This window comes from Daphnia pulex, chromosome 3, assembly GCF_021134715.1.
Source record: "Daphnia pulex isolate KAP4 chromosome 3, ASM2113471v1".
Lineage (NCBI taxonomy): Eukaryota > Metazoa > Arthropoda > Branchiopoda > Diplostraca > Daphniidae > Daphnia > Daphnia pulex.
Window position 1 is genome coordinate 2,396,835 of NC_060019.1, and position 70,499 is coordinate 2,467,333.

The 70,499-nt window shown below is 40.6% G+C and overlaps 4 protein-coding genes and 3 long non-coding RNA genes across 11 annotated transcripts; 5 read left to right on the top strand and 2 right to left on the bottom strand.

The window, feature by feature from the left end:
* Window positions 1-3,050: 3,050 nt before the first annotated feature.
* LOC124191436 (AT-rich interactive domain-containing protein 1B-like) lies at window positions 3,051-17,991 on the bottom strand. 3 transcript variants are annotated; one of them, XM_046584638.1, is made up of 14 exons: window positions 17,854-17,991; window positions 12,480-12,581; window positions 11,724-11,862; window positions 10,414-10,581; window positions 9,432-10,325; window positions 6,793-7,801; window positions 6,311-6,723; window positions 6,143-6,235; window positions 5,707-6,071; window positions 5,475-5,625; window positions 5,295-5,405; window positions 5,047-5,204; window positions 4,697-4,955; window positions 3,051-4,626 (listed from the first exon to the last, which is right to left on the bottom strand). In XM_046584638.1, the coding sequence occupies exons 1-14, from the start codon at window positions 17,874-17,876 to the stop codon at window positions 4,432-4,434; spliced, it is 4,080 nt and encodes a 1,359-aa protein (XP_046440594.1). In that variant the 5' UTR covers window positions 17,877-17,991; the 3' UTR covers window positions 3,051-4,431. The 3 variants fall into 3 exon arrangements, with proteins under 3 accessions (XP_046440594.1, XP_046440596.1, XP_046440595.1); XM_046584640.1 differs by lacking the exon at window positions 17,854-17,991 and adding an exon at window positions 17,302-17,822; XM_046584639.1 differs by lacking the exon at window positions 17,854-17,991 and adding an exon at window positions 16,021-17,209.
* On the top strand, window positions 17,982-19,129 carry LOC124191438 (glucose-induced degradation protein 8 homolog). The gene is made up of 4 exons (XM_046584642.1): window positions 17,982-18,160; window positions 18,233-18,492; window positions 18,558-18,812; window positions 18,954-19,129. The coding sequence occupies exons 1-4, from the start codon at window positions 18,040-18,042 to the stop codon at window positions 19,008-19,010; spliced, it is 693 nt and encodes a 230-aa protein (XP_046440598.1). The 5' UTR covers window positions 17,982-18,039; the 3' UTR covers window positions 19,011-19,129.
* On the bottom strand, window positions 18,863-20,626 carry LOC124191437 (nucleoporin NUP35-like). Its single transcript, XM_046584641.1, has 7 exons — window positions 20,506-20,626; window positions 20,298-20,431; window positions 20,126-20,241; window positions 19,788-20,070; window positions 19,596-19,712; window positions 19,328-19,528; window positions 18,863-19,253 (listed from the first exon to the last, which is right to left on the bottom strand). Exons 2-7 carry the CDS (start codon window positions 20,418-20,420, stop codon window positions 19,176-19,178), a joined length of 918 nt encoding a protein of 305 aa, XP_046440597.1. The 5' UTR covers window positions 20,421-20,431; window positions 20,506-20,626; the 3' UTR covers window positions 18,863-19,175.
* Window positions 20,627-27,375: 6,749 nt separating this feature from the next.
* On the top strand, window positions 27,376-28,507 carry LOC124190268. The gene is made up of 3 exons (XR_006872936.1): window positions 27,376-27,728; window positions 28,016-28,206; window positions 28,268-28,507. It is a non-coding gene; the product is annotated as an uncharacterized LOC124190268 (long non-coding RNA).
* A 19,399-nt stretch (window positions 28,508-47,906) lies between these two features.
* On the top strand, window positions 47,907-48,771 carry LOC124190124. Its single transcript, XR_006872846.1, has 3 exons — window positions 47,907-48,181; window positions 48,245-48,436; window positions 48,603-48,771. It is a non-coding gene; the product is annotated as an uncharacterized LOC124190124 (long non-coding RNA).
* A 5,849-nt stretch (window positions 48,772-54,620) lies between these two features.
* Window positions 54,621-56,539, top strand: LOC124189840. 3 transcript variants are annotated; one of them, XR_006872677.1, is made up of 4 exons: window positions 54,621-54,713; window positions 55,006-55,196; window positions 55,258-55,336; window positions 55,396-56,539. XR_006872677.1 is itself a non-coding variant. In XM_046582316.1 (3 exons), the coding sequence occupies exons 2-3, from the start codon at window positions 55,265-55,267 to the stop codon at window positions 55,843-55,845; spliced, it is 522 nt and encodes a 173-aa protein (XP_046438272.1). In that variant the 5' UTR covers window positions 54,621-54,713; window positions 55,006-55,264; the 3' UTR covers window positions 55,846-56,539. The 3 variants fall into 3 exon arrangements, 1 of the variants encoding a protein (XP_046438272.1); XR_006872676.1 differs by having other exon boundaries at window positions 55,258-56,539; XM_046582316.1 differs by having other exon boundaries at window positions 55,006-55,336.
* A 7,855-nt stretch (window positions 56,540-64,394) lies between these two features.
* LOC124190141 lies at window positions 64,395-65,114 on the top strand. The gene is made up of 4 exons (XR_006872856.1): window positions 64,395-64,575; window positions 64,639-64,708; window positions 64,769-64,842; window positions 64,903-65,114. It is a non-coding gene; the product is annotated as an uncharacterized LOC124190141 (long non-coding RNA).
* The last annotated feature ends 5,385 nt before the right edge of the window (window positions 65,115-70,499 follow it).

Here is a 70,499-nt window from a genome sequence, read left to right on the forward strand (position 1 = left end):
AACTTTTACAGTTAGAAAAATTGACATCTTAACAAATTTTGCACAAAAGATCAAAATTTTAGGACAATTACATGACTAGATATAATGAGTTTACGGAGGGACTATCCGCCATAAGGTCCCTTGTAAACACTTTTTGGTGATTTTATAAAATTTGAGGCATAGTCCCTCACAGTATATTTAATTACAAAAAAATCGTTAAAGCTAGAACATTCAAAATTGGAACCCTGATTAATAAAAAGACGGGGAACATTTATTAGCTGTCAAAAAAAATTTATATCTATTTCTTATAACAATTATAATACATTTTCAAATTTTTACATTTTGTTTTCTATTTTTTTTTACAGTAAAAATAATTATTTCTCAGAAGGGTTTTTACCAAAAATAAAAAATTATAGTAAAAACAAAGCTCATAAAAAAATTTCGTGTTGCAATTTGTTCCCGGTAACCCCCCCCCCCCTTTTTCATATCTTGACTCCACTTAGCCTTTGTGGCCTAATGGATAAGGCACCGGCCTCCTAGCATGCCTTATCCAGGTTCACCCCGGTGCTTGGTTGGTCTTGTCAGGACTTGTCTTGTCCAAGACCATCACATATATTAAAGACCTAAAGACCTTTCGTTCTTGTCTCACTCTGTACTCCCCTACTAATTTTAAACTTGCTGTTCTCCCAAAAAAAGAACAGATATCACTTTTGGCGTCACTTTATCAAATGTTGTGTCTTTTCATTCACCAATTAAATGTCACTAAACGCAGAGAGTAGAATTCGAACCTACGCTCCAAGATGGAAACTGATATCGAGTCAGTCGCCTTACCCACTCGGCCATATCTGTAGTAACATTCTTTGAAAAACATTTGGAAACCATCAGTACCTTTTTAACAAGCAATCCACCACTCAAGTGCACCAAATCCATGGACCCCACTTTTTTTTCCCATTCCGCTATGAGACCTAAAAATCTGAAATAATTCAGGCATATCCAGTTTTTTACTCCGGATTCACCTGTTGTTGCAGAATTTAAATATTCTCTGTCGTTCAGGAGATATTTAATGTTAAAGTTTGGGTTTTTTCAAATTTTAACAATTTTGGGGGGTCTTTGGTATCGCTTTATGGGTAAATGCTAACCTTTAAAAAAAAACAAATTCCCACAAAAGTTTGCTCGTTCATCCCTCAATACGAATCCAAAAGGAATTTACATTCTAGATTAGATTGGCCGAGTTATTCCTAATCTAGTAAAGTGTAATTTTTACAAGTTTCCCACCCAGCCCAGTCGCCATTTTTTATCACTCTCCCTCGCGTTCCTGGTGGATGACAGCCGAAGCTAGGCTTTCCTGGCCTTCACTTTAGACCGGGGGACATACTGTAGGCCCTTTCATATAGTCTAGTGGCCGGCAATATGAAGCCCGAGGTGCAGAGAACTCGTATGCTTCGGCTGTCATCCACCAGGAACGCGAGGGAGAGTGATAAAAAATGGCGACTAGGCTGGGTGGGAAACTTGTAAAAATTACACTTTACTAGATTGGGAATAACTCGGCCAATCTAATCTAAAATGTAACTTCCTTTTGGATTCGTATTGAGGGATGGACGAGCAAACTTTTGGGAGAATTTGTTTTTTTTTAAAGGTTAGCATTTACCCATAAAGCGATACCAAAGACCCCCCAAAATTGTTAAAATTTGAAAAAACCCAAACTTTAACATTAAATATCTCCCGAACGGCAGAGAATATTTAAATTCTGCAACATCAGGTGAATCCGGAGTAAAAAACTGGATATGCCTGAATTATTTCAGATTTTTAAGTCCCATAGCGGAATGGGAAAAAAAAGTGGGGTCCATGGATTTGGTGCACTTGAGTGGTGGATTGCTTGTTAAAGTGAAAAATATTTAATCAAAGAATGACAGTGGCCCGTAAGAGGATCGAACTTATGACAGCCGCGTTATTAGCACGGCGCTCTATCCAACTTATCTAACAGGCCTCAGATTGTGAAACATTTATGAAAACCAACGAGTAACCTGAGCCCCGGTCAAATTCGGGGAACTTTGGCCTAGCGTAAAGTCGGACTCTTTAGCTATTCGGTTTTCCGTAGCTTAATCATCTGCCCATAACAGAATTTATCGTGGGAAATCTGCCCAGTTAGTACCTAACTTGAAGATTGCGTCATCACGGTGATGCTTTAGACATCTGGTGGTGATGCTGGTTGTTGCTTCATGGTTGCGTCATCAAAGATTGCGTCATCACGGCGACGCTATAGACATCTGGTGGTGATTGGTTTGGGCATGTTTGGGCATTGGGCATGTTTTGACATAAATAAGCTCCTCCCTCAAATGTCCGTGACATGAATAAGCTCCTCCCCCAAATGTCCGTGACATGAATAAGCTCCTCCCCCAAAAATGTTCGTGACATGAATAAGCTCCTCCCCCAAAAGCTTGCTCTTTTATTATATATGGATGGATAAATGAGCTTTGTTAATAAACTAATTTCCTACATTATAAAGTTTGTTTTAACTTATAATATCCTGTGGTTTAATTACAATATCATATCTAGTATGTTTGATTGCATCACACCAATAAGTCATCTGAGCTGAGCAACAATTCGATTAAAAGAACTTGGCAACACTTATTCCGCCTTGTAAATGTTATGACGATAGTGTTTTAAACAAATGATATTGTAATTAAACCACAAGCACAAGGTATTATAAGTTAAAACAAACTTTATAATGTAGGAAATTAGTTTATTAACAAAGCTCATTTATTGGTTTTCATAAAAAAACTATAAATATTTACACAATAAATTAAAATAATTTTTTTTTTCATCCTATCGTTTTTTATTAATTTTAATATCTTCCCCTCCGAATTTCTCGAGAGCTTTTGAGCTGCAGATTCTCCTCAAAAATAAAAATTACCTTTTTTATACATAAGAAAATCGAAATTAACACGTAGTTTCAAATTTGATGCGTTTTTTGACAGATTGTCAGATTGACTGTACAATACGTACCGTTTCCTTTCATGAGATTTTTTTTTCTTAAACAAAGAAAGCTTAAGAACAAATCAGACGAGGGATTCAGTTGGCGGCCGTATAATATAGTACAAAAGCACGAGAAATAGATTATATATATAAAAGGTTCAGTGTGTATGTGTGTGTGTGTCAGTTTCGTGAAGAAAACAACAACAACAAAAAAAGAAAATAGATGAAGACAAAAAAAAAGTGTTTTTCAAATGGGCACATATCATCAAATTATTGAAGGCAAAAGAGAGAATATTAAAGATGGCTAGACAGCCCGAGGGGACTGGAGATTTGAATGTGATGAGACAGGCGGAAGAACATGCAAGAACATTTGCAAGCTGTCCGAGCGGATTTGATGAAAATCTTTTCATGGAAATTTTTTTAAAGGGGGAAAAAACACACACAACACAAATGAAAAGGTAGAAAAATAAAATAAAAAATAATAATTTTTTTTATTCGATTGAACTTTGTCAACGCCATTTTTGTTGGTTTTCTTTTCTAGCAGATAAAAATAATGTGGCCGAAGTTTTCCAACACGAAACATCGCTGCCCCATATTGTTGATGAGAAAATTGATGACAAGAGAGAAACAAGACGTTATTGAAGAGTGAAATTGCAAAAATTTGGATAATTCAAAAGAAAAAAAAAGCGTGAGTGTATGGGCCAATCGAATCGTCGGCACGAACCACAGAGGAATTCACAAAAATTTCAGTTGATTTTAATCGAAACAAAATAAAAAAATAAAACAAAAGAAGAAGAAAAAAAATATCCAACAAATGAGGATGTTAAGAAGAGTTTATACAATCGAAAACTATTGACTTTGGAGGCATATCTCGTGAATAGATTTGTCTTTAGGGGGATTTAATTAAATGACATTTCTTAATTTTTTTCGTCTACTTTTTTTTCCCTTCTTCCTCAAGACAAAATGCAAACGAGAGCTGCAATCGGTTCCTTTTTTTTTCCTTCTTCTTCTAGCTTCGAGATATTTATATTAAATCTTTATTACTAAATTATTACCGTCGCATATGAAAAAAGTAAAAATTCTTTTTTTCTTTGTTTCTTTTGTAAAAACACAAACACACGAAAGGTGAACGAAAGAAAGCTGCCTTCAGATTCTTGATGTAGCTGTGTTGAAAAAATCGGGGCGGAGCTTGCGACCTCGTGGTTTGCATTTGAAATCGAATGACTTAGATTGCGTAAAATTGAACCTGCAAGTTTTTTTGTAAAAATGGGGAGGAAAAAAAACGAGAAGAAAAATGCGGCTAATCATTTAAAAAATGAAGTCGAGATAACTACCGGGTTAAAGTAACAGAAAAAAGACAGAGAAGAAGGACTATATATCTTCATGCTACATGTGGGGGGGGGGGGGGATTTGTTGCTGAGTTTTTGGGTTGTTTCTTCATTTTCTTTTCCCAGCACGGCACAAAGTTCCAAAGATTCAAACAACGCCCTCCATGAAAGAGGTGTCGAGGTGCTGGATCAACGTCCGGATGAACGCCATCTCTTTGCGGGCGTTGTCAAAGATGACTTTAGGATCGGAGGCGTTGCAGCGGAGGCAGTTGGGTGCCATCACCATGGCCAAGTTGCTGGCGTCCATTTTGGTCACAGAAGACACTTCGGTCTGCGAAAAGATCTGCAGAGATAAAAAAAAGAAAATGAGCAACTGGAATAGAAGAAGAATAGGAAAAAGAACACGGAAGAACCTGTAGGAAGCGGATGAGATACGATAGAACCAGTCGGTGAAATTCTGGCAGACGGTGAACTATGGCGACGGCTCGCTCGGGATCGGCACAGTATTGAACACAATCCTGATACAGTTCATCAGGGATGAGACTCTCGTAAAGTTCGCGGTACCAAAGTTTCAGCAAAGAGGCCGGGACGTGAGCGTCGCTAACGGGACACAATTCCCATTGGTCCATTCGATTCTTTAAGCTATTGACTTCGTCTACATCTGCAGGAACTCTGCGATGTGAAATAATAACACAAAAAAAAAGAGAAATAGAAATGAGGTTAAAGGCGGGAGGCAATTAGGGGCGGAGTTTGTTTGGCGCACCTAAAAATGCCTTCGGTTTGAGCGCCTTGGAGTCGAAGGATCTCTTCTGATAACGTTGTCTGGATCCAGGGCAGTTTGCGATGAGGGAAGCGATCGCGCTGGACCATCATTATCTCCTCCAGGGTGTTGCCAAACATGCTGGGCCGGAAAATTTGCAACTAAAGTGCCGGAAGAGAAGGAAAAAAATAAATAAACAGGTATTATTCAAATGACGCCCTAGATTATCAATGAAATGATTCAAAACGCACCCTGGCTTGCTCGATTTCTTCTAAAGTGGGTTTGCGCTCGTGGCGTCGTCCGGCAGCACCGATCCGCATCAGCCGTCGACAACTAATCGTGGCGTAATGAGACACTTGCACCTAAAAGTTTAAAAAAGAAGAATGAAAATTTGGGCAACAGATGGCGTCCAAGTCTAACAATCGGCGTACGTGAATGGGCCATTTGGCGACTTCGGTGAAATTCAGACCGGGATCGCGATGACGGTTGATGTAGCCATCGAGATAAGGCTCCAGCTTGGGCGAAGGTGGGAAGAAATAGAGGCAGACGGCCATCAGCTCCCAACCGCGTCTGAGACTCTCCCTGGAAACGGGCCAGAATAAACACAAGAAGACATTCCAGATAAATGTTTATAATAATCAAACGGCCATCTCAAAGACGTACTTGCGAGGATTCTCCGTCGTCTGACGACAGACATGCAAATAGAGCTCGTCACGGAGGGCCGGCTTGTTCCAGGCGTGATTGCACAGTTCCAGGGCCACAGAGTTGCACGTCATGCCCGGCTTGCACTTGCGATCGCCCATGTAAATCTGCACTAATTTGAAGAGATCGCAGGCCTCCTTCTTCAGGGTCTTGTCTTCCAGCGGGAGCATCGGCTTGCGGATGGGATCCTTGGACCAGCTGAGCATGTCCCGGATCGACAAATTCTTGCGGAACAGGCCCTTCTTGTGGATGTTGAGGTGGCTCTGAGCGTACTTTTCAATGTCGCCCTCGGTCGGAGTGGTGGGACCCTTGCCGTTGGGCCCAAGCTGCAAGGAACATTCAGGATCGATCAAGTTAAAGCTCAGAGTGCAGACGGAAAGTATTCAAGTACTACTACCGTTGACGAAGATCGCTGCAACGGACTAGTCTTGCTGGAAGGTGCCGGTATGGCGGAATCCACTGACTGACGGAATCCTTCCATGGCGAACGGCTGAGGACATAGACGAAATAAAATAAAAACCAATTAATGGATCGAGTGGAAAATCGATGGAAGCCCAACACTCACCCCGGCTCGGTCCATGACTGGCGAGTACAGCGAACTCGACGGATGGATCATCATGGATTCTTTGGGGCGAGGGCGGAGTGAGGACGTGGAACCCGAATGCATCAGGGCCGACGAATTGGGAGAAACCACCGAGCCGGAAGCCATAGGACCGTCGGGGAGGCTGCGGTAAGTGCCGCCGGAAATGCCCGGATCGGCTTCCGTGTACTCCGGCTCGACAATCACATCCGCACTGACTGTGTAGCCGCTGGGATTGGGCCCCGACCCGGGGCCGAAGTGATGCAGCAAAGTCTTTGACTGCTGGCGGTGCGGCGGAGCCGGTGGCAAGAGGAACTGGGTGTAGTGATCGTCTTCTTCCAGGTATTGGCTTTCGTCCAGGTATTCCAGTGACGACGAATCCTCCACGTTCGACATGCCTGCAATAAGCAAAACGACATTTAATCTCATCATCTCAATTAATAAGAGTCGCAAATCAAATTGTTTACCTTCATCATCGGCAAAGTCATCGCTGTCGTCGTGTTCCGGCGGATGGAGATGAGTGGGAACCCGTAGGCGGTGACGAAGTGAGTCGTGCTCTTCCTCGTCGTCGGATCGAAAGTGATCGGCGCCGGTTCGCCCACCACCGCCGCCACCGCCGACTCCTCCGCCTCCGTCCTCGGCGATGGGCGACGAGTCTCCGAATCGGTAGCCGGACAATTTGGCCTGTTCCAGGATGTACTGCTGCAGTGGCAAGAGATGGGCCTGGGCTTTCGAATCCAGGTAATAATTGTAATCTATGTTGGAGTAGAGCGGGACCGGGTCGTAAACGGGACCGCCGGCCGCCTCCACGGCGCTGCCGTTGGCATCGGCCGCCATTGCGGACGCAGTCGACGGCTGGGAAGATGAGGAGAGATTGCCCATGGCCGAAGCTCCCAGCTGGGCCGAAGGAGACGAGGAAGAAGGAGATGATTTGGTGCCGGCACTCGTCTTGGTCCGGCTGTCCTGAGAGGCCCGACTGCCCGTCGTTGCCAATCCGGAATCTCCGGCCGAGTGAGGTGACGAGTCGGTGGATCGGAGGACGCGGCCCAGCGAGTCCCGCTGCTCCTTGCTCTCCCGTTTTGGACTAGGACTGGAATCGGACCCAAAGCTGCCGCCAGGGCCTCCATATTGGCGCGGATGATCCCTTCCGCCGCTTCCGGTCGACGACGACGTCCGGAACGAAGCCGACGAGCCCAGTGGCCTCTGCTGCCTCGGCTGCTGCTGCTGCTGCTGCTGGGACGACGACGACGACAAGTGCTGCAATTTCGGCGAGTCCAGCTGCGAGTGGTGGTAGACCCGGGCCGGTTTGCCCGTGGACCCTCCGCTGCCGCCCGATTCAAACGACCGCTGCTTGCGATTGATCATGGGCGTGCACAGACTATCCACTCCCGGAGCGCTCTCGCTGTTGGCTCCCGACAGGAGCTGGTGCTCCCGCTGGGGCGACCACAAGTCGAATAGCGGACCCTGGCCGCGAGCCTTTGAAAAATAAAAATCAAAAAATGAAATAAAATCAAAAATCAAGAAATCAAAAATCAGAAACAAGAGATAAAACACGGACGCTACAATCTGGAACGACGTTTATCCTCACGAATTCCGCATTTGCCCTTTGAGCCGGTTGTTGTTGTTGTTTTTTACTGTTGAAGATGAGACGTGATTTGTTTTGTTCTTCCTCGTGACCGACAATCAAGCATCCATAAATAATGATCCGCCTCCCAGATCTTTCACACACGCCCCGCCATCCATTCAAAATTTGGTTTGATTATTAGTCGGTGTGTCCAGGGCCCTCTTTTGTTTTCTTCTCTTCTTCTTTTTATATATATATTTCGGGAATGCCAAACTGAGAAAATCTTTTTTGAAATTTTTTTAACGGCAATAGAATAATAATCAGAGCGGCGCCACTCTCATTTTGTCGTGTTAATATTTTACGACGGGACCCAGTTGTTTTCAAATTCTTTTCTCTCTCTCATCTAAACAACAAAATGGGGAGAGATTGAAATTTGTGTTTTTCGGTTGTTGGAATGAGGAAAAAAATCGTTAAAAGAAAATGCAATCATCCTTAGACGTAGTAAAACGCGTAAAAATAGAGATTTCAAAAAACGTCATAGGCGTGACTATTAAGGGCAAATGTCAGAGCACGTCTGATTCCTTCTAAAAAGGATTTTCATTTCAAAAATCCTCACGTCCGTTTTTTGTTCCCCCCCCCCCCCGCTCTTTGAATCTCACCCAACTTTTTTTTAGGGGGAAGGGAAATAACTTTCTGTTATACCCATCCTTTTATATTTCCCATTGAATAGGAAAAAAGAAAAAAAAAAATAGGATTTCACACCAAAACAACCGTTACGGGTTGTTGGCACCTCCGGCATTTGATATAACCAGCTAAGACGACCGCGCCCCCATTTGACATTTCTTGATCCTGATCCACCTACTCCAGAGAACCGCGGGGCCGCGACAAGATGATGCACAAGACTTGTATGCATATTTCTTCTGTTGTTACGTGTAAAAGTTTGAAAAAAAAAAGTTTCTAGTTGGAGGGCCTCAACACTCGTTTGTCTTATTCCTACCCATCATGACGTCCAATGATCATGACAGCATCTTGGGCGGGCCCGCCCTCTCGGAGGAATTTTAATGGATCACACCATCTAACCCCCCCAACAACCTCCCATCTTACGATATCCCACCCAAAGGGGAGGAAAAAAAACGACTTAAACTAACAAAAACTAAGACACACAAAAAAAAGTAGTTAGGTGCTAGTCCAAAGTTGAAGTTTTGGACTGGTAGTTGTTGTTGTTGCTGTTTAGATTTCGCCCAATCTGGACCAATACTAAGCGAGGACAAGATATTGTCAGTTAACGAGCGGACGTTATCTCTCGCCAGTTAACGAGAAGCCATCAAAAGTCCCACGGGCGGTTTTGTGCGTTGGCTCTGGACCCCCCTGGATCTCTCAGCGATGGTTGGTGGTCCGTCTCCGCACACACACACAGAGAGACCATCAACCCCCCCTCACCTCATCCCAAAAGGGCAAAAACAACAAGACAAGAAAAGAAATAGATTCGAATCTCTTCTTTTTTCGTTGTTGTTGTTTTTGTTGTTGTTGTTGTTGCGTTACCGTTTGAGGTCGTCGTTGTTGCATGAAGCTCAAACTCCTGGAAAGAGATCCGTCGCGATAAAAGAGGTCGTTGGGTTTGTGGCTGCGGACGGGCGTCGGGGTGGTGCTGGTGCTGTTGCTGCCCATCAATAAGCCGGCCGAGCCCATCAATCCCGACACGGGACTCGTTTCAGAGTCCAGGCTGCGCTGGCGAGACAATTCCATTCCGCCGCCACCGCTTCCGCTCCCTCCGCCGCCGACTCCGCCGCCACCGCTGCTGCCGCCACTGCCCTTCTTCCGGCTGGAAAGCGGAGTGCTGGCCGTGCTGCCGATGCCAAACTCCAGGGGCGGAGGATCCAGGGTCGGCCTCCGCCCACTCGACGGAGTCCCGCGGAGCGGCGAAGTCAGCGACGATCCGCCCAGAGGACCCGATCCGGCGCTGCTGCCCAGCTTGTCGGAGCGTTTGCTGAGCGAGAGAGTGCTGGAATCGCTGGATCGTCCGGAATCTTGAGACTTGCCGTGCCGGTTGTACCATCCGCCGTGACTGGTGCCTCGACGGACCTTCCTCTGCTGCTGCTGCTGCTGCTGGGCCGAGAGCTGGGCCAGCGGCTCCAGGTGAGCCTCGTCCACATCCTCGTCGCTCTGCGGATGCTGACAGTGGCCGTGCTTGTTGATGCTGCCCGAAGTGCTTCCACACTGGTGATTGTGGTGATTGTGATGGTGGTGGTGATGGTGGTGACGCCGGTGAGGGCGTGGCGAGGCCACAGGTGACGTCGAGCACGTCTGAGTCCCCGTCCCGGTCATAGCGCTGACCGATCCTCCTCCGCCGGAAGAAGGCCGAGAAGACTCGTGATGCTTTTCCACACTGCGCCTGGTCCCGCTTCCGCCAGTGCTTCCATTGCGATCATTCCGGCTCTGAATTTTTTTTTAAAAGAAAAGGGAAAAACATTTGATGAATGTTCTTCGCAATCCTTCAAAAATGGAAGAAAATGTCAAGAAATACCAAAGCGGAACGTGACGGGGTCTGAGTGGAAACGGATTCCTTTTTGGCTGCCGGCCGGACATTCTCGGTTGATGGGCCGTTTTGAGACGGCGATAGAGATTCATCACCCCCTTTTGACGAGGCCGAATCTTGGCTGGGCGATTTGACTTGAGTATTCTGCTTCAGCGTCTGTATAAGAAAACGAAAATAAAGAAAATGAAAATAAATCAAACAAAATCAGCCGGATCCACTCGACAGCAGACGCAAAGTTGCGTAACCAAGTTGACAACAACTTCAACTGTTTTACATACGTATATCCCCTCCTCAAAAGTCTAAGAGAAGGGTTTTGTGCCTCCTCCATGTTCCTTCCAGGACAATTTCAAGATGAACTAAACAGCTTTCTCTCTCTCCTATCCGAAAATAGATTTCTCTCTCTTGTCTTTTTTTCTTTTTCCCCGGATAGAATAAGGCCAACCATCGTCCAAACTGTTATGTGTGTACCTCCCACGCCTCTTCTCTCTTGGGATTCTTTTTGCGTCTCTCCTTCGCAACCCAAAAAACGGGGAGGAAAAATAAACGCAGAAGATCAAAAAGTGCCGGGCTCTGTTCTCTCGCACACACAAAATGCGTTTGTTGTCAACATTCCAACATTGCCCGTTCGTCAAAAACAAGAAAATGAAGCCAAAACTTGGGGGGAAAACAATTTTTTCACGACTGTTGCTCAATAATTTTTGGGGGGGCTAGAAAGAAAAACGAAATAATTGTCTGAAAAAAAGGGCGTCAGCTGTGAGGGGGGCGTATCCGTTTGAAGCGCGTGACGTAGAGTTGCACGCAACGCTCGGCGACCTTCCTGTTTTTCATCCCAAGACCATGACACACACACACAGTGTGTGTGTGTGTCGGCTATTTAAACTTTGTCCCCTTTCGGAAGGAGATTGACGGGAACCCGTAACGTCTTCTAACACGCAAACGTCAAATTTTTGTGAAAACACAAAAAGGAAAAACTAAAGAGCACGGAAATATACTAATTCCTTCCCATCCATCCAGCCAGCACACACAGAGAGAGAAAATGATGGAGGATGTCGGAATTCCGGAACTGATAAAGAATCTCTCCCCCCCCCCCCCACCCCAGACACACACACCCTTAACTGTTGTTGTTCCAAGTAGGAAAAACACGGACGCCGGTGTACGCGTTTATGGTTGAGCATTTTTCGGCGGGTATTGAGAGATTAGAAACGGGAGAAGAAGAAACCAAAAAAAAACAAACGGAATCGCAGCGGAATTGACACACACACACAAAAAGTGGTGGTGGTAAAAAAAATGGGCCGCACCTGTAACTTGGCCAGCGGGATGATGTCGCAGTTGGGCGGCCTGTGCCAGACGGTCCGTTGGGTGGCGGCGTTATAGTAATAGAAGCGCGATGTCTTGTGGTCGAACAACTCCCACCACTGGTTGTCCGTCGTCCGTTTCCTGTTTCAGATCCAAAAAAAAAAAAAAAGAAGTTAAAGAAATCGGCCACATTAAAAACATGATTTTGATTCTTTCGACTGAAAAATCTAACACAATCACGCATATCGGAAATACGCGACTTCATTTTTCTGCGCCAAACAAGGTTAGTAGGGTAGGTCGCCCAGCCAAGCGGGACGGACTTAACGACAAGGACAAATCGCTTCTTCTTTTTCTTTTTTAGTTTTTTCGTTTTTTAACGCGTTTCGGAATTCTTTTTGCGCGTTCCCGAAAATCGGGCAACCCTAAAAAAGGCGATAATCACTCCCTTCTTTTGCCCGTCGCCAAAAACAAAACAAAAAACAACTAAAAAAAGACAGGTAAATCGTGGGAGAGAGAGAGTCGGTCGTTATTCGAGCGCTCAAACAATTTGGGCATGAATTGAAGAGAAAAAACTGAACCAGCACCACCGACGACGACACATTTCCACCCGCAAAACGTCCGATTTTAGACATTTCAATTGACAAAACTTTCACGACCGGCTTTGCCATTTTGTTGAATTGGCCGTCTATAACCGCTATACTCTATTACCGACCAGGACCAGAACCAGGACCAGACCAGAAAGAAGAAAACAAACTTACACTGAAACGCCAGGCGGCGGATCCCAGACGCATTCGCCGGTCGTCAAGTTGGCGTACATGTGTTCTTTGGTCCTCGGCTCGATGATCTCCACCCACTCCATTCTGTAAATGCGTTTCAAATCAAATACACACACAAAAATGAATAAACAAAGAAATCAAGCCAAAACACATCAAAACGGCATCATTTTCGATTATATCAGAAATCAAATGTTTTTAAACATTTCCTCAGAGATCTATCAAAAAATAAATAAATATAAACAAATCACCGAAACGAATTAATCGACGGGCCGGGTTCGGGGGGATTTGGGGGAACGCGGGAGGAAGAAAACAAGTGGGCACTGGGATTTTCGGGGTCCGCCAGATGTTGCTACTTCGTCACACACACACACAAAGCGGCTAGGCCAACCCTAACGTGATGTATGGTGCCAACATCCACACGAGCGAGAGCTGGAATCGCAGCTGGATTTTTCTTGCTCAAAAAGAATAAGGGAAGGAAGGAAGGAATAGAGAATGAGAAGAACGCCCACAATCTAAAAACCCCCCCACGTACGTCTACACGGTCCGCGCACGAGCCGCCTCTGTCCGGCTAGCGGGGAGAGAAGAGGAGAGAAGAACCCGTTTGGCTAAGTTTTTTCGTCTGCATCATTATTATCATCATCATGACTCTATTTTCCTCCTTCAAAGAGAAGAAGAAGCTTTCTTATTAAGAGTCATGAGAAGCGGCCGCCATCTTCTCCGATTCCTACAGAAAAATCAAATAAAAAAGTCCCAAGAATTTGAGAGCTGAAGAAAAGAAAATGGGAACGTAGAAATTGGTGGGGGGAACCGGCTCTGCCGAGAGCTTTCTTTTTATTTCTTTTTCTCACAACTGCACACAACACTGAACTGACAACTTCTTACAACAAGATCTTGTTTAGAATATCTATCGAAACGATAGCAGTCTCAGCAGCAACAACAACACAGCCTACACTGCTAGAGCTGGACCCCGGTTGGTGCTGGCCTTTTCATCGGCGAAACCCCCCGGAGCCATAGGGATATTGTTAATGGCTTTCCTATAAAGTTCTCTTCTCTCTGGCAGTCCAGCCGGACCTTTTAAAGGACCGAAAAAGTTCGTCCGTTCGTCCGTCTTCTTCTTCTGTTGTTTGTCTGATGATGTCCGCCCGCTATGACTCAACCTTAACGGCCACTACTACGCTTTAGCTGCTGCCCAGTTTTAAAAATAAAACCAATAGTGAGAGACCAGCAGTAGCGAGGCCCTGATGGACTCGACGGACCGCGAGCGGGGGCTTTTGTTGTTCCGTCCCTGCGCCCGTTTGATGGCTGCCAGCTCTTTTCAGCGGGGGCTGCTGCCGGCCGTGACACGCCAGTTGAGAGAATCAAAAAGAACTGGCCATCAGTTTATTTTCCGATTGAAAACGATGATGAATCAACTGGGAAATTGAATTTGATTTATGAGCCGGGCGACGGACTGTGCAAAGAGAGAGAGACAAACGTGGAATCAAAAGGGAGGAAGGACGTCCAGTTGGCCACCACAACATCATCATCACCGTCATGATGGCCACATCCTTTGCATAACTCAACCAGAGAGAGACAGAGAAAGTGAGAAAGTCCCATTTTGGGTTGTTGTCTGCAGTTTCTCACTGGGCGGAGAGAAAAAAAAAAGTGAAAGAGAAAACAAAAAAAAACAATCGAATAACGCGATAATGATGATGACACGAGAAAGTTGGCTGTCCATTCAGTCTCCCCTAAAAATTTATTCAATTCCTTTTTAAAAAATAAAAATGAATTTCCAGTCACGAAAATGAATCGAATGTCTCGACTCGTTTGAGCCAAACATGCAACAATTAGATAAGATTTAAGATTGTTCTTTCCATAAGAAAAATCAAGTTCATTCAGAATTCGAGTCGGTTACAGCACACACCGGGATAAATGCTAATGTTATTCATATATAATCGAACCATTCCGAGAGCCGTCTAGAGCCGTCTAGAGCCCGATATTATCCGCGTCCCATAAATGGGCACGACCTTCCCATATTTGTTGGGATGACATTCAGATTAATAACTTTACATGGTAATAAACAGAAATGGAGAAAGGAGCAGACGATTTCTCTCTTCTCCCAAGAACCCCGGAATTGGAAATGAGAACACAGCAACAATAACAACAACCAGACCCATGACCCATCCGCATTTCGTTTCATTTTTTCCACGAATGGATTTGCCATTTCTGTTGGTTTTGTTTGTTTGTTTGTTTCAAACTCTTTCCACCGGCTACTCGTTTCGGAATAGAAATAAATTATTCCTAGTTCTTTTCTTTTTTCGTTTGATGCAACTACACGAGCCAAAATTTAAAAATTCGAAAAAAAAAAAATAAAATAAAATAAAAAGCGTGACTGTTAAAGAAGGGGGAAAGAGGGTTTGGTGCTTAATGGCAGAGCACACGTCGCCACCTGCCCCGTGTTTGACGTTTGAAAGGCAAGAAAAACTCAAAACTTGTTTCCCTTTTGGGTTGAAGGTTTTTCTCTCGACTAAGAAATGAGATCCAGACATCCGGTCAAAGGTCATAATACCTCGTTATTCTTCTTCTTCTACTTCCCCAACTAGTCCAATTTCGTTTTTCTACTTTTTGGCATTCCACCACACACACAAGAGAGAGACACTCATCAACCGGAATTGGGAGAGCCCAGAAGAGAAGAAAATAAAGGAGGCAACAACATTCCTTCATCCTTCCTTCTCCTCCTCCCCCTCTTCTCTTTGCATTTTCTCTTTTGTGGGACAAACTACTATTTTTACTTGTCAATGTTTCGCTCAGAGCAGCTATAGCAGAAAAAAGGGCGTCCCGCATTCACGATCACGGACCGATAAAACGGACAATTGCCCATGTGTTTTTCTTTTCTTTTCTTTTCTTCGCATCTTCTAGACGAGCGTGTGTACGTGCGGTTGTACATATCGATCGAAGGGGGCCTGTCCAAGTCACAAAAAAATTTCCCAATACCCGAAAAACATGTTGTGTGTCCTGTCTGTTTCTCTATCGCATGGTGGGGGGGAAAGCTAGTCGAGAAAATGCAATCAACTCTCCGCGAACGTGCAGGCCAGCCTCCCCCTTTTTCTCCGTGGAACACACAGTATTCGGGTGATTCACATATAGGAGCAGCACAGGAGCAGGAGCGCACAACATAAAGGGGAAGAAGCCGAATAGGGTGGTGGGTGTACACAGTCAAGCGCAAAATAAATAAGAAATGCTCCATCTTCTTTTTTGGGTTTGACGCAGAGTATGTGTTACACTATCTCTCCAACGTGTTCGACATTTTTTTTTGTTTTTAAATAAAATAAAAAATAATGTTATCGAAACCGCAGAAAAAAACAAGGAGGAAAAACAAAAAAAGAGTAGATGGCGACTTTGGCGATTTCACCATTTCCTGTCCGGGGTCGGTCAATTCTTGAAAAGACCGTGGCACACGACTTGAAACCGCAAAAGGGAAAAAAAAAGGAACACGCGACGTCGTATTGGATGGTTGAAGAAAATAACGAAACAAATCCTTCACCTGAGTAATAGTAGTAGTTGGGCTATTGTGATTGATTGTAAATTCCCACCGATCGAAGGAATCTTTCGAATTAATTGATGAGTTTCTATCACGATGAGGATGTCATTGCCGATCAAATAGGGAAACAATCCACACACACAAGAAACTAAAACACTGCGGCCTACGTCAGACAACCCACACACACACACACTAGGAAAATCAAAAATCCTCCCGGAGTTAAGTGCGACCGCTCGCTGGGGAGGTGGTCGACCGACTGAAGACACAAACTCAACTCGGCTCCACACACACACACACAGACACACCACGGTTTTTCTTCTTCTTCTTTCTTTTCTTTCGAAACCAAAACAAGGGAACAACACTTGAAGAAAAAGAAAGAAAAATAAGAACGGTCTGCGATTTTGCACCTCGAGCGGTTCACGATTATTCGGACCGCGGGACGTTTCTCAAGTTGATCGTTTCTTTTTTTTAATGTGATAAATCTAGACTTGGGAATGAGCTCGCGTAAGCTCGTGAAAAATAATCGAAAAATGGGGAGCGAAAAAATACACACACACAGAGAGAAAGATCCGAGTAGCAGCAGCAGCAGGATTTCCCGTCTTTCATCCGCATGTCTCTCTTCGTGGTTTTCCATCGGGGTGGAGTTGCGTTGAGAGGGGAAGGAGGGACCCGGAGGGAGGGAATACGGGACGCGGAAACCCAAAATGCGGGCGTCGTCGTCGTCGCTGTTCATCCCGTGAAAAACAAAACAAAAAACTCCTTTTTTCATCGTTGTAACTGCGTGTGTGTGTATGCTGGTGTCTTTTCTTTATCTAAATCTTCTTGTTTTTTAAAGGGGAAAAAAAATCTGCCATCACCTTTCGAACGGTTTCCAAGGGAAGAAGAAAACGGTTCCGGCGCAATCCAAATATTATCGCGACTAGAAGCTCTTTTTTTTTCAGTTTTCGGGGTTGTTATTTCTCACCGGTATACGGCGGCGGCAGCGGCCCAACGGTTTTTGTTTAGTCGATGAGTAGAGAGTGAGTGCTAGCATGAGAGAGTGTTGACGCCCTTTAGGATATCAACACCAGCACCGACGGACTGAACGACCGACAGACCGTGTGTGCTTTTAATCCCCCAAAGAGAGAGAGAGAACGCGTCACACACACCAGCCGAAAAAAATGAAAGAAAAGCCTAGGCCGATCATCGCCACCTTGAACCGAAATGTCAATTTTTTTCAATGCAAATCGCGCTGATTGAGGGCAGAGTTGAGGAGGTGTTAGAGACGTAAACCAAAATACATACCTTGGCTAGCTACACTAATGATACTCAAATGGTGATCTTGGCCATTTTTGATCATCCAACGTTGTTGAATCATGAATGAATTTCCATCTCATCAGATTCCTGAAACAACTGACAGGCAGTCCGTCATCCTCTCCATGGATGGGATTTAATTACCACTCGTCTTGTAATTTAACTCTCTTAAGTTGAGATTAATCCTCTGGTATTTACATCACAAGTCTGTTTCGGTCAGATTCAAGGGGGTAAAAACAGTGAGTTGACGTCAACATCAGTGGCAGTACTCAATCCAGGGAATAAGTTGGAGGAAACCTTTGCAGTAACTTACAAAACCCATTAGGAGTAGCTGTAAGCTTGGAGAAATAAAAAAAGAAACGAGACGCCAAAAACTAAAAGTTTCATAACAGCTATTATAGCTTGTTGGTAGACCCACCCTTTACTATATGTCACTGTGAATATGGACGCTGAACGCAAACAAACTGTACGGCCGTTCGTCACTCAATGAATCAATTTGACCGATAAGATGGTTTAGCTTGATAAAGGAACAATTGAGCTTACTTGTTTCGATCAAGGTCTTCCATAACTGCAGATAAACTTCACGGAACTCGGGAAACCATGGCTTTAATATTTCGTGACTGACGTTTAATAGTCGGCCATTTTGCAGTTTTGCTGTGTAGTTGACAGCGCCACCGCTCTTTTTATTTACATCCCGATGTTGATCGAAACAGTGTACAGTAGTAGAAAATGACCGCATTTACAGACAAGCCTTCAGAAATTGGCAAGCAAGAATGGTTGGAAAAGTTGGAAAATGTTCATCTACCGCGTACGAACATGAATCGTCTAGTGATGAACTACTTAGTGACTGGTAAAATTATTTTTTTTCTAGTTGTGTTGTTCTCCTTTTTAACCAGATTGCATTATGACATGAACTTTGCAGAGGGTTTCAAAGAAGCTGCTGAAAAATTTGCATTAGAGGCAGGCTTCAAGGCTCCTGCGGAGCTGGAGAGATTGGATGAAAGGATCAAAATAAGGGATGCCATTCAGGCTGGGAAAATTCAGGAAGCAACAGCCTTGGTTAATCAACTGCATCCAGACTTACTTGATTCAGATCGTTATCTCTTCTTCCACCTCCAACAGCAACATCTCATTGAACTCATCAGGCAAAAAAATATTGAAGAAGCTTTGAAATTTGCTCAGGTAAATTCAACTTACCAAAGTCATCTGCACATAATTTTCATCCCAGAGTTTGTCTATTAAAATAGGAACATTTAGCTGAACGTGGAGAACAGAATCCAGCCATCTTAGGGGAATTGGAGAGAACCCTAGCACTATTGGCCTTTGATGACCCTGAAAAATCCCCCTTTGGAGATCTACTACATACTTCTCACCGTCAACGAGTTGCCAGCGAGTTGAACGCCGCAATCCTCAAGGCAGAGCATCGTGAATCCACAACCCCTCAACTAGTCTCCTTGATGAAATTGGTCATGTGGTCTCAAGATCAGCTTGATCAGAGAAAAGTGGGTGCTAAATTGTCAGAATACTTCTCTGAACTAGTGTCAGGAAAAAGTTGAATTGGACAGTCTTTTATTGTGATGCAGCAGATTAAACATCTTTCCATGTCATTGAAGATTTCTACTAGTTTTATTTCGTTTTATTAGGTAAAATATCCACGGCTGACGGACTTGGCGCGCGCCACACTGGATGACCCGAAGTAAATTGTTTCGACCCCAATCAATTACACTCATTTCTTGTTTTGTTCCTTCCATCGACAAAGTCTCTTCACAAATTACTCTTTAATCAACTGATCCATCGGAATACAGACTCGTTAAAACAACAGGGTGCATCCTGTCAATCCCTTATCCTTAAATACATTGAACATTTTACCAGCCAAAGACAAAATCCATTGCTTTGGAAACCAAACTCGAGTTGGGCTGCGCTGTCGTTCGTTGTTGGTTAACCTTGAGAGTCGATAAACACAAAAGGTGTTGCGTTAGAATTTTAGGACACCATATACGTGATAATATTCTAGTACCTCATAATCAGCTTGTGCTCCTTTGTAAGTCTGAGTCAGTGGTCTAAGATTGCTACGATCCAAAGCAGAGGGAGTTCCACTGGTTCCCAAGGCAAACGAACTGCTTCGATCCCAGATTGCTGGTTGTGGAGTTGAAGTGATTCTCATGGCTGGAGTGCTCATACCTGGCATGTTTTCCTTTCTATTTTCCTCCATAATGGACTGTAAAATACAAAAAGTTAAATTAGACATCAAAGTTATCTTTTCTTCTGGTGATCGTGTGAATTACCCCATCAGTACAGGGAACTACACCAATTATGAGAGTGTCAGTCAAAAGTCTGCCATTCCTGGCTAGGGCTTTTCTAGCTTGTAAGCGGCTGGCAAACTTCAAATGCATCCAGTTTCCCTGAGAGCGAAAATAGAAGTGAAAGAGTAAGAAAACAACAAATTCTAAAGAAAGAGGCTGCCAAAGCTTATATACCTGTGAAGGAATATGATGCTCTAAAATATGTCCCCACATGGCTGTTTGTGTCAAAACATAGGAAGCAGCAGTGGGTGGGAAACCAAAAACTGTGACCCATGTACCAGAATCAGAATCTTCAAATGTGTCTGATTGGTCAACTTGAGAATTTACGCTATAATTTGCATGGGGGGTTGAGGGAAGGTGATGATAATCAGAAGGGGTGGAAGGGGTTGATGGGCCTGTAGCTGAAAATAGACGCTGTACAGGTGGGCCTCCAGGTTTGTCAGTTTTTCCAATTAACCTACAACCAATAAATTTAATATAAATGTATGGATAATTTTTTTAATTTGTGATACCTGTTGGCCTTTGGAGTCTGGACTGATGCTGAAGGAGGGGAAACAGATAGATAACCTGACGTTGAGGGCCCCTTCATCATTTTCATAGGGCTAGTTTGGAAAGGCCGACCACCACCCTATGGAAAGTCATTTACAGTACTGGATAAGAAACAAACTTTCAAAAGTGCCTTACCTGGCTCGTAATGTCACCCATTAAATAACCAGGCAGATATTGTGCTCCACTTTGCTGGACATTCGGATATACTCCCGTACCTGACGATGGACTTGTGGGAGAACCTAAGGCCATGGGTTCCATTTTATTAGAAGCTAGAAAAACGACAAAACTTTTATTAGATTTTGATTACATCAAGAATATACAAACATAATGTAGTTCTCAATACCTCTTTACGAAAAAAAACGTTCGATAAAATTTTAAACAATCTTCTGAGTACTGACGTTTGAGAGTTGGGTGTTGCCAAACAGCAATTAAGACATTCTGCAAACCAGGATGCAAATTGGATTTTTACGGGTAAAATTATTCTATTGAATAAATTGATGATTAAACTAATAAAAATATTAAAAATGTTATGAGAAGATTTTTTTTTAGTTTGTATAATTTAATTTCAAAATTATTTAAACGTTTAGGTGGCGCTGCTAACGCGTAAACACGAAAATTGGGTAAGATTTGAAGATTTGAATTTACCACTTTTACTATACGCCCAGCTTTAATGTTTGTGTAGTTAAAAACTCAAAACTGATCAAGTGATCAAAAACTTGGGGTAAAATAAATGTACAAGATGATGTTATCAACCAACTAAAGCAAAGGAAAATTAATTTGATAATAGCCTACTATCGCATGTGAAAAGTGAAAGCCATGCTTTGTGTCTGTATGTTATGGATGATAGTTTTATTAGAACTTGAAAATTTTGTTTTGCACGTTGATGAATTCTTTTTCTGACGGGTTGAGGAAGAGACGCCACATCTTTCCTGTTCATATCCCATTGAAATTGTTTAACTGTCATCTATTCGTCACTGTGTTTAGGCCTAGCAAAACGGTCAGGATACTTATCGCCTGTTATCGCCGCCCCTACGATAATCCCGAAAACTTTGCTGCACATTTTAATTACCAGTCTCTCTTTCTGCTTTCGTTGATTTTAATGTAGAATATAATTACGAAACAAAACCGATTGAAATTCAGTGTATTAAAATTTTACTAATATCGATTAATCATCGATACACCATATTATATGTTGGTGCCGATTAACCACTGAAATTGTAAAGATATTTATTTTATAATATTTAATATGGGAGGCGAGTGGGTGAATTGAATAAGGCGTCACTTGGGAACAGGTGCACCTTGAGTTAAGGTAAAGGGTTCGAAACCACTAGTAAGCAAATTTAGTTGCTCACACACCCGCTCTGGCGCCACTAATCGAACTATCGGCGAATCTAGCGATTCTAGACAGAGGTCCCGTCCGCGGGTATAGGCTCAGACTAAGAATCCCAATTGGTAATCAGGTGGTAGTCAGGTGTAGTGCCTGATGAGATGTACTTGATCTAAAGTCATACTAGAGGGTCAGTCCGTGCATGCGATGATGTTAGACTAATGGGGTTATTGATTGTTGCGCGGGACTATTGAGCAACCGAAAGGTTGTCAACGACGTGCCCGGTGAACACTGACGTGATTAAATTACGTGTCACTAACGAACATTTGACACATCGCACAAATTGACCTAATACCGATAGCAAAATTTTAGAATTTCTTGATTTAATAAATTTGATGAAGCAGACATTTCTTTGCAGGATTTGTTTCTCTACTTTTTCCTTGATTGGACGTGTAACAACGTGTAATAATTACGGTACTTTTTTTTTGCCACAATTATCAAATGCCCCTATAAATTGCCGCCTTCTTCTTTCTTCGACATCCTTCATCGATGGTTTGAACTATCCGGGCTTCCGGGAAGAAAAATCAAGATTCAAGAACAGTCGACACACTCCACCAAGTGTCGCCGTTATCAGTTTCTTTTTTCAACTCTTGTCGTTTTCCTCCTTTTTTTTATTGACCCTGCTACCCAGTCTTTACCTGCTATTAATAGCTATCTTATCCTCTTCGCTTAATCGCTCCGATGTTCTTTAATTCCCAAACAGCTATCGATGCACAGATGGCAATCGTGCGTTTTATTCGATGAAACGGACATTTTTACAATTTTACTGGTGTTTATTCATTTCCTTTCGTTACTCCCAATAAAGAAATTATTCGGTTTGAGCTTTAAGCCTTTAAATTAAGGTATCCGGGAAGAAATATCGAGAACAGTCGACACACTCCACCAGGTGACGCCGTTACCAGTTTGTTCTTCTTTCAATCCTTGGCGTTTTCCTCCCTGTGTATCATCAACTAATCAATGTAAGCTCAGCCACAATTCTCCAATCCAAACCTTGGATTTGGAGAAGGCTTGACTGATAGTTTTAGTTTGCAAAATTTGCTTTTTTTCTTTCTTTTTTTTTCAAAGCGCCATAAGGCACGTATACACATAATAAAATAAAAGACATATAGAATAAAACCACCACACTTGTTGTCTAATTCATTGCCGTTATATTGTGATGTCAACTGTTTCAGCAGCGATAACAGATATAACAGTTGAGAACGGAATCTGAGAACGGAATCCTAGCTGATAGTTCCAAGTCGGAATTCAAATGGTATTATAAGAGATCTAACGATGAAATGAAAAAGAATTTGGCCAACATGGTTAAAATCTCTTAAACGTACAAAGCAATTTCTATTTCTTTTTAACATCAAAGAGGGGTAACTATAGACTATAGTCGCTATAGAAAAAATTTACAGAAGCTGTAATTGATGAGATGCTAATTACAAAAATTACAAAAATGATGCGCGTTATTAAGTGTCAAGTAACGGCTGCAAAGATACCGGGTTAATGATTTTCAAATGGATAAAGATAAAAATTGTCTCCACAAAGCAAATTAAATTTTTGTTAACACTTATCAAATTGAATTAAAAAAAGAGTGCATTATACTTATTTGGGGGACATTTCTCGCTCTAAAGACAACACTCTTATTCAGTTAAATGTGAAGCAAACTAAGTTGGGTTTCTTTTTAGGAAAAAGACAGGTTATTCATGTGTTAGTATGGCACGGTATTTGGCTCACATGTATTTATCGAAAATATCGAAAATATTTTTAAAAATATCAGTATTTTCAAAAATCAGACCATCAAGGAAATCAAAAATATTTTGAAAATCTTTTCAGATGTGGAGTGAAATACAAATTCAAAAGTTAAAAAACAAATCAAAATTTCAAAGTCAAAAGTTAAAAATGAAATCAAAAATCAAATTCACTTTAAAATTCATATTCAGGTTTGGTTTGGTATGGGATGTCTTGTCTCGACATCTAGTGGAAGGAAGGCGAGTTGCTAACCGGCAGTTTTGGCAGACGGTCATTCTGCGGGAAAGGCAACACTATAAATAAATATATATAAACAATAAAAAATACATATAAATATAATGCTCTCATTAACTTGTGCACTTATTATACAAACGAAAATTTCATTAACATTGCTCGACTTCTCATTGAAAATGGGATCGATGTCAATTTCAAAGACAAATACGGAGGTAATGCTCTCACTGATTTGTGCATATACTATAAAAACGAAAATTTAATTGACATTACTCGATTTTTCATTGAAAACGGGATCGATATCAATTGCAAAAACAAATACGGATGGAATGCTCTCATCACTTCATTGTGCGGAAATTATGAAAACGAAAATTTAATTGACATTACTCGACTTTTGATTGATAATGGGATCGATATCAATTACAAAAGCGGATATTATGCTCTGACTGAATTGTGTGCAAATTATAAAAACGAAAATCTAATTGACATTATTCGACTTTTCCTTGATAATGGGATCGATGTCAATCGCAAAGACAAATACGGAGATAATGCTCTCATTAAATTGTGCAGAAATTATAAAAACGAGAATTTCATTGACATTATTCGACTTTTCATTGAAAATGGGATCGATATCAATTGCGAAAACGAAAAAGGACAAAATGCTCTCACGTTATTGTGCGAAAAGTACAAAAATGGAAATTGTATTGACGTTATAACATTTTTTATCAAAAGTGGATTCAAAGTGACTAAAGAAACGCGTGACTACTTCCAGACAAAATATCTCGAAAAGAATCGCGATGAAATCTTGCAATTACTTGTTTAACATTCAGATGAATCAGCAATCTATAACGAATTGTGTCTGAATAACGTTGGGTACTGTCTTTTTAATTTTTTGACAATTTGTAATATACCAACATGCCATTTATTATTCATTTTGTCGCCTTAACTTTATAAATGTTCCCCCTTAGAATGTGGCAAACAAAAGATTTAATCAATGAAAATCGGTATATATTATTAACCACTTATTAAGCACCTTTATTTTACCTCATTATTAATCAAAAAGGAGCCCACCTAAAACAAGAAGTTTGCGATAATTTTGATCTATTGGGGAATCTATTAAAGCCAAGTCATTGAAGCCTGCAAGGCAAGTAAGAATCGTGAAAAGTCGAATCTAACGGACAGGATTACTAACAGTAACAGGATGAATTAAATGGAGGAAACGATAAAGAGCAAAGTGGAAACCAAAATAAAAAAGGACGACGTTTTCCAGCAGGAAATTGAACAAGCGGAAAGAAATCTAAGCGAAAAAATCAAATACTTGGACGAAATCAGCGAATCTAAATAGTTGTTTGCTAAATTGCTATTAGCGAATATAATAGAATGTTTGGCTGGCATTTCTCAGCATATTTCGGCACAAAGAATGTGTTGGGTATGCCCGGCAAATGTTAAAAGAGGCCGAAAAGAGATTGAAGGAAACCAAAGAAGAAGCAGAGAAAAGCGACAAAAGGTCCAACGAAAGACATTCAACGTAAACAAGATGATATTCATGTTCTCGGGTTGTTGCGTGACAAGTGTTAAGAGCATGAATCGTTAGACCACGCTACTGATGTAACACTTCAAGGGCTCGCTGGCTATTCAGCCAAAGTCGAAAATGTAGAGAGTAGGCTAATGCCATTCCAATTGAAGAACTGGAAAAGTCCCTTTAACTGACGTTGGAATCCTGTGCCAAGACGCATCACTTCGCTAAAATGTACCTCCAATCAAGAAACATCTGCGTGAAGATGAAGCGTCTGTTGACATTAAGGAACTGTTTAAGGCCAACGAAGGCGATACGGTAAATGGAGGGAAAACGTGAGCGCATCCCAAATGGAAACGATTGGTATCAGACATTCGAGTCCAGCGTCGCCTATTTGGCCAACCATCCAGACGCAAATCATCTCAACACAAACTGGAACCGAAACAATTAGATTTAGTTACGGTTTATGTCTTCGTGCGTCCAATCCTATTTTTATAATTCTATACTTTTTCATTTAAAATAAAATAAACGAAAATGAAATCATTTTTGCTTCAACAAGAATTCAAATGAATTAATATGATCTGCATCGATTTAGCGTTTTTTTTTTAGCGGGGAGAGGGAGGGGACGTGGACTATTCTGCAAAATAGTGCAGCGAGTTGCTTTAAGCGATTCGTCGAATGCAGTACGGAAGTTGTCAACAAACGTCAGTGAAAATAGTTGACAGGAATAGTGGTGAAGATAAGTATACAGTAGTATTCAAGTAGTCAAGCTTTAACAACGTAATCGAAAGGTTTTCGATCCTGAAGAGAAGTTGTGCGCCCAACTCAAAACTTGGAAGGAAAACAGGAACTCGAATTCCTGACAAGATCTTGTCAAACGCAAACGAGAATTAATTTTGCTTAATTTCCTTTTCTTTTTCGATCTCGCATTACGTTTCCCATCTTTATGATTTTAAACAAGGAAACTTAAGCAAAGTTTTTCTCTAACCGTGCTTGTGATTAATAATTAAAATAATTAACTAACTCAGATCAGTTAGGTAACCGACAACGTGCGTGCCATCTATCGAATTACGAGCAAGTGCCAGTGTGGCGGCAAATCCTGCTTGGTTAGAAAAAAGTCGTTTAGTTTAACTATTTTTGAATTCGAATTTTTTTTAAATACCACAGACAAAATTGTGAGTACAAAACCGAGCCTGATCTGTAGTCGTTCTGTATATGGGTTATTGAATAAACCCTAACCCTGACTGAGGCAACAAAAACGGCAAGAGGAAACAGTTCCAGTCTCGAAGCTCATCAGGAATAATCGTACTCCGATGAACTATGTTACGATTTACAATCAACGCCATCCAAAAAGTCAGAAAGGAAGAATAGAGAGACATTTTGTTCTACCTTTAAGCCTGGTAAATACGGCCAGGCATCCATCCATAGAAGTTCTTCATCCATCCGCTGAAAAGTTTAATATCCACCAGGCGGGATAGCTAAAGGAGGACCTTGTGAATACCCCACAGCACTCACATGGAAAAGGGAGAAAAGGGGAAGAACTCGAACAACATCATCGATAGTTTTTCCATTCTAACAGGATGCAGTTTGTCTAAATGAAAAATGGGTTAAGAAAATATTGACAGAAACAAACATTAAGGAAAAGTTGATTGAAAATGAGACCGTGCCCTTAATGTTTACAAACATGAGAATTCCATCAGGTTTCTGTATAATGGACAGCATTTATGTGAGTCATACATAATCCTTATATCTATCAGGTCATCACATGCAGGTTTTTAAAAAGTAACGACAATTATTACCAAGTGATGATACTGAGATTGATGCTGATGTTGGGTACAGCCCAAACAAAACTTGGATATCTTGTTATTGTTATCACAGACCAAGAATGTCACTGTGTTGTCTGTTGTCTGAGTTGTTACAATGGCTGACTCTGACCTAAAATCTGCACAAAATAAAATGTTAGTACATGAGTACATGGTGAAAACAAACTGCCATGCATCAACATTCAACAGAGGGGCTTACGTGATAAATGTTAGGAAATACATTTCAGAAACTTTTTAGATCAGGTTTAACTCTTCTGTTTCAGCTCCTATAGTGTTATTTACCTGCTTTAAACAGCATGTGGCGTGCACTAAGCGATTCTAAAAACAGACACGACCAAATTTGACACGACGACCACATTTTTTAAATTTTATATGTTGTGCAATTGTTGATGCAGCTTCGTGTCATTCGTGTCTGAAAACCACAGCAGACTACACTTTAAGCAATACTTAAGATATCGATTGAAACCATTTAAAAAATCGATCACCCTTATTCAAACGTTTTGACGGTTTTGACGAGTATATTTGACACTGAAACGCTCCAACTCATTGATGAGTTGAGAGTAATTATTATTAATTATTATAATTATTAACATGACGAGTTTGATGAAATTCTTAACTCATTATACATAATACATCACTCAGTTTCCCAAACTCATGACGTAGTTTCTCAAACTGCCAATCAAGGCAGAGTAAAGTTTGGTGGGCGGCAAAACACTGACAAGCACGTAGGCGGGGCATCTCGGTAACGGCGACTGGCGAGATTAGGTCCAGATGTAAACAAACAGGAAATTTGTGTTTTTGTTCCTCGTTGAAATAGAGTCGTTTCATTTTGAACTAATCCGAGTTTTTGCCCAAGTTTTGTTCTACTTTATACGGTAAACAAGTTTGTACCAATGAGTATTATTATTATTAGCTAATTTAGTAAGTAATTAATAAATCACATGGTCTGTGTTACCTATCATGGTTATGCTGTGACATCATTCAAGCCAGCTAATTTCTTTGCTGCGTTGGTTTTTTAGCCAGAGCCTGACCTCTGAAGAGAATTCTTATTAGGCTATATGAAATTAGTGCTGATGCATGGTTGTTTTAGACCAATTGGTTTTATTAGTGGAATTTTAGTTGTTTTGACTTGTTCTTACCATTATAATCTTCCCATTTCTAGGGCGTAACTGATCAACCAACTTTACGTGCTGTAAGCAAAGAAGTGTATGAAAAGAGGGCATACCCTGTTGCAGGCTCTTGAGTCTTCACACCTCTTGTCGTTAGGTTCACTGTGCCATCAATCTGATTGCCAGCCGACCACTTGGCTTGAATATAATTCTTCTTTTTGCTTGGGATCTGTTCTTATCTTTGGTAGTTTACTTTGTTTCTTATTACTTTTGTTTTAAATTTAATCTCATTTTTTCTGGTTTAGACTGAAGATGGCTGACGCTTTAGATGACACTTCAGTAGACGTGACGCCGACACGCAATCTGCGCTCAAGGACAGCGCCGATAATTAAACATTTTAATTTTGTTGGTTGTAAAAATTAAACCTAGTTCCACCACTGAAGGTTTCTACACAGCTAAAGAACTCCGTTCCGAAGGTGGGAAAAGGAATCGGAAAGGGAGAGCGAGGTTGGAGCACAGAAGAAAAAGATCAGCTGATCTCCATTTTGGATAACGATAATTGGCGGCCAAATTTCCGAGCCAAAGTCTTGACAGTCTTCGACACCTCCTGACCCACTACGAAGAAAAAAGGGAGGCATCAAAAGGGGAAGAGACGTTGAACACCATCATAGAAAAAATGCGCGGGATGGAAGTCGACCTGTCTGAAGACTTACCACTATATTATCAACTTCAATCGTCATTGGGAACCCACCCAAAACCATCTCAAGTCGAAGGGATCGATTATCCAGCCATTTACGCCCACGTAGCATCTTGTATGCGAGGGGGAATACCGATAAAACTTAATCCCGCGACAAGGGCCAAATTGTCTCAGCTCATTCCTTTACTTAAGCAACGTATGCAGTCTGAATCTGAAGTTCCCATGCCGGAATTCAAAGAGAAAGCGGGATCTGCTCTCGAAAAGAAAAAAGAGTTGAAGGAACGGCGATCCGACCAATGGACTGCTGACGAATCGAAAGCTGAAGAGATACTTTTGTCGGGAGACTTGAGCAAGATTGAAGAATTTTTTTGTCACATGCGTCATTGAACCCCTTTTAGTGGCTAAGTTTGAGCTCAATATTTTTCGAAAAATTAAAATTTGAAAGTTAGGTGTTTTGCGGGGTGTTTTGCTTGAAAGATGAGTGATGTTTAACTATTTCGGCTTCCGGGTTTAATACATTCAACTTGCTTATGAATTGGCATGATTCAGTATTTTGTGGCGGTATTTTTTTAGTGAATGATTGATAAAATCAAGGTTGGATCATACAAAAAAATAAGATAAATAGAGAAACTAAACACTGAAAAAGATTTGAGTTGACGACTAAAATTGGTCAGGTGAGAAAAGAAGATGAGATGAAGCCACACACAAAATGTTAAGCCATTAAACTGAATTACAATTATAGCTGACTGATTAATAAATAAATCATTTTGGTGATTTATCTCACGTGGAGCGTGTGCCAACTCCCTACTCAAGGGACTTTCTTTGGGGCATTTTCACAAAATAAAAAAATAGCAAAAAAAAATATTAAATACTGGGCACAAACCTGTGACAGGCGTGAGAAAAAAAAGTAAGCCAATAATATTTTCTTTGTGAATGTGTGTAAATCTTGGGGCAAATCTCAAAATCAAGTCTCAGAAAGACATAGCGGTATCTTTATCTTTCTGACGAACCATGATGACCAAAAACTTGTTGGATTATACAACAGGAACAGGCTAATAAAAAAATAAGCGAAAAACTAAAGCGAAATGGTGAAGTAATTCCGAGTATTTCAAACTGGACCAACAGGCCAAAAGGCGATAGAAACAACAGCAGCAAAACCGAGTCAAATGACTGATGACCACGGCAATTGATACCCAATATGGAAAGCATCGTGCTAAAACTCTAAACTGCTAATATATTTCAGCATTTTCAATAATTCTAAAATACAGCTACTCGGTTTCTCCTACTAACGAGGCAACGACCAAGAGTTTTTTTTTCAAAATCGGGAATTGATAAAAAATTACGGTTAGAGAATAAGGGATCAAGCATAAAATAAGGAGAGCTTCAAAACATTTTGACAGCAGTACATCCAAATCATTTAAAACTCGTAACACAGTAAAGATCAAGGTTTATAGCAAACTGCTTCTGCAAAACGCTAAATCTTTTAAAAAAAACCTTCGTGCATAACGACCGAATCTTTCCGGAACCGTCATTTACTTTCTATTTGCTATTCTCAAGTAAAACGGACGTTAAGACTACTTTAATTTAGAGTTCAATTCACGTTCATAATTTTAATTAAAAAAATAGCTTAATAGTCTGTCAGCCAGTTCATCCGAGATGGAATTTGAATACAGTAAAAACCCCCGTAGAAACTAATTAAGAAGAGGAGCATTTGGAATTGTCTTTGAAGGTTTCTTGGTTTCAAATCGCATTAAACCACTTTCCGTTAAACGACTTATGCTGAAGGCAGCGAAAAAGAAGAGGTTTTGCGAAATCTCAACGAACCTGAAACACACAAACGGCGTCGAATTATACCCGTCAAGAGCGACTCCAGTTTCAGGCGGTTTCAGGTAAGATTTAAGACATTAGATAATAATTCTAGCATTGACAATCCAATAAAAATGTTGATTCCATTAGATATTATGCTCTCGAATTGTGTGAAGCTTCGTTGGACAAATTATTCCTGCAAGACGAAGATTTCCCGAAAATTTCGTGGGGAAATGCTAGCGAGAGAAGAAGTTCTTTACCAATAAGCCACGGGATGAAAATACATTCACGAAATGGGAATGACCCATCGTGACATCAAGCCTGGGAACGTCCTCATCTGGGTGAATCCAAAAAAAGAAGAAAAAGTCCTAATAAAATGGGCTGATTTTGGACTAAGCAAAAAAGTAAACCAACCAGATCTTTTTCTATAAGTGATCTTTTGAAAATACTCATCCAAGATGAAGAAGAATTAACCGATAGTTCAGAAAGAAGTACTTCATCTTCACGACAACGAGGAACTGTCAAGAGCGACGTTTTTGCACAAGGCCTCGTCTTCGGTTATTTCTGTCTAGACGGAGAACATATTTTCGGGAATATTCATAGCCAAACGGACATAGCTAATAACATATTGAAGAATAATCTCGTTAATATCAGCAGCAAGTTACTACTATAAAAAATTAAAAGCTGCCTAGTCTTTGTTTCAAAATTGCTTTTCCTTGCTTTGATGTAGAAATTCAACCAACGCACGTTCACGATCTTATCGTGAAAATGCTGTCCAGCGCACCAGATAAAAGAATCAACTCTTCGGAGGTTGTTGAATTTTTTACGGAGTACAGAACTCAGGTAAAAATTAATAAGACAGCAAATAAATTCAAATTAAATTAGCCGTGAAATCGTGTGAATTATTAGGCAAAAAGGAATGTGCTACCTGGCAGCATGTTAGAGAAAAGGTTATAGAAAAATCAGGTTATGGCATCTTATTCGATGGTGTCTGGTGAACTACTCGTCTTCCCGTGGCAGTCAAGCAGCAATTAATCCAAGTATTGGGAGAAAAACAAGAAGAATCCTGGCTTGGTCTTAGTCACGACAACGTTGTCAAACTATTTCACGCAGAAAACGACTCGAAATTCAGCATAACGAGACAAAAGTGAAGTTGGATCAAGTTACTATTAATTTAAAAAATTTATATTAGGCCTATTTTGCGCTGGAATTGTGCCAAGCATCGCTGAATTATAGATCTTTCTGAAAGAAAAAGTACTGCGGACAAAATCTCAAACAGAACAAGGCCATTACCAATTGGCTTTGGGATTGAAATTTATTCACGAGAAGAAACTTATTCACTGCGCCTAAAAATGTTCCTTCTTTGGACGAAAAATTCGTTCAATGTTATGAAATGGACTAATTTTGGATCAAGTAAAGACATCGACGCAAAAGGAACTTGCCCCAACAACGAAATCAAAGGAGGATTAGACTGGCTGTCACCCGAAATTTTAAAGGCGCTCAAAAACGAAGAGAACCCTGGAGAACCAGTCGGAAAATCTTGCAACATTACTGTGCGACCAATTGCGTAAGCTATTTTTCTTGATGTGTCAATGGAGCAGCACAGAGTCCATCCCTTCTGGAAATTTGTGTAAACAGGTGATGAAATCTAAGAATTGAAAAGAGACCAAACAAAATTAGCATACAGTCAAAATTATCAACTTATTAAAAAACTGGAGCACCAATCACTGCTAAAATCTAAATCAAAATTTGAAAGCTTCCAGCTTGATAGTATGCTGTTTAAACATACTCTAAGTCTTAATAGGGCTAAACATAAATCTAAATTTACTTTTTAATTTATTTATTTTTCTACAGCATCACTTCATCGAAGCAGTTAATAAAATGTCGTAGGACGATACTTACGTACAAAAAAAAAACTTTTTTGTTCAATCGACGGCTCAAATAGGTACGACAGCCGGACAGAGTAAACTCAGTAGAACTGACGATAATTTTGACAGCTGACAGCAAATCTGACGCAAATTGCTAAAATAATAAAGCAGTCACCAGCCCTGTCTAGTGGCGATTTGTAACAACATTAGTAAATGCACTTTTTTAAGCGCGTGTTTAAAACAATTTTTAAATCATACTAGACTACCTAAAATAAATACAAAATAAAAGTTATCAAGAATTCCACTGCAACCCAAAAGTGAACGTTATACTGTCCTCAACATCATACATACCCTTATTAAAAGAAAGACTTTAAAAATCTTTTAAAAGGGAGCCAGCATGTTTGGTCCGGTTTGGTCGATTTCAAGCAGATTACAATAACAGAAGTTACTGCAACGCAATCTCACTCTCCTTTTTACTTTCCTTATCATAACGCTTATCATAGAAAAAACCGGTTCATCCCTTTGGCACCACATATCATCAAATTCAAATCAACATACGAAGAAATAAACCAGCCAATCTTCCCAGTAAGTCGAGTGGAAGCCTATTACAAACAAATTTCGGTATAATAGAAACGGGAAAGATTTTCGTATTTTCGTAATACAATCACAAGAATGTTAGAAAAAGAACCAAAAAACCGAATTACTTCGTGTGTTGTTGTTAATCGACCCAGAAAGATTTCGAAAACAAGGTTAAAAAAGGTATTAAAAAAACGTGTTTAACTATTATTTAACGTTCATCCCGTGTTGATCCTTTTAAAACCCCAGATGTAACTTTGATTGCTAAACGGAATCCAAGCGTGGAAGATATCAGAAAACTGACACAAGAAGGTGTGGGTATCAATGCCAAAGACAGAAAAGGATTGACAGCACAAGAAATAGTTCTTTTGATAAAAAAAGTCTAACGTCAACAGAGCGGACTGGAAGGGCAAAAATTCTCTTGTTTAATTGTGTGAAAATTTTCAGAATCATGAAGATGAAAGTTTTGTTGCTATAGTTAATCTCTGGATTGAAAAATGAATCGAAGTCAATTGCAAAAATAAATATGGAGAAAATGCTCTCACTAAAATGTGTGAACGAAACGGTTGCCACCCGTTTCGGCACTTTTTTCGGCACTTTGAATTTTGTCCGTTTCGGCACCAATTTTTTCTGTTTCGGCACTGCGATTGTATTTTTCGGCACCGCCACCAGAGGTGGTCCTAAGTATTGGTATTTCGATGTATAGCCACTTTTGTCCGTTTCGGCACTATTATTGTCTGTTTCGGCACCGCCCCCAAAATTCGTAAACAATAAATTCCATTAGGTGTCGTGTTATAATATATTGTGCAAAGCCTTCTTCAGTTACGGCCACAGAGCTGTGATTCACCCTGGGAGTCAATTTTTTTTCGATCCACCCACCGACCCTCAGCTGCCTGTGGCAGTTATACCTTTGCCACATGCGTTGCCATTTTACGAAGTATGATTTTCAATTCCTGTTTTCCGCAAAATCTTCCCATTGTTTCCACCACGATTCATAGTGAGTAAGCAATTGGCAGCCTAGTGGGTACAGCGGTGGATTCTCATAAAAGAAGTATTAGGTTCTATTCTGTGCAGATCATTATCCATTTTTAATCATTTTTCCTTGTTTTTTTCTATATTTTTAAAACGAAATAGATGGAATGCCTAGATTCTGTAAAAAAAATTTCTCAAGTTTTTTCGAGTTTTTTAGTTTTTCTCGAGTTTTTTCTCATTTTTTTAACAAAATCTGAATTTGTTTTCTTTGGCAAGGACTTAGAAAGATTATTTATTCATAAAGTTTATTTGCTCATTATCATTAGGGATGGCGATATATCGTCAATTTCAGATTTCAGATTCTCGTATTTCTTTAGAATTGAACTGAGTACTTGGCGTGTAAGCATAGTATTCAGCTTGAGTGTGGGACATCCGGGTTTGAATCTCTTATGTAATACAATTTATTAGAGGAAATTCATTTTATAACTAAGATGCATATTTTATAACTAATCATGCAAAAACGCATTCCCAAACTTTTCTGGAGGAGTTGATGATGAGGTTAGTGGTGATTCTGGGCGGGTTGTGCGAGCTAGGCAGAGGTAGACGTGGTGGATTTGATGGAGGAAATGAAAATCCCCCCTAGATGACTTGAAAAATAATTTTTGGTTTTTCTGCCGAAACGGACACAGTTGGTGCCGAAAAAGACATAATTTGTGCCGAAACGGAGAATATTAGTGCCGAAACGGAAATATTTTTAATGAACGAGGAGATTTTAAATACAAGGGGGGGGGGACCAAGCGTTTTATATGGGTGCCGAAAACGCCAAAATCGAAAGTGCCGAAAAAAGTGCCGAAACGGGTGGACACCAACAAAACGAAGGAAATTTAATTGACAAAATTCGACTTTAAATAGAAGAAAAATCGACGTCAATCGCAAGACAAACGACGGATCGAATGCACTCACTTTATTTTGGGATAAGAAAAATCTATAAGAAATTATGGGTCTTTTGATTCGAAGAGGATTCAACGTAACTTCAAAAACGTGCACCTTCTTCCAGGAAAATTGTACAGCGGAATTCATTCCGCTCAACTCTAAGGGTGTAGACTTATTTTATTTAGCAACTTCAAAGAAAACTGAAGGCCGTCTAGCCTTCCTCGACCGCGGCACGCCCCCTTTTCCTCAGACTTATTTTTGCTTTGTTACAAGTAACACGCGTTGACAGAATGTCTAGATATCGCCCATCGTTTAGTGAATTTTTCGATGGCCAGTTTTTTTGAGCCACGTGTTGGTTTTCGAACAACCCAGGCTCGAGTGCGAGAGAACGCACGATCGTGAATTGCGTAGCCGACCTCGATCATCACCAACATCTTAATTATCAAGTAAGAGACCGCTCTTTCGCGTTAAATTCTCGTTACGTTCCCCGTTGCTGGGTCAAGTACAATCTTGACGCTCTTGGACCTGAGGGGATCGGTTTTGTGCCCCCTTTCGACGACCGTTTCATGGGAGTCAATCAGGTCAGCAGTAGCCAGCGCGACGACAAGAGAGGGTATGTAGAAACGGTTTCTATTTGTATAGCGACGACGGTCGCTGCTATACGATGATGATGGTTACGGCTATCGTTCCGACCAAGATGGTTTTCATTGCGATACAGAGACTGGCTATCGTTATGGCGATGGGAGAGACGTTCGTTTTAGTCGCGTAGAACCAGCAGAATTGCGAGACAAACGCATTAGATCAATCGCTCCCCCTACCGCACCGAGAACCGGAACGATTTCACCCTCTTGCAGAAAAGACTTCGTTTGCTATCGTACCGATCAGCGATCAGGTGGCTCACGAGGAGCGAGACCACTCTGAAGCTGTTGCCTCCCAGAAGATCCGAGTATTTGAAGAAAAGGAGCAGTAAGGGCGGAAGCCAGCATCTAGTGCGACAGCAGCCACAGCTAGTGATACGGCAGCAGTACGGGAGGTAGTGGATCTAGTTCCGGCCCCTATGGAAGACCGAGTTGGCACAAGCACCATTTGAGGAGGCGACGCTTCCCAGTATCTCAGGTTCGCGACCACTTTCAGTCCCTAAAACCATCTCCGATGAGATTTAAATTTTTTATGACGACCGTACTGATATCCACCGACATGTCGAAAGCAATCTCGAAAGAGTTTTCTCTCGATTATGTGCCAACACCAACCTTTCCCTGATATTCCCCAAGCTTGAGGGATGGGATTACTTTTTGAAATGGTGAGCGGGATAATTGGATTTCCCGCCGGGGTCTCCTAAAATCGTACAAGACCTCGCTAAAATCTATCAATGCAGAACATGAGTCGTTGCTTATATTTCTAATTCAAATTATCGAAAGGCCCATCGCGCAGCCACTTGTGGGCATTTACACTCACCTGCGTTCCCTGCCGGACAGGTTAGCGGTTAAGACCCTAGTGCAGGCCGCTCTCCGGCAATAGTGGCGCGCTTATGTTGCAATAACCAGAGAATGTCGGAATCCGGTGATCGCGTTCGCCTAGCCGTCGGCTAACTATTTGTTAAGGGCCTATAACGCGTTCGACACAGGCAAGGAAGCGCGATCCTTTCTACTGCTTACCAACAGAATCTTACAAGCAGTGCCGATCAAAAGCCAACCAGGATATTATCCTAGCTCAAACATCGGGAGTAGCCGCGTCTGCTAATGCCCCGAGGCGATCGAAGATCAGGCGGGTGCATTTTTGGAGCAACCTAATATTTCGTCCTAATCGCGACATAGCGTTACGAGCCAGAGCCGATAGTTAGCTTACCTTCGCTCTATCGCTTGACTTCAAGGAAGTTGGATGTACGTTTCATTCAAACCCGACTTCTTGATTTGATTTCTTGATGACAATTAAAGATCCGCACCTTAAATTTTAATCACAGCGGGAGTGCCTTGGGGCTTCTGTTGTCATTAAAGATAGCCTAATATCTGGCTTAACAAGGCTTCAAGATTTTTTCATTTTACAACAAATCAGAGCCTTTTTGGCGACGCATTTTAATCTCCACAACGTTGTACGGACCAGAACCGGTCGTTCGAGGTGGAGAAGGCAGGCGGAGTACAGTAGACGACCATCGCAGTGGTTATCGCTCCATCGCTGGTCTCCAAGAAAGGAGGAAGTACGTTGCTTAAATCCGAACCCTCGACTTCGTGGAAGACAATCAAGTCCTTCACCTTAAACCTAAATCTCAGCGGAAGTGCCTCGGGGCTTCTGTTTTCATTAAAGATTGCCTATTAACTGTCGCATCAAAGCTCCCAGTTTTTTTGTTTCAATTCTTAAACTAACTTCAACGAATTAGAGCCTTTTGCGATGACGTTTCAATCACCTTGTATGACCAGAACTGGTAGTTCGAGGTGGAGAAGGCAGGCGGAGTAAAATAGCGGGCCATCGCCGTGGTCATCGCTCCATCACTTTTTTCCCAGAAAGGCGGAAGTACGTTACACATATCCGAACCCTCGACGTCTGGAAAGACAATCAAGTCGGGCACCTAAAATTAATCTCAGCGGAAGTGCCTCGGGCTTCTGTCGTCATTTGAAAATTGCCTAATAACTGTCGCATCAGCAAAGCTCACAGATTTTTCGTTCCAAAAAAAAAAAAAAAAACTTAGCCATTTTTCAGTTTTTGTGGTGACAAGTCGATAGGCGGCTATCGACTTGTCAGATAGGCAGAAGACATTTTTTGATCTTAAACGATTCCAAAAAGCGAGCTGTCAGCGGTCAATAATACAGCTATTGTTTACCCCTGCGCACTAGGCCGTCGGCCGAGGTGCCGTAAATGAACTCGCGGGACGAATTCAAACTCTTGAGAACGGCCATGCATCAAGTTTTGCGTTAACGTAGACGTCGTCGTCCACTTGTGATCGTCGGCGTCACACTTCGACTTTGAGGACGAATGGCCCACGTGCAACAGCGGTTGATCCAGTGGAAGCCGCTGTGACTTTGCGCTTCAAATCGGCGTAGGGTCGATCACGTCAGCCTGCAGTGTCGCCGTGGGTGGCGTTTCGTCGTTCGATTCGCTTTTGAAAATTGAATGTCGCCTTCGTGGGTCAATGTGACAACGAAACCTTGGCCCAACAGTTGGAAGACGACGGATGCAGCAGCTGGTTGCATTATTCAACCCGATTCAACCGGGCCAATCGGCTCAGCCACGTTGGCGGATGACTTCTCGTTTGTCAAAGTAGCCCGGCGCAGAGATGACGGCCAAAAAGAAGCCCACCGTCTTGGGGCGGCTGGTGGTGGCACTCTGGCGGGACGCAAGGTCGATCGAGTAGCCAAAGGACGTCACGTCGTTGGACACCGGCCGAAATCAGCTCGCAGCGGCCGGACGTTGCTGGGCAACGTCGCGAATCGTGTCGGATGCTGGACCAAATGTTACTCTTGAGTAGTTGCGGGGGAAAGCGCGGTTACGCAAGTACCGACGAGACAATTGAGAAACAGGCGCGCGGCTGGGTCTCACCTCGCTGATGATATGATGCCATGCCAGCCAGGATCTCTCCTATTTTGGAGGTATGGGAGTTAATCACCGATACGCCACCGCTCTTCCGATATTACTTGCGATATTATACCGCTCTTCGATTAGCCATTTTTCCAATATCCGGAACTGGCGCTATGAGTTTGGCCGCCTAACGACTAGCAAGTTCTTATCAGCCAGATATCGAACCTTTCCTGCTGGGGGTTTTGACCAATTGTTGATCAATTGGTGTTTGATGCAGAATATCGATTCCTGCCTCTGGCGTAGCGATTTAGATCGGGTATCAGTTTAACCGGCCAAGTTACACGCCCGGTTCCGTCCAATTTCTCAGTCTATGGCCTCGTCGGTCAGGAATGAGCTTCCCCCTGCCCATCTTATCCAGAAAAATTAGTTGGGCCTACCCTGCTGGCTCGCGCTTCTTTGTAAAATTGCCAGAGATGGCCTCCGTCGCCCCAACGGCCAGAGAGTCAAATTAGCTGCTCTCTTTCTGAGCCTCGCAAGGCACTGTGAAGGTCCGTTGCAAACCTTCACATTTTCAGCATGTCGATCGCAACACCTTTTCAGTGGCGTTACGATTTTATTTAAATCAGGCGAGTATGGATAGGCCGCCGATCCAAGAGAGCAGGTTGCTCATCTCTCTCTTTGTCCCTTTTCGTGCCGTATTTGGCAAAACAATCAGGTTGTGGTTTGTTAAAAAAAAATTTCGTTTAAGTGCCGGAATCGATACGAAAATATTCAGCGCCCATGTTGGCGGGAAGTGAGGCTTCGTAACTGGCCGTTGCCAGTGGCCTTCGCGCGAGTGTCGATAGACCACCGATTAAAGAGGGCAGGTTGCCCATCTTTATCTTCGCCCTTTTTCGTGCCGTAATTGGCAACTCAATCTCAAAAGGACTGGAATTAATGTAAACAAAATGCAGAGCCCACTTGACGCCAAGTGCAGCTTCGCTACTGGCCGTTACCAGGGGCCTTTTTTATCGACAGATTATGGCAAGCGTACAATTGGGCCCTCCAAATAACGCTCATCAGATTCTACAATCGTAGAACACCGGCAACATTCGCAGCATCGGCTATGGCCGACGCTTAAACTTTAAAGTCACCCTTAGGGTTGAGCGAAATGAATTCCGCTGTACAATTGATAATTACCAGAGTGATCGCTCAGAGATCACGATAGGTAATTTGAATTGTACTAGGAAGAAATGAGAGAGACCCTAAGGGTCTTAAATCCCAACCGCATCCACCCTTCTCATTTCTGTCTATTTAAGTTTGCTTAATGTTGCAGTTTGCCCATCTTGCCCAGTTTGCCCAGCAGTTTGTCCAGCCGGACAGTCAATCCAAGAAGGGCCTGAGAGGAGCTTTTTCAATTTCGAGCGCCCAGCGTGAAGGCGCACCACAGCGCACCAAATTCAGCCCAACTTTGTGCTTTATGTTCAAGATGTTACGAAAGGCCATGTTGGCCTATTCTGTTTTTTGTTCCGGCAAATCGGCTTTTTCTGGCTAACAGCCAGTTTTTTATGCCTCGATATCTCATGGTTCATGTTACATTTTTGTCAAAATTTGTTATCATGAAATGTAATTTCCGACACGCGCACCCCCGTTATTCTCAAAATAAGTGTGAGGAAAAGGGGGCGTGCCGCGGTCGAGGAAGGCTAGACGGCCTTCAGTTTTCTTTAAAGTTGCTAAATAAAATAAGTCTACACTCTCTGGCCGTTGGGGCGACGGAGGCCATCTCTGGCAATTTTACAAAGAAGCGCGAGCCAGCAGGGTAGGCCCAACTAATTTTTCTGGATAAGATGGGCAGGGGGAAGCTCATTCCTGACCGACGAGGCCATAGACTGAGAAATCGGACGGAATTGGGCGTGTAACTTGGCCGGTTAAACTGATACCCGATTTAAATCGCTACGCCAGAGGCAGGAATCGATATTCTGCATCAAACACCAATTGATCAACAATTGGTCAAAACCCCCAGCAGGAAAGGTTCGATATCTGGTTGATAAGAACTTGCTAGTCGTTAGGCGGCCAAAATCATAGCGCCAGTTCCGGATATTGGAAAAATGGCTAATCGAAGAGCGGTATAATATCGCAAGTAATATCGCAAGAGCGGTGGTGTATCGGTGATTAACTCCCATACCTCCAAACAAACTTGGATTTTTCCATATGACGGCGAGAGAAGCTGCAAAATTCCCTATCCTTCTCCCGGGCAAGAGCCAATCAGGCGAAAAATTGAGGGTTGAACTTCGCCATCTGGCGTTCGGTATTCCCAACTCGTTAGATAGGAAGGGGAAGGATAATGGTGCAGTGACGTTTGGCCGAGGGGTTCGACACTCAAAAAAGACCCACACGCCTGTCCCTAAAAAAAATATAAAAACGCGCGAAACGGTTTTTTCCTCCCTCTTTTACCAGATTTTCTTATTGTTTTCTTGCCTCCAAAAATTTCCATAACCACTTTTTGTCTTCCCAATTCCCAGCTTCTTCCCCAAAAAGTGGAAAATAACTTTTTATTCTCCATTTTTACTTTTTTCGCTTTTCCCCCTATTTTTCACTTTTCTAATTTTTTTGTTTTAAAATAAGAGACCAGCTGAAGTGTAGTGAGTCGGACTAGTTTATTTAGTCCCTTGATAATGTCATGTCCTTGAGAAAATTTGATAGTTGGTTAACTGTTGCATTGGTAAAAAACAATTGTTTTGAACCTTGGGCATCGCACGTAAATGTTGGAGAAGGACAACTACAAATATACAAAACACAAGGGTGAAAACCATGATGGACACGTACTTCGATTAATTTTCACGAAAATATAGATTGATTTATATCTAGTTTATACCATATGCAGAGTACCCCAACCTCATGGTCTTTTTGATCAACTATCCATTCAAACATGGAAATAGATTTTTTAGTGCTGTTTAAGTATGCAAAAGAGAGAACTCGCCCCCCAAAAAAACCATTCCCTTCCAAATTCCGAAAAAGACACCAGTCTCCAATTTGTACAACTTTTCGAGTTGAAACAGAAGTTATTTTTAATTTTCTTCTTTCGAAAAAATTTGCCGACTGCATGACTCGTAAAGTGCGATCATTGCTCAATCGCCAAACTGAATGTTCACAAAACCACACGACCGCGCTTTTTTTAACGACGATTTGCGATCCATTATTACAAATGATACTAGCAAAAGCGCTAGACTCAAGCTGGCGAGAAACCAAATGAGAAAAATCTCTTAGCTGGGCCATTCCAAGAGACTTCAGTACATCTATGTCGTATTCATCACCAGCGTCAGGACATGGCTGGACGTTTCCGTCGGCCGCTGTTTCTTCTGCACCGGAGGCATCCAACTCCAACAGCAAGTTGCTATCAATCAATGCTGCAGGGTGTTCCTCATCTTTTGGAGATACATTGATTCGTTGAACTAGTTCTTGATTGAACATAAATTTCTTTTTTCCTCTCATTTTAACACCTAAAAATCCAATCATATAAGAATATTACAAAATGTTTTATTGTCTCGAGAATTTTTTTACCTAATAATTGAAACTGATGGTCAACATCTACCATGGCCTTGCGAATTATACGTTCGATTTCCTCATCGGAGGGTAAATGAGACGGAAGATTGAAAGAAATATTTTTGCCATCGTCTTGGCTCTGGTCTTCAAAAGCATGAGTGCACCTCGGGAAATAAACTCCATCGTTTTCTCCTTCCCCCAGAAGTCGGTTTGCGGCATCCGCTCTCTCGCTACGACTGAAAAAACTTTTTCCACTTAAATTTACTTGGGTCGATTCTGTTGAAGTCAACGACCGGACAAGTCGAAAAAAAGATTCGCAGCTCTGACTCCCAAAATGCCACGGCCGAAACAGATAAGGAGTTCCGTTTTCTCTTAGTCTCCTTGATATGAGGACTAAGGAGTGGGCATTTATCTCAACACACATGTACGCGTTGAGGGTGATGAAATTAATATCTAGTTTGTATCCGTTTTCTTGAAGCCAATGTCGCCAATACCGTAATGCGAGACAAGAATACCATATTCCATATATTCTGTCTAGTGGTGATAAGCTTTTATCCAAATAACTTGCTGTTATTAGTTTCATCAGCTTAAGATAGAAGCACGTTACTTCTGAACCAGATGAAATAATATACATACAACAAGATATACATACATATACATGTATACATATGTATACATATATATGTATACATAATATACATACAACAAGAGTTGACGTCAGACCATTCACAATTTTCTAACTATGATTTTATAAAAAAATTATACCTGCTACTTTGTCGCACAGAATATCAGTGACACAGGGGTCACACAGTCTTCTTACAGCATCGTAATTCATTTTGTCGTGCAAATTTAGATCACCATTTTTTAAGTGGTATTGCCCTTTGGTAACTTCTGTTAAGAGTTGTTCAAGGTCAGACACCGAAGCAACCCCTTTACCTATTGTGAGAAATGTAGCTCGGTCTCTTTTCAGTAACTGCGTTCGAAATTTTGCGCCTATATGCGAACAATTGAAAAGAAGCTCCGTCTGCATTATAAATACTAAGAAAAATGTTCGGCGTTCGGAATTGTACCTATGTGAACTGTGTCTTGTACTGGCACTGCACTGTTTATTACATCGGCGGCAAAAAAATCCCATTGTCGTTTCAGTAGCCAACCCGTTTCGTCAGCTATTTGTTGTGCTGCATAAAGAAAAAATACTTGCCATCACATTATTTTAGTTGTCTTAAAATAACTACTTATACCGTACCGCTTCTGCTTTTTTTTTGTCGTGAGAGACGGGGGGGGGGAAGCGCACCTAAATTCAAAACTTGGCGCATCATTTTCATTTCTCTACTGTCTCCGTCTGCGGAATATGTAAGCATTCGGATTCCCAACTTATTTAGTTCGGCTTCAATATAATTATCCCTGTGCTTAACATCGTCTGCCGTAACTCTGTTGTTTGAACAGAAAGAAGCAATCCGGATAGCCGGGATTTGCTCATCCATGGTTTGCGCCATAACAGTGATAACCACAGCTGCACGTTCATATTTTTCGAATAAATTAACAATATCCTCGGCGGTCCTGACAGAAGAAGCTAGTGAATCGGGAAATCCTGCGAATATTTAGTTTTAATGAAAAACATTCATTATACATAGAAAAGAACAGAAAATTAATACCATTGCATCGCAGCGGAAGACTAAATCCAATGACTCTGTTTGTCCTTTTATCGTATTCTCTCTGTCAGACGATGGCTGTTCCGTCTTCCGCAATGGAAACGACTGGTGGCAGTCTATGTTTCTCCAAAACTTCTTTAAGTAACGCAACATTTACTTCTCCTTCGGGTACTGATTTGTGAAACGAGGATAATTTTCTCTCAATATTTCTGCAACTAGGAAATACTCCTTCAAAATTGGCACTCAACACTTCATAAAATTTACGACCACCCTGAATATAACTGTACATGGCAAAATGTAATAGTCCAATATCCTTGTCGTAACGATATCCACCAGGTTTTTTTTTAATTTGAACGGTAGCTTGAATGTTCAAGCGTTGAAGCAATGTTCTTCTTGAGCTTGAGTCTTTTGATTGCGTTTTCTGGACAGAGTACGACTCACTACTGCTGTCCGTTACTGAAAACCTGGCTCTCATTAGAAGGCAAGTTAGAAGGTTCCGACCCGACAGTTTCTGATGAAGATGCTCCGGAGCGAAGTCTATTGGGTTGTGATTGTGAAATTTGGGCTGGATTACTTTGACCACTGGTTCCTGGGGATGCCCCATGACTTGTAGCATCATGACCGTGCTTCCTTTTGTGAAAATTATTGATGTGATTCACATAAGCAGAAAATTTCCAGCCGACATGTTTGTCACCATTTACGTTAAACGGAGCTATTTTACACGTAGAACAAGTAATTTTAGGCTGTTCGCTTTCATGATTGTCAATCGTCCATTTAATAGACGGTTAATCCCACGTATCACGAAGTTTGCTTTTTGAAATCCAATTGAATAAGTATTCCTGTAACGATTTTCCCTTTCGTCTTATCACGCGTGTAGTATTTTGTGTTTCTTCAAGTGTTCCTTCTAACGTAACGTTTGTCATATCACTTTGGCCTTCTGAAACATTTGCACGACTTACGACTCGCATCACAGAATCTATGGGAAGAACATTAGTAGGGCTAACTTCTTGTAATCCTCCATTCACAGGCATATCAGCCAAGCCATCAGCACTGTTATTTTTTTTCTCCCTGACTCTGATGAACTGAAGGTAGACACTCTCTTTCTTTTGCGTCCTGTTGACGGTAAAATGTCATAGGAAAAGTTTTCTTGACTGCGCGCTGTTATTTTTTGAGCAGTGTCAACAACATCAACAATTAAAGCTTTTTCTCCTGGCATAAAACTAAACTTCGAAGGAATTTTTGCAAACATTTCTCCAAAAATGCTGACTCTCTCAGCTAGGGGTAAGTCAGCAACGTAATCTATATCAGCAAGGATTGTTCTTACAAAATGTTCTAATTCAGCACAATCGGGATTTATTCGAGCCAAAGTACGAAAAGAACTATAACCGAGCTTTAATAATATGCACTTGATTTTTGGGGTAACATTTATGTCAAATTATGTATGCAGAAAAGAAAAAACACAGTTTTCCCCCATTTTCGTCACTCTTGGCACTAGATCGAAGATACAGGTGTTCAGAACCGCACGACAAAGTAGTCTACATTCAACTGAAACAAACCAAATATGCGAAAATTCTACTTTTTTTCCGAAAAGATTCATTTTTTCACTTTTTTCACTTTTTTTTCACTTTTTTACCTCTTACTTCTCAAAGTGACAAAAAATAAATTTTTAGTCGCCACTTCCCCTTTTTTTTTCATTTGGACTATATCATATTGGGGCGTTTCAAGCATCTTTTTCTTCTCTTTTATTTGTAGAACTGATTCCCGCGCATCAAATTTTTTCATTTTCTAGTCCTTTTTTGAGTGTCGAACACCTCGCGTTTGGCCATGTTTTGGCTCTACAACTGTCAACGACACTGATTTTGAGGATTAATAAAGTTCGTGAATTTATTGTGACTTCTGGGCAGTTGCTCCATAATTTTTTTGGAATGGAAGTTTGAGTTGTGTCTGTAGATGAATCTAGGAGTTCTAAACCGCATGAATTCTAATCAAAAAGTTAGTATGGAACCATAGTCTACTTATCCCTGAGGTATATTTATATACGAAGGTCCTTAACAATATAGGGTGTGGGGTATAGGGGGTAGGGTGGTAGTAGCTAGTAGTGAAATTCAGAGGGTTTAATGTCCATTTTGTAATCCTTTATACGTTTTTTCCCTGAATGACCAATCGTCACCAAATTTTGTACATAATTCTGTCAAAATTTGATACATTGCGTAACGGGGTTTTCATTTGTTTTTATTACTGTACGTTTTAGAAATTTAATTTGCGTATTTGTTACCTAGCTGGTTGCCGAATCCTAGTTAGTGAATTCGCTTTTTTTGCGTAACCTTCCAACTGTCAGTGCATGCTCAGCAGTGTAAACAAAAAGAAAAAAAAAGTTTGGATCTTCCCTAGCAAGACAAGTTTTCTGCTATGGGAGTGGAGAGTATTAATTATTTGATTTGGTTTTTATGTTCGATTTCGATTTCGTCTTTATTCTTCTTTTTACTTTGTATTTTCCCACTCTTACTTTTGTAACCCTTTTTATTTTATTATTACCTCTTTTTGTTTACTATTTTTTATCTTGATTTTAATAAATTTGGTTGTCCAAGTAAAATTTCTATGCCTCCTTTTTTAACAGTTACTCATCAACCAAGAAGTTGAGGAACATTTTAAAAATGTTAGATTATATTCATTTTGAAGCTCTGGGTCATCTCTCCCTTCTTCCTCTGTCCTCTCCTCGGTCATCAAGATTTTCTTGCGGTCGTGAAGAGTTACCACCGATCTTCCACTTTCATTTACCTCCGAAAGCTTATTAAGAGGAATTTTTCAAAAACTACAAACTTAGTTTTCCTTTCCGACTTGATCGAGATCCGAACCTCGAACCATGCGAATGGCAGCCTGAGTTGATGACCATTAGACCATCATTATTATTATATTGGAAGGGAAAAAATGGTTAGTATGGTAGCTCGCTATCTATTAGCCAAGACTCATGTAATGCAACATGTGACCTCATGATATAATTGTCTTGTTACTATAGTAATAAGTGTTAATTTAACTTAATCTAAACATGAAGTGCGACGTGGGGTGGCGGAGGCTTCCGCCACACCTAAGTCGCACCACTCATATATTGACAGATTATTAGACAATTAGTTAATAAGAATCAAATCATTTAAGAGAATAAAGGGAAACAGAATTTTCCGAACATAATAGTATGTATACTATTTACTTTCTACTATTTAACCTTGATTTTCTGTCTCTTTAACGTTTAAAAAAATTCCCGAAGGACATTACCGAAGGAATCTTGTTGTGTTTGTAACTAGTGCTCAAAGACCAAAGTTTTCAAGTTTGTTTCAAATGTTTTCTATGTCTGTGCAATTAACTAATTGTTCTTTGTTCTATTTGTAAACCAAATTTATGTAACAGGAGGATGTCACAAGATAAGATGTATCTCAACTGGTCCTCCCTCTTATTCTTCTACGAGGCCAACATAGAAAATAGATCTTAATTGATTGCTACTCCCACCTTAAACACGTATTTGTTAATTTAAATGTTAGATGTAAATATTCTTTTCAATCATGCTAATGCAATGTTATATTTTCTTTCAGTCGAACAAACAGTTACCTTTGTTGGACAGCCAAATGTTACCAAAATAGGCATAACTAATGCATAACATCTCTCGATTTAGTTGAGTTGAGTACTGACAGATAAGATGTTTGGTGTGTGGAAGAAGTGGTTCTGCCGTTCTGACTCATTATTGAAAAGACAGTTAAAGTAATTCATTGTTTCTGTTCTGCTAACAGGTTTTTGGTTATGGATTAAAATTACCACTTAGTGAAGCCAACCGAGCATGACCCAATAGAAGATTGTGTTCATGGTTATTTTGAGTGACTCTCAGCATTGCTTCCTCAGCCAAATATGCTGTTCCCCTTCGTTTAGTAACTCAAAATTTGCCAAGATGCTTCCCATGACCAGCAACGATGTCATCTTGGCCCCTTCTACTGTTCTAAGTATATGATTATTTACTTAATTTCCTTCATAATTTATAAACTAATATATTAATTCAAATTCTATCTATAGATGATATTGGGGATAGGCTTTGTAATCGTCCTTTAAGTGTCTTTGTTGCAATTCGGCTTCATGCATGCGCCAAAAGTTTTCCTTCTTCTCGGATGTGGAAAACGTTAATGAAATTGGCTTAATCATGGCGACATCGCACTAGTTTCATTACCCAATGGAATCGGATTGTCTGGTTGTCTGGAAAAGTCTTAACGCGAGTTTGCTAAGGTTGAAACTGATAACGGTAAGCATATTTTCAGTTAACAGTTATGAAATGAAATAGTGTTAGTGTTTACAGTAGAATTTAATTTATTGTCGCAAAGTTCTGGCCCTACGCTCTTTGTTGGCGGGATCAAAACTGTTGCTCTTTTTGTTTAAACACAATGTATGTAATTTTCTTTTGTTCGACAAGATTGGTTTCAGAAATTTCCTCAAAATGACATCAATTAATTCTTTGTTACTTTCACCAGGGCGAGCAATTTCACAAACGAATGTGATGCATTTCTCCAAATGGGGTAGCAGGTAATCTACAAGGCCCTGTAACATGGAATTCGAGCTGGAAATCCACGGAAGGGTTTCCTTCACAAATAGATAAACCGTCCACAGCCTTGACACAAATTCGACTGTGGGATACATAAGGGCACCCCGGTCTGTATAAAGAATTTGAAGCATTGTTAATTATAACATTAATTTTTTTCATTATTTCAAAAGGTTTCAACCTAGTCGATAGATGAGCTGCATCAGTGGGTCTGTGGTTCTTATCCCCTGAAGTCGGGCTACACAATCCACACAAAACTCTTGCTCCAATAGGACACGTACGAGGTATCTAGAAAGTAGTGCTACAGTGCAAGCTTGTGATGTTGGCCTCGGCTGCACTAACAATTCCAGAAAGAATTAAAACTGGTAAGTTACAATATTCATTACTCATTTTCTCCATTGAAAAATGTGCCTGGAGGTTTAGTTAGGTCATTAAGTATCAGGAAACTCGATGACGGTAACAAACGGAGTGCTTTTACCATTGACGTTTTTGATTTTTCTGAATCTCTTATTAATTTGTACTGTTTTTCAGGTTTGCGAGACAAGGTGGTATTGCCGTAGATTGAATTGTGGGCGATGCCCGTCCGCAGTATCTTTTCAAAAGCCTGTGAAACAGCTGTAGCGTCGCCCTTGAAGTTGCCGCCGATCAACTGACGAATAGCCCCAAACAACTGTTCAATGGGGTCACTCGAGGAACGTCTTGTAAGTACGAATTTGAAACCTAATTCTTCTAGTAGATATCGTATGCATGCAACTGTTGACGTGGTAGTATAAGTTAGGGCCACGTATGTTTCTTGCGTTAGAAACTTCGTTTTCGTTTTTTTTTATAGCGTCTTTGTCCGCTTGGCTATTGTTAGGCATAGTTTTGATTATATTTTGAATTTCCTCGTGCCATGCGTGTAACTGGGGATTGAAGTCGAATTCCAAAAAATGTAGTCGCTCGTCCATCGAAGAGTAGTACGGCATTTTGTCAGGTAATTGGTACCGTTGATGCTCTTTTACGCTGCTTACGTCATCTAAGCTAATCCATCGGTGCTGTTGTTTCATAAATTTCACCGTGCTTTCGACGTCGACGAATCCTTCTGTTTTAAGTGCGGCGTGCATTTCGATGGCTGCTGTCACTTCAGGGCGAAACATGTCCATTGCTGGTTTCACTTTCTGTTTTTCAATGTTATTGGGCAATATGGGCATCACATGTTTCGGTGTCCAGCTCCTTACAGCAGTTAGTAGTTCTCCCGTTTGTTCCTCAAATAATCTAACTGCAAAATCGCCCGTCACACGTACGCTTCCCTTGTATATGTAAATTCCGCTCGAGGAGCTGGTTGCGTACTTTTTTTGTAACGTGGCAATAATCGAAGCTACAGAAAAGAGGTCGATAGACCCAGGGTTTTAGTTGTAGATCTGCCGCACTGTACTCTTGAATTGGGTGGCAGATAACTGGGTGAATAACACCTCTATTCATTCTCTTGAACATGTTGGTATTGACGGCTAAATTGTCGGTGACCAACCGATTGATTTTGAACCCACAGTCTTCAACATCTTTGATAACTTGAAGCGTAAGTGCTTCCTGTTCTTTCGCCTTAAGTTGACTGACAAGGAAATAGGCCACCGGTATTTTAAAGTACGTGTTGAGTCCCACCACAATAAACCCTAGCATCTTGTTTGCCAGCTGATTTTTATCATTAGGATGTACTATTCCCCCATGTCGACTTTCCCGACAAATTTATCCAACTGCGGGATGTACTCTTCACCCGGTCCAATTGTCATTTCATCCAGAACAAGGGAACAATTTTTTTCTATGTGGGATAGATTTTCACCCTCCGACATCAGACGTTTTTTTCACAAGAGAACCCACACCGGTTTCAAAAGTAGATCTTCCAGTGTAGGCTTGTAGAGTCTGTCAACATGGTAGGTGCAGGATTCCTGACTTGCGCAGAAATTAAAAGCCTCAGGAGCACGACCATTCAAAATAATGCAATGAGCAACTGTTGTTTTGGTCCAGCGTGCCCCTTGCAGTTTCCCGTAATTCTGAATTTTATCCAGTAGAAAAATCTCCGCTTTCCCACCGTTGAACGCGCTTACGACCATCCGCGATAACTGTTTCCTTATTTTTAGGGGAACGCAATACCTCTCGTTTTCAAGTTCATTAATTTTCTGTTTTAGTTTAAAGGATTTTTTCTTCTCTCTTCTCAGCAATTGCATTAAATTTTCATGCCTCAATTTTTTTTGTTTGTCTGAATTCACATAGGAAAGAGTTCTTTCACCCGCACGGCCAGCTACTTCGTTGGTTTGCCAACTGGACATATCCACACAGTCATCGCAAGAGTTACGCCGTCGTGTTATTCGGGGACGAAATAGCCTTGCACTTGGACGCGCTTGCTGTGCTATCGCCGGAGTAGTCGGAGCATCCATTGCTATCGCCGGAGTAGTCGGAGCATCAATTGCTATCTCTGGAGTAGTCGGAGCATCCACTGCAGTCGCCGGAATAGTCGAAACATCCGCTGCAATCGCCGTAATGTTTGCTGGACCAACCACCGTCATCGAATTGTCCGTTTGCTGATCGTGATTGTCAATGCCTGAGTCATCTAAGGAGCCGATATTCACTAATACGTCTTCGGAAAAGTTTATTCTTCTGCATAGTGCTGGACTTGCTATCTGCGTAAGTCCTACTTCGTGCGTAGGCGATGGAAGAAGCCGACGGATTGGTGAAAGGATCACTCTGTTGTTGTCCAAAGCCAAATGAGGAGTGGGTGTTCCACCCTGATGAATATTGGGAATATGCAGACGTTTGCCTGAGTTCATCAGCTCGGTATTCTCCCCTGCAACACAGAATAGAGGTAGTGCATTAGACTTCTAGTCATAGTAAATTAATAAATTAAATTTTTTTTTGCTTTGAGAAATACAGGCGTTAACACAGAACAGGAAAAGCCACGAAGTGCAAGCAAAGAAAGGGGAGAACAGTTATATTGGCTATGCGATTTTTCATTCTTGACGTTGGCGTGAAGAAATACCTGAACAATTCGAACGCCACAAGGTATTAAATTACAAACTAGCATACAATTGTGTGTGTTATGCGTTAAATAGAATTTAACTTTTCTTCCCAGGTAGAACCATAATACACGATGCCGAGGATGGTCATTTTTGTGACACGTTGCTTGTCCGACACGTCGTTGAATGTTATACCATCTACAGCTATCGAGTGTCGAACAGAAATCAATTTCGCATTCAAATCAAAACCAAGGCCGACCAAGACGGCGAAAGAGCGTACGGTTTTCAATGCTGAAGGATGCCCTGCGATCAATCCCGCAAGACACCAGAGGTGGGCTATCATCCAACGCATTCGTCTTCTTCATTCAGGTGACCATAGCAGTGGATCAAGGAAAGTGCCAGACCCAAAAAAACGTTGAGTCCGGTCGACAAAAGTACAACTCAGATTTCGACAAGCCATCGGTGCGGCGTTCACCCAAAATTTCCGCCGAAATGCGGGCGGAATCCCAAGCTGCGGTGACAGCCGCCACGAAATCAGCCAGCCATCAATCGCACAAAATGCTAAACGAACTAGGACTGATTGGAGCCGGTGCGTGGTGGTTCGGATTCGTCGGTGCTCTCGCACGTCTGGGTGGTGCCCCTCGAAATAGCTTTAGACGTCTTATTTAACATTGAAGGCCCAAGAAGCTGCCCTGAGTGTAAAGATTGAGGTAAAAGACTTCTTCTTCGTTTGAAATGTTATTTTTGGGTTGATCAGTCCTTATTTGTCTCGCTGAAGTTGACCTTGACTCGTGGAATTTCTAACCCTATTCTTTCCTACCAGGTTTACGTCCATTGCATCACCGACCTTCTTTCTCAGCTGGATGCGGATGTCGAAACGGGCGCAACCGCAATTGCCGTTTAAGCTGTCCGACCTGTCATCCGAGTTCTCATCCGCGCCATTGGGGCTAACTCTCCAACTTACGCTCAATTGCAATCTGAGGTAAAGATCCTGGATTGTTGGCATCGTCGTAAATGTTTCGACCACGACATTGGAGTTGGAAGGAGAGACTCCACCGACGGGACGCAAAATAGTCCTCGGGCATTTCATCAGAACGCGCTTTGAAACGGAAATTGATGAACCTAACGGTCAACCGAGTGACCATGGATCCTTCTGCGATGAAATGGTTGAATTAGGTTATGCGACCGTATTGCCTTTGTCGAATCAGCCGAATTCGAAAATCTCCTTTGGAACTATCGACCGATCCGGCGGGATCCCAGGATATCTGCCGCTGGTCAAACGGATCTTTTCTATAAAACGACGTGCGTAACTCATCTACACTTCCTTTAGATTCCACCTGCGTGGAGGCACGTGACGCTCTTGAATCGAAATCAAGTAAGGTGCGTTTCGACGACGAAAGGATCGTCGATGACTTGGAATTTGCCACCCCTGCTACCGTACTGTGTTCCGAAAGAAAATAAAAACAAGCTTATCCGGGCTCTGGTGCGCCAACAAAAGCGCGCCAACAAAAGCGGATTGAAGAAGAGATCCATCGATTGACCTCCGGATAGGTGCTCTATTTGCGGAAGATACCCAACAAGCTGCCTCCTCCTAACACTGTGCTGGGCCAAGCTCTCACTTGGAAAAAGATCCGCTCTTCAATCGTGACTGACAATAACCCTACCATAGCCAAATCGAAAGAAGACGCAACTTCTATCCCCGTTTTGTGTTTTCACTATTTCATTTATTATTGATTAATTTTATCTATTAATGAGAGAACAACGATCGGAAAAATATAACTTTTGTCCAAACTATACAAGTTTCAACAAGAAACTTACTTGTTGTGTTTGTTTTCCATTTGTCGGGTACCGCAGCATTCTTAAGTCGCAACGTGGAATTACAGTAGACCCGATAGATTGGCGCAGTAAAGTGTTCACCACAGACACAATTTTTTCGAAATAATTCATCACCATCTGAAAAGTCCCGTTTCAATCCTTCGTGTTTCCTAATTTCACTTATCCATCGACCACGCAAAATGGCATTCGAGGAGAACTCGTGAAAAGACACACGTTTTTTTTTAGTACCAGTTTTATTATCACACCCTCGCACTACACATCTTTGGTTGACCATTCTGCAAAGACTAAAGAAACACGTGTAAACGTGAAGAAACGATCCTTTATTTCCATTCCCTACCCGTAATTACAGTTCCCTACCTTATGTATTTCCGTTTAGTCGTGAACAACACGACAAGATTTCTATATGACAGTAAGGATTCTGAAATAAACTAATTGTAATTAATTATTACCCCAGGATAACATGTCTGTGTCATAAAAATTTATAACATATCACTAACAAATTTTGAATATTATTTTTATAAAATGTTTTCGTTCCTCAGTATTTATTATGTCATTTTCAACGAGGTAGCATTTTTAAACGCCAGATGGCGAAGTTCAACCCTCATTTTTTCTTGTGATTGGCTATCACAGGAGAAGGGCTAGGGAATTTGGCCACGCCTCTCGCCTTCATGGCAGTGGTTACCAGTCTACAGGGCTTAAACATAGAGTAGGCCATGGATCAGGCCCGTCAAGTGAGAAATCAGTCGAAACCGACGAAACACTTGACTTTCCGGTTTTTCCAAATACCAAGTCTAAAAAAAGGTCCTAGAGATGGCCTGTCTTTTTTCTCCCCCTGCCCCTAACATTTAAAATCTCGGTATTTGGAAAAACCGGCAACTACGGGAGGGGGGATCACAGAGAAAATAACTGAGAAATGAAAACTTTTCATTTTCACATCAAAATTAAAGTGATTTCTCAAATGGCATGGGGGTCAACATTTCAGATGAGGTTATAGAGCTAACGATGCTCTTTTTTTTAAGCCCTAAAGAACTCTCCTAGCCCTCTTTTCCGTCCAGTACAAGAGAGCCAAAGTAGTACGATTTACTACTGGCCCTCTCGACAGTGCGGAAACTTTTACCTCCAATTTAAAAGGGACGTTCCCGTGAACGAAAAAATACCCAAAAAATATATGCTATAAACCTTAAGTCTAAGAACCCCCTGTCCAAAAATCGTTTTCGTCCGACGAAAACTTGATTTTTGGCGAATTTTCAAAAAACCCGTTTTCCCATAAGCTTCTCTCAGCTGTGCGGAAACTTTATGTAGCTAATGTATGTTGTGCAATTTTTGATGCAGCTTCGTGTCATTCGTGTCTGAAAACCACAGCAGACTACACTTTAATACTTAACATTAAATACTTAAGATATCGATTGAAACCATTTAAAAAATCGATCACCCTTATTCAAACGTTTTGACGGTTTTGACGAGTATTTGACACTGAAACGCTCCAACTCATTGATGAGTTGAGAGTAATTATTATTAATTATTATAATTATTAACATGACGAGTTTGATGAAATTCTTAACTCATTATACATAATACATCACTCAGTTTCCCAAACTCTTGACGTAGTTTCCCAAACTGCCAATCAAGGCAGAGTAAAGTTTGGTGGGCGGCAAAACACTGACAAGCAAGTAGGCGGGGCATCTCGGTAACGGCGACTGGCGAGATAAGGTCCAGATGTAACAAACAGGACATTTGTGTTTTTGTTCCTCGTTGAAAAAGAGTCGTTTCATTTTGAACTAATCCGAGTTTTTGCCCAAGTTTTGTTCTACTTTATACGGTAAACAAGTTTGTACCAATGAGTATTATTATTATTAGCTAATTTAGTAAGTAATTAATAAATCACATGGTCAGTGTTACCTATCATGGTTATGCTGTGCTGTGACATCATTCAAGCCAGCTAATTTCTTAGCTGCGTTGGTTTTTTAGCCAGAGCCTGACCTCTGAAGAGAATTCTTATTAGGCTATATGAAATTAGTGCTGATGCATGGTTGTTTTAGACCAATTGGTTTTATTAGTGGAATTTTAATTGTTTTGACTTGTTCTTACCATTATAATATTCCCATTTCTAGGGCGTCACTGATCAACCAACTTTACGTGCTGTAAGCAAAGAAGTGCATGAAAAGAGGGCATACCCTGTTGCAGGCTCTTGAGTCTTCACACCTCTTGTCGTTAGGTTCACTGTGCCATCAATCTGATTGCCAGCAAACCACTTGGCTTGAATATAAATCTTCTTGTCGCTTGGGATCTGTTCTTATCTTTGGTAGTTTACTTTGTTTCTTATTACTTTTGTCTTAAATTTAATCTCATTTTTTCTGGTTTAGACTGAAGATGGCTGACGCTTTAGATGACACTTCAGTAGACGTGACGCCGACACGCAATCTGCGCTCAAGGACAGCACCGGTAATTAAACATTTTAATTTTGTTGGTTGTAAAAATTAAACCTAGTTTCACCACTGAAGGTTTCTACACAGCTAAAGAACTCCGTTCCGAAGGTGGGAAAAGGAATCGGAAAGGGAGAGCGAGGTTGGAGCACAGAAGAAAAAGATCAGCTGATCTCCATTTTGGATAACGATGGTTTTGATGGGGATTTCGCAAATTTGGCGGCCAAATTTCCGAGCCAAAGTCTTGACAGTCTTCGACACCTCCTGACTTACTACGAAGAAAAAAAGGAGGCATCAAAAGGGGAAGAGACGTTGAACACCATCATAGAAAAAATGCGTGGGATGGAAGTCGACCTGTCTGAAGACTTACCACTGTATTTTCAACTTCAATCGTCATTGGGAACCCACCCAAAACCATCTCAAGTCGAAGGGATCGATTATCCAGCCATTTACAACCACGTAGCATCTTGTATGCGAGAAGAAATACCTAAAAAGCTTCATCCCGCGACAAGGGCCGAATTGTCATAGCCTCCTCCCTTACTTGTACAACGTATACAGTCTGAACCATACGACCAGATTTTTTCTTTCTATATAGTTTTATATTTTTATGTATATTTTTATTTATACTTTACGATAGAAGTAAGATAATAATATAGCATAATAATAGTAAGATCAGCATTTTTCGAAAGGAAGAAAGAGTTGAAGGAAAGACGATCCAAAGTATGGCTTGCTGACGTATCGAAAGCGGAAGAAACATTATTGTCGAGAGACGTCCGTAAGATTGAAGAATTTTACATGTCCCAAATCCCAAGCGTTATTGATCCCGTTTTATTTGTTTAAATTTGAGCTTTGACATTGAACCCGTTTTTAGTGGTTTAAATTTAACCTTTGCATTGTTTTTCAAATTTTTATCTGATCGATGCGTGTTTTGATGTAAAGACAAGTTAATGTTAAATTTTTGGTCTTCTGTGTTTTAATAAATTTAACCATACGACGAGACTGACCAACGGCAAGCGCTGTTGCGGCCAGAATGGTGAAAAAGAGGAAAAATTCTTTAGGCCTCAAATTAGGGGTAGGGTGAAATAAAACAATAGAAAAGGGCGCAGGGGAGGGGTGATCAAGCGCCACCTAGAACATGTAAACTGTGAAGGGAGGGGACAAAACAAATTTCTACTTGTCTTGACTTCCGGAGAGACAAAATGAAAAAATAAACAAATAACGATAGGGCGCCAAATTCAAAGTCACGACTCCGTGGTGAACAATATGAAATATCATGGGCTATTATCAGCATAAAAATTTTATTTGCTTAAAATCAACATAGTGCTTGTAAACTGAACCCTTAGAAATAATAAAGACCCTTGGGCACCTTCGGGATTTAAAGTTAGTTTAAGTTTAGTTTATAAAATCATTATAAAGTGTAGGATCAGTCTAGTCTAGTTACTACTGTTTACTTAACAAGTGGTGCCATCTATGTCTTAAATGTAAAAATGCTGAAAAAAATTCAAAATGTCCGATTTTTTACTTTTTAAACAAGCAATCCACCACTCAAGCGCACCAAATTCATTGACCACCCTTTTTTCTCATTCCGCTATGGGACCTAAAAATCTGTAATAATTCGGGCCTATCCGGTTTTCTACTCTGGATTCACCTGTTTTTACATAATTTAAATATTTCCTGCCGTTCGGGAAATATTAAATGTTAAAGTTTGGGTTTTTCAAATTTTAAGATTTTTGGGGGGTTTTTGGTATTGCTTTTTGGGTAAATGCTAACCTTTAAAAAACAAAAAATTCTTCTAAACGTTTTCTCGGCCATCCCTCAATACCAATCAAAAAGGAAATTACATTCCGTATTAGATTGGCCGAGTTATTCTCAATCTACTAAAGTGCAATTTTGACCAGTTTCCCACCCAGCCTAGTCACCATTTTTAATCACTCTCCCTCGCTTTCCTGGCGGATTACAGCCGAAGCATACGAGTTCTCTGCACCTCGGGCTTCATATTGCTGGCTACTAGACTATATGAAAGGGCCTACAGTATGTCCCCCGGTCTAAAGTGAAGGCCAGGAAAGCGTAGCTTCGGAAATATAATAATTGCAATAGCCAATATCCCAACAACCAATAACTCCCAATAACTCCAATAACTCTTTGTTTAATTCATTCACACGTTAGGACAACATTACTAAATTGAGTACCACTGAGGAACATGGATTGTAATTCGTGCAACATACCATTACAATCTTATCAATGATTGCGGAGGTATCATCTTAACATATTGCAAGAGTCGAACGATGAAAAGGACCTTGCAAAATACTGAATTTTTGTTTGGTTGCACCTTTAACTCGCTTTCCCATGTACTCTTAATCTTGCAAGTCCTCTCGAATCCTCAACTTCTTTGTTTGGCAGCTGTGTTTGTTTACCAAGAAAAGAATGAATCGCAAGAGTTGCATTTTGTAAGGCAACTGCTTCGTGAATAGTAATTCCACGATTAGCCATGACCAAATCCCCATTCATTTTTCATCTGTTTTCTTTTTTTACGAAAAAATGTTCTTCGCAAAAGCGGGTACGTTTGAAAGACTCAATAGACCAACACTGAAACAAGTCAAACTCTTGATCCCTTGGACATATTTCATGGTGAGTATCCTTTGCCAAGCCTGCCTGGACATACTAAGTTCAAGAAACATTCGGAATTGGAACTGGAATTTGGTGGACCTTACTTAATGTACAAGAAGTGAAAACGAAAGAATGTCTCCAGACTGATTAGAAAACCTGTTTCCTCTTTCTTACTATTTTGGGTTATGGAAACACGAGAATCCGAAGCACAAACAATAATGCAACGCGCAGCTTGTCCTTTTAGTTGAGCTCGATTATTATCTCTTCGGCAACCTTTTAAAATAAATGTTAAAACAGTAAAACATTATCGATGCACATCTATAAATTAGTGTCTCACCTAGTAACAACATGGTTGTGATTCCAAAAAGACTACTTCGTAGATGCTTACAATTATTTTTAGTGAGTTATGTGACTTCACTATTCGCCAGTTAGGCTTGCAGCAGGCCTATAAAACAATATTAGCTTCTAGCAAACAACAAATTCTTATATTGAAAACAAATTATTAAATTGATACCTAACAAAATAAATGTTTACAAATCTGAACTAGTGAAATTATTTGATACAACTGGGTAAATAAACGGCGAATTCTGTTGACAGAGGCTGACTTGCACGAATGATTTATTTCATCTAAAAAATTCCACAACATTTTGAACTTACAAAGCTCGAAATTGGACATAATGTTCTGTCATAGAATTAAGCAAACCAATTGAATGTAGATGTAGGTACACTAGACACATAAATGATAACCAATTATGTAGCCTACAACTATCAGACATACGTTTTGTGACTGCCACGAGAACAGTTTTTATTACAACATGGAAAATGTTGCCTATAAGCAATAGCAGCATCTAATGGTTGTATGAAAATCTTCGCAAACTTATTTGAAAAAAAAAATGACAGGACTAATAGTAATGTAAACTGAAATACCTAAATTGTACTAAGCTATCACATACTTTCCAGTATCTTTCAAACTTTTGTCACCTAGAATATATTCTTTTAACTACCGTTCCACATTATAAATCCGGATGTCAATGTAGGATAACTAATTGATGGCATTCAGCCATGTTTTTAAGTGTGATGCCACAGATTGTTTAAGTGATTCCTTTCTTGATGTTGAGGGAGCAACACACAGAATCGATACTTCCAGCAAATTTGTTATGCACAAACAAATTATTTATCTGCCATCCTGATCAAGAAAGGTGACGAAACATAAAATTTTTCAAGAAATTCACAAAAAAAGTTATCTTCAGGGAATCAACCAGGGGGAAGAAAAGGGAGAAGAGGACAGTATATGGCCCCCTTATTTTCATACTTTCCTTTTCTCCCTTTTCTTCCCTCGGGTCGATTCTATGTGGATTCGGTCTCTAAAACCGTAATCATTAAGGATAAGATTTAAATTTGACGTATTTTCATAAAAATACGTCTCAAAATACATGGTAAAACTAATTGACGGCATTTACTTGCAATGTTTTCAAGTGCGATCCCACAGCTGGTGTAATTGATATCTTTCTTGATGTTGAGGGAGCAACACACATAATCGATCCCTCAAGCAAATGTGTTGTGCACAAACAAATGTTTATCTGCCATCCTGATCAAGAAAGGTGACAAAACAAAAACATTTTCAAGAAATTCACAAAATTAGTTATCTTCAGAGGATCGGTCAGAAAAGAAAAGGTAGAAGAGGAAAGTATGGGTCCCCCGCTTATATTTTCAATCTTTCCTTTTCTCCTTTTTCTTCCCTCAGCCCAATTCTATGTGAATTTGGTCTCTAAAACCGTAAACATTAGAGATACGATTTATATTTGATGTATTTTCATAAAAATACGTCTCAAAATACATGGTAAAAAAATTAATTGGTGGCATTTACTTGCTATGTTTTCAAATGTGATCCCACTGCTTGTGTAATTGATTCCTTTCTTGATGTTTAGGGAGAAACACACATAATCGATCCCTCTAGAAAATTTGTTATGCACAAACAAATCTTTGTCTGCCATCCTGATCAAGAAAAGTGAAAGAATCTAAAAATTTTCAAGAAATTCACAACATTCGTTATCTTCAGAAAATCGGCCAGAGGGAAGAAAAGGGAGAAGAGGAAGGTATGGTCCCTCCTAATTTTTATACTTTCCTTTTCTCCCTTTTCTTTCCTCGGATCGATCCTATGTGGGTACGGTGTCTTAAACCGTAAACTTTAGGGATAAGATTTAAATTTGACTTTTTTTTATAAAAATACGTCTCAAAATACGTGGTAAAACTAATTGATGGCATTTACTTGCCATGTTTTCAAGTGTGATCTCACAGCTTGTGTAATTGATTCCTCTCTTGGTGTTGAGGGAGCAACACACATAATCAATCTCTCCAGCAAGTTGGTTATGCACAAACAAATTCTTGATCTGCCATCTTGATTAAGAAAGGTGACGAAACATAAAAATTTTCAAGAAATTTACAAAATTAGTTATCTTCAGGGGTTCGACCAGAGGGAAGAAAAGGGAGAAGAGGAAAGCATGGATACCCCTCATTTTCATACTTTCCTTTTCTCCCTTTCCTTCCCTTGGACCGATTCCATGTGGATTCTGTCTCTAAAACCGTAAATATAAGGGATAAGATTTAAATTTGACGTATTTTCATAAAAACACTTCCCAAACTACATTGAAAAACTAATTTATGGCATTAACTTGCCATGTTTTTTTATAAGTGTGATGCCACAGATTGTGTAATTGATTCCTTTCTTGATGTTGAGGGAGCAACACACATAATCGATCCCTGCAGCAAATGTGTTATGCACGAAGGTGACGAAACATAAAAATTTTCAAGTAATTCACAAAATAAGTTATTTTCAGAGAATCGACCAGAGGGAAGAAGAGGGAGAAGAGGACAGTATTGCCCCCCTTATTTTCATACTTTCCTTTTCCCCCTTTTCTTTCCTCGGGCTGATTCTATGCTGTGGATTTATTCCCTCTCTAAAACCGTTAACATTAAGGGTAAGATTTAAATTTGATGTATTTTCATAAAGTACTTTTAATTAGTGCTATAATAAAGCTTATTTGCGTACCTTTTGATTACAATTTTTCCCGAGATCCTAGTGCAAACTGTTAATTTACAATTAATAGTTTCGCGAGACAACATTTTTCCCCATAAGAAATGCACGGGGGAAAAACAGACTCGAAGAAAACATGGCGAAGTCTGCAATAGAACAAGGAAAGGGGGGTACTCATCAGTCACTATCTTTATTCAATCATAATTGAGAAGGGCTGGTAGCTAATTACTCGTAATTTTCCCTTGCAAAAACCGTTACTTCAATAAATTTACTCGTACACGAAAATGTATTTATTCAAAGACCCCTATACCTTATAATTCTATTTTCTAAAATTAGCGACAATTTGCTGAAATACCCTGAAGTGTAAGTTATTTTAAAGACCTTGTTATTGACTTGTTCTTTTCACTTTCGTTGTTTTAACTTTTAAGACCTCAATCTTGGGCAAATATGGGTCAATTGGCGTCAAAAAGGGAAATTTTTGATGCTTTAGAATTTCAGTTTGATTCTAGCGCCCCCTTAAATAAAAGGTTTAGGCCGAACGTAATCACATCAGAAAACAATAGCGAGCAAGACAACCTATACCCTTCTCTATTATGTTATTTGACGTAATTTGAGCAAAGTTTGTTTAAAGGGCTTGATAAGTTGGACAGCATCATTAAGTACAAGTTTAACAAGAAGTTGTTTTTGGAAGCAACAAAAAGTCTCGGACATTTATCAATCCTTGTTCTAGTTGCGAAATACCTTGGTAATGTCAAATTGGGTAAGTCTGCCTCTTTGACTGACTGTTCTATTTGGATTAGGGTCCGTCGTTTCAGATTACTCATTTGGGGACCCAACAAAGCACACTCCCAGCAAAATGACCGAAATAAGGTCAAAAGTTCTCTGTAATGATTCCTTGGAGTCTGAGTTGTCGACACGGGCTGAACGATTTTTTGAAACACAACTTTAACATTAGCAAACATCACGACATCACTAACTTTGTGTGGAACCAACAACTATGCGGACATAAGTTAATCGACGACGTAAATGCTTCTTTGTAATATTACCCTACTTAAAACTGATAATTTTATAATTCTATTCTTACAACAATTGGATTTTGAACCAACGGGAATTCTTAACGAACAAATGTTCGTTAGGATCGAAATCCCTAAAGAGCTAGGTGATTTTTTAGGCTTTAGCTAGCACGGTTTTTGTTAACAGCGGATGTTATTACGACACTGCTATGGGGAGTTTTTTCACCTTTTCTAAAGCACGGCTTGGGTAAACAAAAAATGTGTCAACTCCTTAGTTTTAGCCTTGAAGATGAGAATCCTGATCAAGAGGTTATTATGTTAAGACTTTATCTAAGATAGCAATGCAAGCTGTTGATGCACCTTGATGCACCTTGATGCAGGTGCCTCATTTCCACAAGTAAATGAGGAAACTTTTGTTTCTGTTGTGTCTTATCAATAATCCTTTATTTCTATTGTTTTTAGTATGCAGATGAGGTCTGTGCCACACAATGCCCTGAAAATGAAGGATCAGAAAAGAACTCGTTAACATTGGACATAGGTAACAGTTCAGTGGATCCTTCAGAATTATGTATTTGTATCCTTGAAGATGAGAATTATGATCAAGAGGTAATTATGTTCACACATTATCTATTAAAAGTCGGTGTTTTAGAGGTTATTGTGTCTAGTCTACAGTCCACAAAGATTCAGCAGAGAACAGTGATGACTTACCAGTTCCATTGAAAATGCTTCCAGATCAGGAGACGACATTGGAAGCAGCCGTCCTTGAAGAGTTGGTTCGAATTTCTTCGGTAAAACTTAAAATTGCATTAGAGAACGAAAGCAGAATTCTGAATGACAAGAGAGCTGTGGGATTGCCGCACAAAAACCATTCAGTAAAGTCAATATTCTGGAAAAAAGGATTGCGCGTGTGGGTCAGAACCCTCGCAAGTGGTACAGAGCTGCTGCTGTGTATCAGCTGGATTTGACTGACTTGAAAAAGATCTCCCTGGAGGTTTTCCCAAACCGTGATGGACTATTCCTCCGTCAATATTGACAGTGCCACATTCATCTTACCTTATTGAAATTCATCAATTAAGCCGCAACATCTGCCAACAAATCGGCCCCGGCCAAGCGAGCGGCTTACAAAATCAAGCCCCGTGGTCGTCCACGGCGGAGAGTGGAGTCCGGGGACGACAAGCTCACTTCATTACTGAAAACCCCAGCTTCGGAGAATTTGTTGATAAAATAGTTGCTGAGATTGACATGCACCCAGATAGGAATTTTTGTCCCAAGTCGGGACCAAAGCCGTGCGGCTGGTGCGGTGGGCACAGGGGAATCTCTAAGATGTCCCATTGCGAGCCCTCATTTGAAAACGTTACTCATTTTTCATCTTGTCGGATACGTCATTTTTTACTCCCTCTCGTAGAAGTCTCTGATGCGTCCCGTTTTTATTTTTTGGCTCCTTCTCGACACTTAGAAAATTTCGGAGAAACTGTCTTTGTCTTTTCGCGGCAAAGTTTGATTCTAAAATCTTATTATTCGCTTTATCTTCAAAATTGTTGACATGAATTCGTGGCTCATCTGTATAGTACTAGTTTCTCACCACGACGATCCGGGTTCGATCCCCGGTTCAGGTTCCATATTTCTTCAACAATGCTGTTGGTACGCAGTCGATTTATGTAGTGTGCCCGGTAACCCTTTGCATACTTTGAAAAAAAAACTTGTCGTCCGGATATCGGGATCAGCGTTCGTGAAAAAATGTCGGCACAGCAAACACTCATAAGAAAAAGAAGAGGAAAGAAAAAAGGAACGAAATTCAGAGTCCAGAAAAAGATTTATTATTAATGACTTCTTGAGATCCTTTTTCCGTCCCAAGTACGTCTAAAGTCCATCCAATGGGACGGGATAAGGACCGCTATGAGATCTCGGCGAAGCGGACATTGGCCATACGTAAAAGACGTCCTAGGAATGTAAACTTGGGAATCTGCTATGTGCCAAGTACATCCCAGACGTCTCAAAGTGACGTGTTTTGGGCGTCTATGGGACTGCAGTGTGCTATCTGGGTTTGTTCCCTGGTACCAGTTTTTTTTTTCTTCAAGTAAGATAGCCTGGTTGAAGTCTGAGCTTCTTTGTTGCAGCCTTGTAGGGTTCATTCAAACAACACAGTTAAGTTGCATTGGTTTAGGGGGGAGAGAAAGGCAGTTGGACACCATTGTGATTTGCTGCACTATCATGTAGTTCTGATTTACCTCAATGGTAATAACCTCTATCGTTTGTATAAGCTTCAGTTTTATTGCAATTCTACTTCACTTTTAATGTTCCATTTGAAGAAATGTCAGTGACTGAAATATGTACCCTGGTCTTTCACTAGAGATGTTATGTTTATTGAAACAAAATTTTAGTTGTGGATCGGCGAAAGCGCATCCCCTCTTAAACTTGGCAACATTTTCCCTCCCTCCTTTTCCCCCTCTTAAATGTCAGTTAATGTCGTCTGTAAAGCACGTTGAATTCTGGGCTTTCACTCTTTCTCTTTCTCGTGTTAAACTGATTTGTCCGTGATTGCCCAAAGATAATTTACTGGGTATAAGGACCCGCGTGTGTGTGTGTCGCTCTTCTTCTTTTGAGGTATTTTAATTGTGAATTTATGTTGTATTTTCCCTACTAATTCTGAGTCCTATGTTCCTTCAGAGACGTCACTCAAGTTCTATCAAGTGTGTGACGGTATATCTAACATTTGTGTGTCATAGGACACTAATTGGTATGTCCCCTTAATGAATTCATGTCAATTGCCTTAATTATAATCTATATTCCCTCCCAGGCCTATTCAGCCCTGGTTGTCGACTCTGTGTATACGAGTGATTCTCACTTTATGTGTGTAGCCTGTTTCCACAGGTAGATCAATTTTACTCGCTTTCTCTGAATATGTCCCTAACCTCATTTATCCCTTCTTAGGAACCACAATCACTACCATTATCAACCACCACTTCCATTATCACAAGTACACCGTGTTCATTTTCATGAGCCAGAGTCCAGTCGAAAAAAATCCAAGAGATTCTGCTCTTACGAGCCAGCTCAGATTTTCATTAAGTGTAAACAAGTTGTCTCACATTGTAATTGTACACAGCTATATTATTGCCAGGCCTTTTATTTATTTCATTTTTCTTTATGACATGCTGACTTAGAAGAACATCCCAAGTTAAAAGGCCAGAATTTGGTGTTATACCAGGCAAAGATCGTCATTTGAAGTTCATTTTCTAGAATGTAACGCCTGTGTGGTTTTTATGACTTCTTTATTTCGAGTCAGTGTTTTCTTTTAGAAAAATTTATTAAATTTAAAATTTCTGGTTTTACTCCAAAGCATTGAGTTCGTGATCTGTTATTCCCTTTCTATTTTGATGTGTTTTTGACTGAATTACTGTACATTAAGGAAATAAAGATAGAATTACGTCCACCTCGGACTTTTAGGTCAGAAAAATGGACGCAATTGAGACGTCCAATGGACGTAAGTGTGCTAGTAAGGTGGGCGTAAAAAAAGATGGGTCAATTGGCGTCTAAACGAAAAAATGTTGATGTGTTGGAAGGGGAATTTGATGCAAGAATCCCCTTAAGTAACAGGCTTAAACCGAACATAATCACGTTAGAAAACGAAAATGAACAAGACTTCTTCCTAATTGAATGCCTTCCAATTGATCTTTACAGCATGTATCATTCCATATTAAGTTATCTGACGCCATTTGAGCAAACTCTGTTTAAAGGGCTTGATCAATTGGAGATCATACTAAATTACAAATTCAACAACCAATTGATTCTTTTGGAAGCATCTACACATGGAACATTTCATAATTTTTTGTGCTCAAGCTACGAGAAGCTCGAATACCTTGGTGACATCAAATTGGGTAAGTCTGGCTCTTATAAAATAACTGTAATAAAAATTGACTTTTCTATTTGAAATAGCGTCCGTCCTTTCAGATTACTCGTTTGGTGACCCAACAAAAACACTCCTGGCGAAATGACCGAAATTAGGTCAACAGTTCTTTGCAATGTCGCCTTAGGAGTCGTTGTTGTGCAGCACGGGCTGCATGATTTTTTAAAACACAACTTTACCACGAACAAGCAACACGACATCACTAACTTTGTGCAGAACCAAAGACTCTGCGGGCACAAGTTCATTGAAGACGTAAGCGCTACTTGGCAATATTACCCTACTTAATACTTATAATTTGCTGATTCTTTTCTTTAGAGCAAATTGATTTTGAACCAACGGGGATTTGTTACGAACAAATGTCCGTTCAAATCAAAATCCCTAAAGAGCTCGAGGACTTTTTTGAGGCTTTAGCTGGTGCGGTGTTTGTTAACAGCGGATGTTCTTACGAGACTATATGGAGAGTTTTCTCACCTTTTCTAAAGCTAAAAAAAAGTGTTCTTTAAAAAGAAATTTTGTCTAACGCTATTTTGTTTTCACTTTTCAGTTAATGCTAAACAAAACCCCAAGTCGGTTATTCAACAGGTGGAAACGCTCTATCTCATCCGCGAAATTCAGTTAAACTTATTTCCTATTTTTTAAGTAAAAAATTATTTTATTTATTTCAATTGATAGAGACCTTGGCTTCGTTCGAAACAGAGCATCCGCAAGTCTCAAAATTGGAAAAATGATCTTCAAAGGAGCCTGATTTAATTTCCAGACTGAGAAGAAAGCGGCATCAAGCTATGCCCTCAAATATTTCGGAATAAGAGTAGGACTGTATAAAAATAAACTAATGCGTTGTAATATATTATTTTTTTTCCTTTAAAGTCCATGTACCACGGTTACGTCCCTGCTCCACTCCGCAGAGTTTAAACAATTAGATATACTATTCTACAAGAAATTGCATTCCAATGGTCAACGAGCCGGCAAACAGTTTCTTCCTCGATAAACATTGCGACCTGGTTGACGAACTGGGTTGCAAGACGACAAATGGACCCTCAGGAATCCTACGAAACAATTTCAAACTATTTGGCAATCGACATCCAACATAGTGGACTCGGTAATCAGCTGACCCCTATTGAGAAATTTGGATTCAGAAACGTCGCTCTCATTCCAGCAAAGTAAAACGTTAACTTCACTAAGACAACCAAATAGAGGAAACGAATTAAGAACAAAGCAATTTAAGTGGCTGCCTGTTACTAATAGCAAACAAATGTAAAATTAAAAGCAAAAAAATGTGCCACTTTTCATGCTATCAAAACTATCGCTAAAAAAATGACCGACGACTATTTTTTAATCTTACCTGACAACTTGCGACGACAAAAACATGTGAAATAAACAGCCTCCACCAGCTGCCGTAACAAACGAGGTAAAAACGGGAATGGTGAAACGCATTACATAAGACCCAACAAAGAACACGCCCTGCAAAATGACCCAAATAAGGTTAAAAGTTTTCAGTAATGATGCCTTAGGAGTCGTTGTTGTTCGACACTGGCTGAACGATTTTTTGAATCACAAGTTTAACATGAGCAAACAACACATCACTAATCATGTGCAGAACCAACAAATATGCGGTTTCTTGCTACTTTGTTATATTACCCTAATTAAAACTAATAATTTGTCAATTCCTTTTTTTTGCAATTGGATTTTGAACCAACTGGGAATCGTAACGAGCAATTGTCCGTTAGGATCAAAATCCCTAAAGACCAAGAGAACGTTTTTTAGGCTTTAGCTGGCGCAGTTTTTGTTGACAGCGGATACGCTGTTGATATGCGTTACGACACTGCTATGGAAAGTTTTTTCACATTTTCTAAAGCACGGCTTGGGTCAACAAAAATGTGTAAACTACTTATTTTTAACCTTGAATATAAGAATCATGTTTAAGAAGCAATTATGTTAAGACATTATCTATCAGATTATTATTTAAATTTCGTTGGTGGTCAGAATTAAACTTAGTTTCACCATTGAATGTTTTTCTATACAGCTCAAGAACTTTGTTTCGAAGGTGGAGGAAGGGATTTGGAAAGAGAGAGTGAGGTTGGAGCTCTGAAGCAAGGCTGGGGACCATTTTGGAAAACAGTGGTTTCGACGGGGATTTTTCGAATTTGGCAGAAAAATTGCCGAACCAAAGTCTTGACAGTCTACATCTCATGACCCAATATGAAGCAAAAGAGAAAAAAAAATGGGGAAGAAACTTTGAACACCTTAATCGAAAAACTGCGCAGGATGGAAGTTAACCTCTTAAAAATATGCCATTGAATTTTCAACTTCAATCCTTGATGTAAAGACAAGTTAATGTTAATTTTTTTGTCTTCTGTGTTTTAATAAATTTAACCATACGACGAGACTGACCAACGGCAAGCGCTGTTGCGGCCAGAATGGTGAAAAAGAGGAAAAATTCTTTAGGCCTCAAATTAGGGGTAGGGTGAAATAAAACAATAGAAAAGGGCGCGGGGGAGGGGTGATCATGCGCCACCTAGAACATGTAAACTGTGAAGGGAGGGGACAAAACAAATTTCTACTTGTCTTGACTTCCGGAGAGACAAAATGAAAAAATAAACAAATAACGATAGGGCGCCAAATTCAAAGTCACGACTCCGTGGTGAACAATATGAAATATCATGGGCTATTATCAGCATAAAAATTGTATTTGCTTAAAATCAACATAGTGCTTGTAAACTGAACCCTTAGAAATAATAAAGACCCTTGGGCACCTTCGGGATTTAAAGTTAGTTTAAGTTTAGTTTATAAAATCATTATAAAGTGTAGGATCAGTCTAGTCTAGTTACTACTGTTTACTTAACAAGTGGTGCCATCTATGTCTTAAATGTTAAAATGCTGAAAAAAATTCAAAATGTCCGATTTTTTACTTTTTAACAACCAATCCACCACTCAAGTGCACCAAATCCATGGACCCCACTTTTTTTTCCCATTCCGCTATGGAACCTAAAAATCTGAAATAATTTAGCCATATCCACTTTTTTACTCCGGATTCACCTCTTTTTGCAGAATTTAAATATTCTCTGCCGTTCAGGAGATATTTAATGTTAAAGTTTGGGTTTTTTTCAAATTTTAACAATTTTGGGGGGTCTTTGGTATCGCTTTATGGGTAAATGCTAACCTTTAAAAAAACAAATTCTCCTAAAAGTTTGCTCGTCCATCCCTCAATAAGAATCCAAAAGGAATTTACATTCTAGATTAGATTGGCCGAGTTATTCCCAATCTAGTAAAGTGTAATTTTTACAAGTTTCCCACCCAGCCTAGTCGCCATTTTTTATCACTCTCCCTCGCGTTCCTGGCGGATGACAGCCGAAGCTACGCTTTCCTGGCCTTCACTTTAGACCGTGGGACATACTGTAGGCCCTTTAATATAGTCTAGTGGCCGGCAATCTGAAGCCCGAGGTGCAGAGAACTCGTATGCTTCGGCTGTCATCCACCAAGCGCACCAAATTCATTGACCACCCTTTTTTCTCATTCCGCTATGGGACCTAAAAATCTGTAATAATTCGGGCCTATCCGGTTTTCTACTCCGGATTCGCCTGTTTTTGCAGAATTTATATATTCCCTGCCGTTCGGGAGATATTTAATGTTAAAGTTTGGGTTTTTTTCAAATTTTAACAATTTTGGGGGGTCTTTGGTATCGCTTTATGGGTAAATGCTAACCTTTAAAAAAAACAAATTCTCCTAAAAGTTTGCTCGTCCATCCCTCAATAAGAATCCAAAAGGAATTTACATTCTAGATTAGATTGGCCGAGTTATTCCCAATCTAGTAAAGTGTAATTTTTACAAGTTTCCCACCCAGCCTAGTCGCCATTTTTTATCACTCTCCCTCGCGTTCCTGGCGGATGACAGCCGAAGCTACGCTTTCCTGGCCTTCACTTTAGACCGGGGGACATACTGTAGGCCCTTTAATATAGTCTAGTGGCCGGCAATTTGAAGCCCGAGGTGCAGAGAACTCGTATGCTTCGGCTGTCATCCACCAAGCGCACCAAATTCATTGACCACCCTTTTTTCTCATTCCGCTATGGGACCTAAAAATCTGTAATAATTCGGGCCTATCCGGTTTTCTACTCCGGATTCGCCTGTTTTTGCAGAATTTATATATTCCCTGCCGTTCGGGAGATATTTAATGTTGAAGTTTGGGTTTTTCAAATTTTAACAATTTTGGGGGGTCTTTGGTATCGCTTTTTGGGTAAATGCTAATCTTTAAAAAACAAAAAATTCTTCCAAAAGTTTGCTCCGCCATCCCTTAATACCAATCAAAAAGGAATTTACATTCCGGATAAGATTGCCCGAGTTATTCCCAATCTAGTAAAGTGCAATTTTGACCAGTTTCCCACCCAGCCTAGTCGCCATTTTTAATCACTCTCCCTCGCGTTCCTGGCGGATTACAGCCGAAGCATACGAGTTCTCTGCACCTCGGGCTTCATATTGCTGGCTACTAGACTATATGAAAGGGCCTAAAGTATGTCCCCCGGTCTAAAGTGAAGGCCAGGACAGCGTAGCTTCGGAAATATAATAATTTCAATAACCAATATCCCAACAACAAATAACTCCCAATAACTCCAATAACTCTTTGTTTGAT

What these genes read in the sequence shown, in the direction of transcription:
- LOC124191438 (XM_046584642.1), top strand. Translation starts at nt 18,040, where the DNA reads ATGACCGCATTTACAGACAAGCCTTCAGAAATTGGCAAGCAAGAATGG. An exon ending in GATGAACTACTTAGTGACTG is followed by an intron (nt 18,161 to 18,232) that starts GTAAAATTATTT and finishes TGAACTTTGCAG; the next exon opens with AGGGTTTCAAAGAAGCTGCT. An exon ending in AAGCTTTGAAATTTGCTCAG is followed by an intron (nt 18,493 to 18,557) that starts GTAAATTCAACT and finishes CTATTAAAATAG; the next exon opens with GAACATTTAGCTGAACGTGG.
- LOC124191437 (XM_046584641.1), bottom strand. Translation starts at nt 20,420, where the DNA reads ATGGAACCCATGGCCTTAGGTTCTCCCACAAGTCCATCGTCAGGTACG. An exon ending in TGGGTGACATTACGAGCCAG is followed by an intron (nt 20,242 to 20,297) that starts GTAAGGCACTTT and finishes GACTTTCCATAG; the next exon opens with GGTGGTGGTCGGCCTTTCCA. An exon ending in CAGACTCCAAAGGCCAACAG is followed by an intron (nt 20,071 to 20,125) that starts GTATCACAAATT and finishes TATTGGTTGTAG; the next exon opens with GTTAATTGGAAAAACTGACA.
- LOC124191436 (XM_046584638.1), bottom strand. Translation starts at nt 17,876, where the DNA reads ATGGAAGACCTTGATCGAAACAA. An exon ending in GAAGACCTTGATCGAAACAA is followed by an intron (nt 12,582 to 17,853) that starts GTAAGCTCAATT and finishes ACGCATTTACAG; the next exon opens with AATGGAGTGGGTGGAGATCA. An exon ending in TGCAGCGATCTTCGTCAACG is followed by an intron (nt 6,072 to 6,142) that starts GTAGTAGTACTT and finishes TGTTCCTTGCAG; the next exon opens with CTTGGGCCCAACGGCAAGGG.
- LOC124189840 (XM_046582316.1), top strand. Translation starts at nt 55,265, where the DNA reads ATGGCTGACGCTTTAGATGACACTTCAGTAGACGTGACGCCGACACGC. An exon ending in TGCGCTCAAGGACAGCACCG is followed by an intron (nt 55,337 to 55,395) that starts GTAATTAAACAT and finishes TCACCACTGAAG; the next exon opens with GTTTCTACACAGCTAAAGAA.